Raw genomic sequence first — 67,267 nt, 5'->3', positions numbered from 1 at the left:
CTGAGACACACAGCCACTGCCCAGAGAGAGCGCACCCACAGCTCCTCCTCCTTCTACCGCCCCTTCCAGACTGAAAGCCGCTTGCCTGGCCGGCCCTTGGCAACCGGAATGCATCCCTAGGTCGCTCACCTGGTTACGACGGACCAATCACAACTAGAGTCCGCTCCAAGCACCTGCACAGCGCAGGCACGTGACTCATAACGCCCCGTCCCCGCCCCGCGGCTGCTCTGCCCCCCGGGGTGCGCGCCCCGGACTCCGGTGTCCATTCATCCCCCTCAGCTCAGAGCTTTCTGGTCCTGTGGGAAGTGCCGCTGGGGTCTGTTCATGGAAGCTGTCCTGAGTCAGTGGGCTCTACAAAAAGCCCCGTTTGTAAACACGCCGGTTCCGTTAGCAACTCGGTTTCACCGAGTCTGACAGCTGCCTCATTTGATGTATTGCTCCACGAACTTAATTACTTACACCCTAATTGTTGACCATTGTTTGCAACTAAATGCTCCTCCCCTCTTGCCTTCCAAAGAGTGTTAGTTTCCGCCTGCAGTTTTACCACAGCAACCCCTGGGGCCCTGGTCCTACTCTCAATAAAGAGCTGTGGCTGTGTCTTGAATGAGACTCCAAGACACATCACCCCTCCACTTCCTCACTGGTAAATTAGGAGCAGAACTCCTCCCTCCCACCTCTGAAAAGCTGGGATTAGCAGCTGGCTTTTTCTAGCCTGTTTCCCTCTTCCACGGCAGGAGTTTCCAGGTTTCCCTACTTTTGCCAACAGCAACGCATAAATCACGAATTTCTCATATTGACTTGAGAGTCACAAAGTGGACTTGATTTGTTGAAGATGAAAACGATAGTTAACATTTGGCAAACACTGTGCACCCGACCCCGTTCCAAGTGGGGTGCTCCTTCAACCCTTGGGAACAAAATTCTCAGAAACCCTCATTTTACAGATTTTACAGAAAGGAAGTAAGGTTCCCAAGGTCACAAGATTGCTCAGGGGTGTGGCCAGGATTTGATTCCCGATTGTGTGGATCCCTAAAGGCACCTTATTGTGATTATCAGAAAATAAGTCAAATGTGATTGGAAGTGGCATAGTGTATCAGGATTTTCTTTTTTTAAGGAGGAACAATTTTTGGATGTGGATTTTGAAATACTTTCCCTTCATTCAACATGGATTAGTCCCTCCTACGTGCCAGGCACTGTGTGCCTGAAATAATCCTGCCTTCAAAGAGCTCAGGCAGGTGAGAACAAAGGTTTAGAAAGTCCAATTGTCTGGGGTCCCAGTGCTGCAAATTACTTGAACCTGAAATTCAAACCTAGATCTGTCTAACTCCAAGTAGATGCTGGACTAAAGAGCCTGAATTTTTTCCCAGAAACATGAGAGGCATTGAATGTTGTGAAGTTATGGAGCCACTATCAGGTGGTTTGTGGTGAGGTCACTCTGGACAATAAGGAGAATTGATGGACGCAGCAAGACCCATTAAGAGACTTCATATTCATCTGAGACTGGAGCGAGGATTCAAACTGAAGGCAGTGGCAGAGGCTGGAGTGGAAGAAAAGGATTTGGGGTCATTTGGGAGGTAGAATAGAAGTGCTTGGTGAATAGACATGGAACGAGAGGAGGAAAAGGGAGGCAAAAATGGCTGCTGGGGTTCTGGCTTAGGGAAGTGCCGAGACCAGCTCGGTGACTCGAGGTGAGTGACGGGTGCCGCAAGCTTGAAGAAAACACAGACACAGACTGAAGAGAAAGATGGGACTGGGGGAATCAAGACCCCTAGAATCAAGAGCCTTGCTGACTCATCCCATGTTGCTTTTATTGGTTTCTCGGCTAACACTCCCAGGTTAATCCCATAAACAATCAAAGGCCTCACATGACCGGGGCAATGATCTTTGTTTGCCTCCTGGGTCCGATTTGAGCAGGTGTGGATCTGAGCAGGGTGCGGATCTGAGCTGGGTGTGGAGAGCAAAACAGCCCTGGGGGTAGTAGACCTCTCTCAGATGGATTAGGGGTCTGTGCCCCACCCCTGTTGGCCCCTCTGTGACTGTGCCTGTCTTAGGTTGTTCCTCCCCTGAGGAATCTTACCTGTCTTTGGCTAACCAGTCATCCTCCAGGGCCAAACAGGGTGCTATGAGGAAGGGTCTGTGCCCTACCCCTGTTGGCCCCTCTGCAGCTGTGCCTGCCTTAGGTTGTTCCTCCCCTGAGGAATCTCACCCGTCTTTGGCTAACCAGCCATCCTTCAGGGCCAAACAGGGTGATGTGAGGTGTGCAGTGAGAAAAGGGCTGCGCCCCTAGAGATGGCCAACCCTCTGCCTATGCCCCCACAGTCTCCATGCCTCGCACCCTCAGCTCCTCCACTGCTCAAGCAGGACATTCTGAATCCCATCGCTCGGCCCACATACTTTAACATTTTCAAGGTTTCAGAAAGGCTCCTGAATGTCTTCCCACAGGGAAGCAGGTAGAGGACAGTGATTTTTTTCCTAGATAGACAGTGCATGAAGAGGAAGAGGTTTGGGGAGGAAGATCTTCTTGGGTTCTGTTAACTGGAACATGGAAATGGAGTTCTCTGGTTGAAAGTTGGATGTAAACCTCTTTAGGCTAAGTCCATTTTGTCATATTCCAACCTACGTTTTCAGAAATAACATGTATTGAGGAGTAGAATCAAGATGGCGGAGTAGGAGGTCATGCGCTCACTTCCTCTTGCAAGAGCACCGAATTACAACTAACTGCTGAACAATCATCGACAGAAAGACACTGGAACTCACCAAAAAAAACCACCCCACATCCAGAGACAAAGGAGAAGACGCAATGAGACGGCAGGAGGCGCACAATTGTGTTAAAACCAAATCCCATAAATGCTAGGTGGGTGACACACAAGCTGGAGAACAGTTATACTGCAGAAGTCCTGAGGGTTCTGAGCCCCACGTCAGGCTTCCTAACCTGGCGGTCCAGCAATGGGAGGAGGAATCCCCAGAGAATCAGACTTTGAAACCCAGTGGGATTTGATTGCACGACCTCCACAGGACTGGGGGAAATGGAGACTCCACTCTTGGAGGGCACACAAAAAAGTGTGCTCACCAGGACCCAGGGGGAAGGAGCAGAGACCCTCATAGGAGACTGAACCAGACCTACCTGCTGGTGTTGGAGGGTTGCCTGCAGAGGTGGGGGGGCAGCTGTGGCTCGCGGAGGAGACAGGGGCACTGGCAGCAGAGGTTCTGGGGCGTGCTCATTGGCATGAGCCCTCTCAGGGTCCGCCATTAGCCCCATGGAAGAGCCTGTAGGCTCCAGTGCTGGGTAGCCTCAGGCCAAACATCAAACAAGGTGGAAACACAGCCCCACCCATTAGCAGACAAACAGATTAAAGTGTCACTGAGCTCCACCCACCAAATCCAATTAAAGTTTTACTGAGCTCCACCCACCCAGCCCAATCCACCATCAGTCCCTCCCATCAGGAAGCACCCACAGGCCTCCTAGACAGCTTCCTCCACAAGAGGGCAGACAGCAGAATCAAGCAGTATCAGCAGTATTTCATCTTGTGGAACTGAAAATCATGGCCACAGAAAGATACAGAAAATGAAAAGGCAAAAGACTCTGTACCAGATGAAGGGACAAGATAAAACACCAGAAAAACAACTAAATGAAGAGGAGATAGGCACTCTTCTGGAAAAAGAATTCACAATAATGATGGTGAAGATGATCCAGGACTTTGAAAAAAGACTGGATGCAAAGATCGAAAAGCTGCAAGAAACGTTTACCAAAGACCTAGAAGAATTAAAGAGCAAACAAACAGAGATATGCAACACAATAACTGAAATGAAAACTACACTAGAAGGAACCAATAGCAGATTAACTGAGGCAGAAGGACGAATAAGTGACCTGGAAGACAGAATGGTGATAATTACTGATGCAGAAAAGAATAAAAAAAAAAGAATGAAAAGAGCCAAAGAGACCTCTGGGACAATGTTAAACGCACTAACGTTCGCAATATAGGGGTCCCAGAAGGAGAAGAGAGAGAGAAAGGACCTGAGAAAATACTGGAAGAGATTATAGTTGAAAACTTCCCTAACATGGGGAAGGAAATAGCTACCCAAGTCCAGGAAGCTCAGAGAGTCCCAGGCAGGATAAACCCAAGGAGGAACACGCCAAGACATATAATAGTCAAACTGACAAAAATGAAAGACAGAGAAAAGTTATTAACAGCAACAAGGGAAAAATGACAAATCACATACAAGGGAACTCCCATCAGGTTAACAGCTGATTTCTCAGCAGAAACTCTGCAAGCCAGAAGGGAGTGGCATGATATATTTCAAGTGATGAAAGGGAAGAACCTACAACCAAGAATACTCTACCCAGCAAGGATCTCACTCAGATTCAAGGGAGAAATCAAAAGCTTTACAGACAACCAACAGCTAAGAGAATTAAGCACCACCAAACCAGCCTTACAACAAATGGTAAAGGAACTTCTCTAAGTGGGAAACATAAAAGAACAAAAGGATCTACAGAAACAGAAACAAAACAATTAAGAAAATGGTAATAGGAACATACATATCGATAATTACCTTGCATCTAAATGGACTAAGTGCACCAACCAAAAGACACAGACTGGCTGAATGGATACAAAAACAAGACCCATATGTATGCTGTCTACAAGAGACCCACTTCAGACCTAGGGACACATACAGACTGAAAGTGAGGGGATGGAAAAAGATCTTCCATGCACATGTAAATCAAAAGAAAGCTGGAATAGCGATACTCAGATAAAACAGACTTTAAAATAAAAAATGCCACAAGAGGCAAGAAAGCACACTACATAAAGATCAAGGGATCAATCCAAGAAGAAGAGATAACAATTATAAATATATATGCACCCCATACAGGAGCACCTCAATACATAAGGCAAATGCTAACAACCATGAAAGAGGAAATCGACAGTAACACAATCATAGTGGGGAACTTTAACACCCCACTTACACCAATGGACAGATCATCCACACAGAAAATTAATAAGGAAACACAAGCTTTAAATGACACAATAAACCAGCTGGATTTGAGAGATATCTATAGGACATTACATCCAAAAACAGCAGATTACAGTTTTTTCTCAAGTGCACATGGAACATTCTCCAGGATAGATCACATTTTGGATCATAAATGAAGCCTTGGTAAATTCAAGAAAATTGAAATCGTATCAAGCATCTTTTCTGAGCACAATGCCAGGAGATTAGAAATCAATTACAGGAAAAAAACTGTAAAAAACGCAAACACATGGAGGCTAAACAATACGCTACTAAATAACCAACAGATCACTGAAGAAATCAAAGAGGAAACCAAAAAATACCTAGAGACAAATGACAATGAAAACACAATGATCCAAAACCTATGGGATGCAGCAAAGGCAGTTCTAAGAGGGAAGTTTAGAGCAATACAATCCTACCTCAAGAAACAAGAAAACTCCCAAATAAATAATCTAACCTTACACCTAAAGAAACTAGAGAAAGAAGAGCAAACAAAACCCAGTTAGTAGACGGAGAGAAATCATAGAGATCAGAGCAGAAATAAATGAAATAGAAACAAAGAAAACAATAGCAAAAATCAATAAAATTTAAAGCTGGTTCTTTGAGAAGATAAATAAAATTGATAAACCTCTAGCAAGACTCATCAAGAAAAAGAGGGAGGACTCAAATCATTAAAATTAGAAATGAAACAAGAGAAGTTACAATGGACACCACAGAAATAAAAAGCACCATAAGAGATTACTACAAGCAACTCTATGCCAATAAAATGGACAACCTGGATGAAATGGACACATTCTTAGAAAGGTATAACCTTCCAAGACTGAATCAGGAAGACATAGAAAATATGAACAGACCAATCACAAGCAGTGAAACTGAAACTGTGATTAAAAATCTTCCAACAAATAAAAGTCCAGGACCAGATGGCTTCACAGGTGAATTTTCTCAAACATTTAGAGAAGAGCTAACACCCTTCCTTCTCAAACTCTTCCCAAAAATGGCAGAGGAACGAACACTCCCAAACTCATTTTATGAAGCCACCATTACCCTGATACCAAAACCAGACAAAGACACTACAAAGAGAAAACTACAAACCAATATCACTGATGAATTGAGATGCAAAAATCCTCAACAAAATACTAGCCAACAGAATCCAACAACACATTAAAAGGATCATACACCATGATCAAGTGGGGTTTATCCCTGGAATGCAAGGATTCCTTAATATACACAAATCAATCCATGTGATACACCATATTCACAAATTGAAGGATAAAAACCACAAGATCATCTCAACAGATGCAGAAAAATCTTTTGACAAAATTCAACACCCATTTATGATAAAAACTCTCCAGAAGGTGGGCATAGAGGGAACCTACCTCAACATAATAAAGGCCATATATGACAAACCCACAGCCAACATCATTCTCAATGGTGAAAAACTGGAAGCATTCCCTCTAAGATCAGGAACAAGACAAGGATGTCCACTCTCGCCACTACTATTCAACATAGTTTTGGAAGTTCTTGCCACAGCAATCAGAGAAGAAAAAGAAATCAAAGGAATCCAAATTGGAAAGGAAGAAGTAAAACTGTCACTGTTTGCAGATGACATGATACTATACATAGCAAATCCTAAAGATGCCACCAGAAAACTACTTGAGCTAATCAATGAATTTGGTAAAGTTGCAGGATACAAAATTAACACACAGAAATCTCTTGCATTTCTATACACCAACAATGAAAGAGCAGAAAGAGAAATTAAGGAAACAATCCCATTCACCACTGAAACGAAAAGAATCAAATACCTAGGAATAAGCCTAACCAAGGAGGTAAAAGACCTGTACTCAGAAAACTGTAAGACACTCATGAAAGAAATCAAAGAAGACACAAACAGATGGAGGGACATACCATGCTCTTGGATTAGAATAATCAACATTGTGAAAATGACTACATTACCAAAAGCAACCTGCAGATTCAATGCAATCCCGATCAAGTTAGCAATGGCATTTTTCACAGAACGAGAACAAGAAATTTTACGATTTGTATGGAAATGCAAAAGACCCTGAAGAGCCAAAGCAATCTTGAGAAGGAAAGACGGAGTTGGGGGAATCAGGCTTCCTGACTTCAGGCTATACTACAAGGCTACAGTGATCAAGACAGTATGGTACTGGCACAAAAACATAAATATACATCAATGGAGCAGGATAGAAAGCCCAGAGATAAACTACGGTCAACTAATCTATGACAAAGGAGGCAAGGATATACAATGGAGAAAAGGCAGCCTCTTCAATAAGTGGTGCTGGGAAAACTGGAGAGCTACATGTAAAAGAATGAAATTAGAACACTTCCTAACACCATACACAAAAATAAACTCAAAATGGATAAAAGACCTAAATATAAGGCCAGACACTATACAACTCCTAGAGGAAAACATAGGAAGAACACTCTTTGATGTAAATAACCGCAAGATCTTTTTTGATCCACCCCTTAGAATAATGGAAATAAAAACAAAAATAAATAAGTGGGACCTAATGAAACTTCAAAGCTTCTGCACAGCAAAGGAAACTATAAGCAAGACGAATAGACAACCCTCAGAATGGGAAACAAATATTTGCAAACGAGTCAACAAAGGATTAATCTCCAAAATAAATAAACAGTTTATCCAGCTCAATATCAAAAAAACAAACAACTCAATCAAAAAAGGCAGAAGACCTAAATAGGCATTTCTCCAAAGACGAAATACAGATGGCCAAGAGGCGCATGAAAAGCTGCTCAACATCACTAATTATTAGAGAAATGCAAATCAAAACTACAGTGAGGTATCACCTCACATGGTTAGAATGGGCATCCTCAGAAAAGCTACAAACAGTAAATGTTGGAGAGGATGTGGAGAAAAAGGAACGCTCTTGCACTGCTGGTGGGAATGTAAATTGATACAGCCACTATGGAGAACAGTATGGAGGGTCCTTGCAAAACTAAAAATGGAACTACCATATGACCCAGCAATCCCACTGCTGGGCATATACCCAGAGAACACCATCATTCAAAAAGACACATGCACCCCAGTGTTCATGGCAGCACTATTTACAATAGCCAGGACATGGAAGCACCCTAAATGTCCATCAACAGATGAATAGATAAAGAAGATGTGGTACATACATACAATGGAATATTACTCAGCTGTCAAAAGCAATGAAACTGGGACATTTGTAGAGACATGGATGGACCTAGAGACTGTCATACAGAGTGAAGTAAGTCAGAAAGAGAAAAATAAATATTGTATATTAACACATATATGTGGACTATAGAAAAATGGTACAAATCAACCGTTTTGCAAGGCAGAAATAGAGACACAGATGTAGAGAACAAACATATGGACCCAAGTGGGGAAAGCAGGGAGGGTTGGGGGGGGAATGAATTGGGAGATTGGGATACCAAATTGTACACTCTAAATATATGCAGTTAATTGTAAAAAATAAAAATAAAAAAAAAGTCAAATTAAAAAAAAAGAAAAGAAATAATACATATTAAATGAATTTTAAAATGTGATTGGGGAATTCCCTAATATTGACAGCTAAGACTATCATATTTTTCATGGAGCAACTTGGAATCTATGGTTTTAACAAAATGAGGCATCCTATGTAAAATAAAACTGGTAAATGAAAACATTTAAAATTGTATTGTCCGAGTATACACAAAGTAATTGAAGCTGTGCATATAGAAGTGATTGCCTTGAGACGATGTGTATAATAAGTAAAGGAAGGGAGGAAGGGAGGAAAAGAGGGAGGGAAGAAGGAAAGAAAGAAGGAAGGAAAGGAAGGAAGGGGTCTTAGAAAATAGGGAGATTTAAGTGGCATTTAGGTAAGCCTGCCACAGGGAGCAGTGGAAATCAAGGGAGCTGAGTATTAATCAGGAATGACTGACCAGGTGAGTCCCATGAGGCTAGGGATCACATCTGCTTCTCATTTCTGGAACAGAGCACCTAGCACAGTACCTGGCCAGTAGACGCTCCATTCGTAATTCCCCAAACAGAATCCAGTGTTGTCCGGAGGGCAGGAGAGCTGCGAATACCTTTGGCTGTAGCTACTGGGTGACTGGGAATGTGGGTAAGCTGGAAGGCAGGCAGTGAGTAAAGAAATGAATAGGAGGTGAGAAAGTGGAGACAAGAAGCCTCTTCCCAAACATTTGGCTGAGAAGAGAGACGTGGTAGTCATTAGAAGGAGATGCACAGTTAATAATGCTTTTTTCTTTTTTTTTAAGATGGAAAAAAAATGTGAGCCTATTTATATGTTAAAAGGTTAAGAGCCAATGGAGAAAAAGGAGTTTGACGTTAGAGGAGATGGGAGAACTGACAGAACAAGGTCCCCAAGAAGGCAGAAGTGGATGCACTCCGGGGTAGGCATAGATTAGCTTTGGACTGAGAGAAAAGCAGGGAATCTGGATCTGATGACCCTTATTTTTCTCTGTTATAATAGGCTTCTATTTGGAGAGCAACTCTGGGAAAGAGAGGATCATGTGTAGAGAAGTTTACACATCAGAAAATCTCCATACACCTAACAAAAGAACAAATAATATCTTCCCTCAAAGGTGGATAAATTGAAAAGAAATCTGAGCAAAAACCAAGAAGCTCAGGTATAAATAGGTATGTCACAAAAGTGGGGGGTGGGAGCTATTTGTTCCTCCAATAGTTAAAAGAAATAACAACTTTGAGGGGAAGAGCTTAAAAAATTAAGAAGAAAATGACCTGGAATTGCAAAAAGTGTGAACATTTACAAACTCTTCAATCACATGAAACCAAAAAAAGACGGGAGGGAATATTCTCCTTTATTAAAAGGATACCAGGAGGAAAAAGTCACCTCAAAAATCAGGGAAGCAAGGATGAGTAATATTTAATTTACTTGTTTAAAAGATATAAGTAAGGTTTAGGGACAAAAATAAGCAATATATTGAAATGTGGGAAACCACAGTGGAATGGGAAAGGAGTCAATGAAGTTGAGTTTCAGGAAACAACATCTGTTAAATGCTTTGGACCCAGTGACTACATTCCAATGATAATAATATTGTCTGAAGTCCTACGAATGTCATTAGATACCATTTCCGATGATTCTTATAGACTTGAGACAATGCCTAAGATTAAGTTTCAAACTAGTGCCTGCGTTTAACAGACACAACAATAGATATGCATGACCTTGAAAATTAAAGAATTTTTAATTTTCTAAGTAGAAAAAATATCTGGAAGCATCATTATGAAAATGGATTTGAAAATAGTTTAAGAGAACACTGGAAGGTGGTAAGAAAAAACCCTATCCTTTCATGACAGTGGCATTACTGGGAGAGCAAAAGGAAGCAAAGAGAAGTAATGCAGTTGAATTAAGCAGAGTCTGGTTCTGTGATAGAACCTGACACTTTACATATGCCTACTGACGCCTGAACATTCCCTGGAGAACTTTATGGTTAGTGTTTTAAATGGATCTCAAGTAAACTCATTCATTCATTCATCTTACTCGTCCAATATCTGTTCAATACCTGAGCCCTTCCCACAGGCCACACTTTTTAAGTGCAGGGAATGTTGCTTTGACCAACAAAAACAAGGTCCCTGTCCTCATGAAATGTACCTTCTAATAGGGGAGTCCACAGACAGTCTTATCCATCACATCTCAAACTCATGGCCCAGGGTGGTTACTGGTCTCCAGCTACTGTGACTTCATTCCAGACAGCAGGATGAAGGAGAAGAAGGGGGATTTTTCAGAAGAGCCATATAGTACAGTGCTAACATATCACTGGCTTAAAGCTTAGTCTTGTGGCCAAACATAGCTGCAAGGGAGGCTCAGAAAAAGTAATCCTATAGCTGAGTAATGAAATGCAGACTGGAGAACTAGATATTGAAACTGGATATTGAAAGCACTCTCTATAAGGAACGATCTATAAGAAAAGATTAGAGAAGTTCCAACTTCAAGAATGATCATGAGGGACTTCCCTGGTGGCACAGTGGTTGAGAATCCACCTGCCAATGCAGGGGACATGGGTTTGAGCCCTGGTCTGGGAAGATCCCACATGCCATGGAGCAACTAAGCATGTGGGCCACAACTACTGGGCCTGTGATCTAGAGCCTGTGAGCCACAACTGTTGAGCCCATGTGCCACAACTACTGAAACTCACACACCCTAGAGCCCATGGGCCACAACTACTGAGGCTGTATGCTGCAACTACTGAAGCCCATGCACCTAGAGCCCGTGCTTCCCAACAAGAGAACCCACCACAATGAGAAGCCCACGCACTGCAACGAAGAGTAGCCCCTGCTCACAGCAACTAGAGAAAGCCTGCGCTCAGCCAAAAATTTAAAAAAAAAAGAATGATCATGATAAATTTTCATAGCCCTTTGCAAGCATATATGAAAAATATATACAAGGAATTCTATAATGATCTTTTCTTAAGCTAAGAGAACAGAAAAAGTGAAGAGAGGCTTAAACTATAGAATAAAACTAGGGTAGATGCAAGAGTCTATGATAGTCAAGTGAACAGGACTGTATGTTATATTTGTGTGTTATGACTAATTGGTTTCTATCTTGAGTATTACGACTAGTTGTTCTTATAAAGAGGATTCTATGTGTAAGTAATATGCACATTTTTTCTGGACACAGAGTCTTCCCTTATCATCATATCCGCAACAGTGTATGTGAACCAAAGAGTTAAGAATTACTGTTATACCTGATTTGATGTGGAACAACTTGACTTCTCTCATTCCCAACTTCAGAACATTATAACCCGGATTTTTTGGTAAGTGGAGCATTCAGTGGTACTGGTAGTCATGTTGTAGTAAACTACCCAGTGTAGTAAACTACTCCTTCTGAACTGTTCTCTCACCTTCTCTCTTCTCACAACATCTAGGTTTCTTTCCGCCAAGTGAATCCGTTGAGATGAGAATGTGAATTTAGTTGAAATGATGCTCTAAAAAAATTTTAAAGGTGTTAGTTTGCCATATCAACAGGTCAGTTCTGGCCCCAAATATCCTCTGTGGCTACAATTGCAAACATCAGGGCATTTTCTGAGACAAGTTCTAGGAAAAGTTTGCAGTTTTAAGACAGATTAGGGGTTTCCTTTTGCCTTCCTGGGACCGTTAGTTTTCTCTGCCATTTAACAGTTTATTTATTTCCAGTTCCATCTGTCGGAGTGTTATAGGAAATCTTTCTCAGCCCACTGCTAGTGCTTCCTCCAATCACCTCCAAGTGGGGGTGGAAGAGCCTTTCTCTTCTGGAAGTGCCTTGTTCAGGCTCCTGGTTTTCTAAAGCAGATGCCAGCTCTACTCTGAGCTCCAAGGACTGTAACAGCATGTGGTCTGCACTTAGCTAGTTTCATGAGAGAGCTCCCCTCTACACTCACCCAGAAAATAACTGCCAAATCCACTCAGAACAAGGCAGAATATGAAAAACACATCAGATGCTTTCAATTGTTTGTTTTCTTAACCATGCCAATGCTCCTTTTCCCCCAGCACTTCCATATTTCACTATTTCCAGCTGTGTGGTATCTCGGTACATTTAAGATATGTCAATTTTATTCCCTTAAAATGGAATCTTTGGCCAAGTTGCCTTACTAAAGTCAGAACCATTTTCTTGCAACATGTTCCCCTCGACTTCTCCTAGTAGCCTTTTTGAGAAAGGCCTCCTCAAATGAAGCTGATGTCAGAAACACTGTAGGAGGAGGAGTTTCATTAAACTTGACAGCAGGGAAAACATTTGAAGATATCTTTTTTTCCTTTTTCTTAATGAACTTTTACTGAGATACAGTTAACATACAATAAACTGCATGTATTTAGAGTGTACAATTTGGTATCCCAATCTCCCAATTCATTCCCCCCCCACTCTTCCCACTTTCCCCACTTGGTGTCCATATGTTTGTTCTCTACATCTGTGTCTCTATTTCTCCCTTGCAAACCGGTTGATTTGTACCATTTTTCTATATTCTGCATATATGTGTTAATATATGATATTTGTTTTTCTCTTTCTGACTCACTTCACTCTGTATGACAGTCTCTAGGTCCATCCGTGTCTCTACAAATGTCCCAGTTTCAATGCTTTTGACAGCTGAGTAATATTCCATTGTATGTATGTACCACATCTTCTTTATCTATTCATCTGTTGATGGACATTTAGGGTGCTTCCATGTCCTGGCTACTGTAAATAGTGCTGCCATGAACACTGGAGTGCATGTGTCTTTTTGAATTATGGATTTCTCAGGGTATATGCCCAGCAGTGGGATTGCTGGGTCATATGGTAGTTCCATTTTTAGTTTTGCAAGGACCCTCCATACTGTTCTCCATAGTGGCTGTATCAATTTACATTCCCACCAGCAGTGCAAGAGCGTTGCCTTTTCTCCACACCCTCGCCAGCATTTACTGTTTGTAGATTTTCTGAGGATGCCCATTCTAACCATGTGAGGTGATGCCTCGTAGTTTTGATTTGCATTTCTCTCATAATTAGTGATGTTGAGCAGCTTTTCATGCGCCTCTTGGTCATCTGTATGTCTTCTTTGGAGAAATGCCTATTTAGGTTGAAGATGTCTTTTTAACCACGTTTATCTCCTAGAAACAAAACTCACAGATTTTAGGATATGAATTTTTCTCATGATGGCTCTATTGCCCTATTCTGGAGACAAAAGTTCTAGAAGTACTTCAGCATGGCATCCACCCTGCAGTACTTCTAGAACTTTTCTATCAGAAGGAATTAGGACAGCAAACTCGATGGAGGTAGGGGCCAGGGAACGTCTCTTAAGAGTCATATTTGAATAGAAAGCACACTTGAAAAAAGCTCCAACCACTTAGGTTACAGTGGTTGTCCCCTCTGGTGAGTAGGCCTGGACTCTGCAGGGTGCTCGTTTGATCAGTCTAGGTTGAGTAACACTGTACACCCCATGAGCTGTTGCTTTCCAGTTGTACTTACTATGCAGATAAAATCAAATACTCCTCTGAAAACAATACCCTGGTTATGCAATCAATGCTTTGCCCAGGAGAGGCAAAGAAAAGCTGAGACCACAGGAGCAGCTGAAGCCAGTGTACAAAGTGAATCTACCCTGTTCTTTGCAACCATAGCATTTGCTCTGCCCCACCTTGCCATCTGGTAAACCTCTATGCAGTCTTTGAGGCTTATCTCAAGCAGAGCCTCCTCTGCAATGCTTTTCTGACTCCATCAAGGCTGTGAGATTCTGCATCTTCAGTGCGATCGTTCCGTAAAGCAGCCTTGTATCACACTGTATGGTAATTATTTGACACCCTCATTAAACTAGCCAATCCCCTGAGGACGGAGCTATTTTATTCAGCTTTTTGTATTATTCCGCTATTTTTATTCAGCATGCCCGGCACTAACTATAATGCCTGGCTTGTGGCAGTCATATTCAATATATCTTTCTTGAATGAAGAGAGAAATGAATGAAAAAGTCGAGAGTACCAACAATCCCAATTTGAGAACTGTTGTAATTATTTTTTTATTTTTCAGTCTTCTCTATTCTCTTTTGTGTCTCTGCTTCTAGTTTCTGTTCCCCTATAGCATTTCTAAAACAACAGTCATTTTCTAACTCTCACAATGTCGTGGGTCAGGAAATCAGGCAGGGCACAGTCGGACTGCTCATCCCTGTGCCAGGACAGCTGGGGCCTCAGCTAGAGTGGATCTAGCAAGTGGACACAGCTGAGATGGCTCACGCAGGACCACGCAGCTGCAGTGTCTGTTCCAGCTGTCAGCTGGGTTCCTCCGTTCCTCTCCATGTCACATCTCCTGAGGCTGGAATGTCCACAGTGGCTCCTTCACTCCCACATCAGATCCCTGGCCTGTGAAGGCTGGGACACCTGGGGCTGGCTGGACATCCCTCACCACATGGTGGTCTTGGAGTAGTCAGACTTCTTACTGGACACAGATACGTAATCCCAGTGGGTTTCACTTCTCTGGTAAACACATTAATCTAAAAGTACGGGGGAGGGACTTCCTAGGTGGTGCAGTGGTTAAGAATCCGCCTGCCAGTGCAAGGGACGCAGGTTCGAGCCCTGCTCCAGGAAGATCCCACCTGCCGCCAAGCAACTAAGCCTGGGCGCCACAACTATTGAGCCTGTGCTCTAGCACCCACGAGCTGCAATTGAGCCCGTGTGCCACAACTACTAAAGCCCATGTGCCTAGAGCCCATGCTCTGCAGCAAGAGAAGCCACAGCAATGAGGAGCTCGCGCACCACAATGAAGAGCAGCCTCTGCTTGCCACAACTAGAGAAAGCCCGTGCGCAGCAACAAAGCCCCAATGCAGCCAATAAATAAATTCATAAAAAAATAAAAATAAAAATAAAAAAAATATGGGGGAGGGACTTCCCTGGCAGTCCAGTGGTAAGGCTCTGTGCTTCCAATGCAGGGGGTGTAGGTTCAGTCTCTGGTTGGGGAACTAAGATCCCACATGATGTGCAGTGCAGCCAAAAAATATAAAATATAAATAAATAAATAAATAAATAAATAAATAAATAAATAAATAACAATATGAGGGAGGTGTCGTGAGCAACATTCCTTCAATTAGAGGAAAAAAATCTCAGCGCCAACTTCTTCACTGTTATGAAGTTCATCCGGACCATCGCCTTACATTGGATTATGCTAAACTTGCTGTAACGAAATCTAAGTCTTAGGCACCACCTGCCATTCAAATAATTCCTTTCCCTGCTTGGTCACTGAGTTTTTTGGTAGCTAAAAAGAACACAGATTTCTTGCAGAAACAAATTTGCCATAGGTGAAGTTTATTTTGTGATGTCCTAACTTATATGTTGAAAATAACATATAGTATATTAAATCAAATGAAGAAGAGTAATAGAGGAAATATACTAAAGTTTACAGGCTAAGAATATCGTATTTTTCTAGTGATTACTTTGACAGAGCAACTTCGAATCTGTAGTTTCAGCAAAGGAGATGTCCTTTGTAAAAGGAAACCATTGATGAAAACAACATTCTGAATGTTATTATCACTGCTAGTTTTAACTAGCAATTTCCATGTGAATGTGTACTGTGAAGGGTTTGACATGCATAAAGGAATACCCACAAACTCCCATGAGACAGTACTATGAAAGCCCCTCGAGGAAGCTCTCCACCTGGGACCAAAGATCCACCTGACCCCATTACATAAGGGTCTTCCCTTCTCCTAGGAAGGAGGTGGAATGAACATGCTGTTTGCTACTGCCTGCCTTTGAAGCAAGGTATGCCAAGGTCTGTGTGCCCTTCCCCAGAAGTCTCAGGGGAGGAGCCTGTCACATCTGCAAACTGTGTTTAGTGCGCTTTGGGGTAGAAATCATGCTCTGCTGGCATTTTATGTTTCTATAAAAGAATAGGGAGAAACTTGCCCCTCAGAGTCCTCAATGAGACAGGAAGACTGTGGTTAGGTAGCAATTGTGATTAGGTATCTGCTGGGGAGAAAGAAATCAACAGGATCAGAAAAATATACATTCCCTTTAGGTATCCTTACAGGGCCTTGACTGAGGGCCAAACAATCACAGAGAGAGCAATGCCAGTTCTGAGGCTCAGGATAATTTGGATAATTAATTATAATTAAGTAGCAATTAATAATGATTTGAATAATTGAAGGTTCCCCACCTTCAGTCTGCAGGCTGGGAGCAGCACCATGCTAAGCCGTAATGGAGCCTGAAACAAAGGAGAAATTAGTAATACTTATCTATCTCTATTAAAAGTGTTGCCATTTTGTTCATTATAGATTTTTAAGCATATTTTATTAAAAATATTCCATTAAATAGTATTTATCTTGATCACTGAGTGTCTTGATAGCCCCTTAAAAAGTTGGCACCTGTGGCAAGTGCCTCATTATCCCTCCCCCTGCCACCCCCGCCAACCAGGCCCTGTGCCCAGAAGCAATGTGAGGGGTACTCGGGATATTGCTTGGCCTGGCCTTGACAGAGAATAAAGGGAGAGTCAAATCCTTGCATTGGTCCCTGAATTTTGGTGTGCTAAAATTTCCAAATCACTGAGCTCCAAAGAATCAAATTCCAGTCTGGGCCAGAGGTGGAAGGCAGCCCCAAGTCTTGCATGTACCAATATGACCCTATTTTACAGATGAGAAACTGAGACTCAGTATGATTGACAGGTATGCCTAGATGGCAAATCTAGAAAGTAGCACATGAGTACTTCAATCCAGGCTGCGTAGACTCCACGGGCTATGCCCTCAGCCACTGGGTTCCAAGCGACTGCCCACGCACTGTGTTTCCTACTGTTCCCCAGTGAAAAAGACAAATAATATCCTTTTTCTCTCTTACCATAACAGCCAGTTACATGTTATTAGAAAATATCTTCTATTAACTTTTAATAAATTTATGGTCTTTTTCCTCTTACAGAAGTAATTGATATTCACTGAAGAGAAATTAGAAAATACATATAAATGAGAAATCAAAATCCCACCCCTAGGGCCACCCACTCTTAGCATTTTGTTGCATATCTCTCCCAGCTTTTATTTATTTATTTATTTATTTATTTATTTATTTATTTATTTATTTGTTGTTCTCTAAGCTTTATTTTAATAAAGATAAATTATATGTATGCGATTGTAAAATGAAACTATGCTATGCATGCAGTTTTTTTAAATATGCTTTCTTCACTTAACAATATACCTTGAACATCTTTCTCTGTCATTGCTTTTTTGCAGAGTAATTTGTAATGGCTTCATAATATGCATTCATCCTTTCATGAATATTTATTGAGGGCCTGCTACTTTCCAGGCATCAGCTAGGCACTGGAGACACATCGGTTAACAAAACAAAGAATTTGGCCCTCTAGGGTTGACACTGAAGTAGAAGGAGACCTTCAAAAATAAATGAATAGAGAGAGAAAAGATGGCGATGAAGTAGAGAGACGTGGAGTGCATCCCTCTCCACAGATGCATTGGGAATGCACGGAAGGACGCAGTCATTCCCACAGAGAACCAGCTGAACACCAGCAGATGGCCTCGGACACCAGAAAGGGCTGCGGGGAGCCCGACATAGCCGGTAGGGAGGCATCTACGACGGCTCCAAGAGGGTGAAGCGGCGGAGCTGTGGCAGACGGGAGGGAGTGAGAAACATACGGAGGGTCCGCCCTGCAGCTCAGCGTTCCCCGACCGAGATATCGATCCATGGCTGAACGGAGGGTCCAGGAGCGGGAGCATGGGAACCGGAGAGCTGGTTCAGGGTGAGAAACATTGTTGCCGGTAGGGTGACGGACCGAGAGGACAGGAGGGAGGAGGTCCATGGAGAGGAGTGACCGTCCCTGAGAGCGGCCCGCCCATGATGGCAGCCGGAGGCTGCAGGCTCACGGGCAGGGGGGAGGAGCCGCATGCGTAGCCTCTCCCTCTCTTTCGGGGCCTCTGCAACAGGCAGTGAAGAGACGCCCCTGGGCCACCTAAGGCGCTCAGGGATAACAAGCACTCTCAAGCGCTCGGGCGGGGCTAAATTAAAACCCCTTGCAACGCCAGCAGTAGGGAGGCTGCCGAGAGAAAAAACAACAACAACAACAACAACAGCAACAACAACAAAAAAAACCCGAGAGAGACCCAACTCTAAGACTTTCTGTTTATGCCTGAGCCACTGGCCTCCCTCTGCAACAGGCACCTCCAAGCCTGACTGAAACAACAGTGCGCCACTGCTCACTCACTCCCAGGAGAAGGAGCCACTATTGTACCCTCTCCCTCCCCACACACCGACGCTTACAGACGAACAATAAAGGAACCTCGGCTGGTCACAGAATAATGCAAAAAAACCCAAGGCAAGGAGAAGGACACTTACAGCTGAGATGCTAAGGAAACAGAAATAGTAGTATCAATTCCTATTGAACTGGTCCATTCTGGGATCAGTTCTGGATTTTTTTTTTTCTTTTTCTTTCTCTCTTTTTTTTTTTTTTCTTTATTAAATACAATCTTAGCCCTAAGGGATCTGCAAGTTTTATAACATAATTTTTTAATGATATTTTTTATTCTTTTTTTTCTTTTTTCTTTTTTGCCTTTTTATATACTTCTATATCTAGCTAAGTTTTTGGTAGTACGGACAAAATATCTCTCATACTTTCCTTTCATCCCTATCTTTTATACATTTCTATTCCTTTGTTTTTATTTGCATATTTCCAACCACATTACGCTCTTCTGTTCCCCTTTCTTCCAGCCATTTTAAGTTTATTTTTTCTTAACATACGTATAAGCAACACTATCGGTCTGCTCAGACTCCTTGCTCTATTCTCCAGATGACGCACTGCCTTGGTATTTAATGTTAGGCTTTTGTCTTTATCTTACTTCTTAGTACAGTTGTCTAATTACATTCTGAGAATCTCCATTCTCTCTGGTGGTACTCTGGCTCTTTTCTATATTTAATCCTAGCTTACAAATCTCCCTGGATTAATGTTTGTATGTGCAAGGTGTTATTTGTTTGTTTGTTTGCTTTTGCTTTTGTCTCTGATTTGTTCTGTTTCAGTTGCCAATTTCTGTTGGGTTTCTATTTGAATATCTGATAGCACACTGGGGTTCTGTCAGGTCTTTCTAGAGCCTTATGTCCTAACGGATTCAGTAATTGTGTGTCTTATACATGTATGTGTTTCCTAGACTTAATATTCGTTTAATCCAATATTTGGACATTAGTCTGAGGCTTGGACAGTCTTCTATAAACACCTCTATCACCAGGACAAGCACCCCCAAAAGTGTGGACAACCATGAGGAAACAAAGAAACACCATGCAGGCAAAGCAGCAGGAAAAAAACCCACAAGACCAAATAAATGAGGAGGAAATAGGAAAAATGCCTGAAAAAGAATTTAGAGTAATGACAGTAAAAATGATACAAAATCTCGACAACAAAATAGAGAAAGTACAAGAAACAGTTCATAAGAACTCAGAAAAACAAACAGCAAGGGATAACAAAATAACTGAAATTAAAAATACTCTAGATGCTATAACCAGCAGAATGACTGAGGCAGAAGAACGAATAAGTAAGTTGGAAGATAGAATGGGGGAAATAAACACCACAGAGCAGGAAAAAGAAAAAAGAATAAAAAGAATAGAAGACAGTCTCAGAGACCTCAGTGATAACATGAAGCGTACCAACATTCGAATTATAGGCATCCCAGAAGAAGAAGAAAACAAGAAAGGGTCTGAGAAAATATTTGAAGAGGTTCTAGTGGAAAACTTCCCCAACGTGGGAAAGGAAATAATTCACCAAGTCCAAGAAACACAGAGAGTCCCATACAGAATAAACCCAAGGAGAAATACACCAAGACACATGTTAATCAAACTAACGACAATTCAACACAAAGAAAAAATATTAAAAGCAGCAAGAGAAAAGCAACAAACAACATATAAGGGAAAACCCATCAGGATAACAGCTGACCTTTCTACAGAAACTCTGCAGGCCAGAAGGGAACGGCAGGATATACTGAAAGTCCTGAAAGAGAGAAACCTACAGCCAAGAATACTCTACCCAGCAAGAATCTCATTCAGATTTGAGGGAGACATCAAAAGCTTTCCAGACAAGCAAAAGTGAAGAGAATTCAGCACCACCAAACCAGCCTTACAACAAGTGCTAAAGGAACTTCTCTAAGTAGGACACACAAGAAAAGGAAAACACCTACAAATACAAACCCAAAACAATTCAGAAAATGGTAATTGGAACACACATGTCAATAATCACTTTAAATGTAAATGTATTAAATGCTCCAACCAAAAGACACAGACTGGCTGAATGGATACAAAAACAAGACCCTTCTATATGCTGCCTACAAGAAACCCACTTCAGACCAAGGGATACATATAGACTGAAAGGAAAGGGATGCAAAAAGATATTCCATGCAAATGGAAGTCCAAAGAAAGCTGGAGTAGCAATACTCATATCAGACAAATTAGACTTGAAAGTAAAGACTATTAAAAGAGACAAGGAAGGACACTACATAATGATCAAGGGATCCATCCAAGAAGAACATATCACAATGGTAAATATCTATGCACCCAACATAGGAGCACCTCAATACATGAGGCAAATGCAAACGGCCATAAAAGGGGACATCGACAGTAACACAGTAATAGTGGGAGACTTGAACACCCCACTTCCATCAATGGACAGATCATCCAAACAGAAAATAAATAAAGACACACAAGCTTTAAAAGACACATTAGACCATCTCGACTTAATGGATATTTATAGGACATTCCATCCAAAAATGACAGAATACACGTTCTTCTCAAGTGCACACGGAACATTTTCCAGGATAGATCACATCTTGGGTCACAAATCAAACCTCGGCAAATTCAAGAAAATTGAAATCATACCAAGCATTTTCTCAGACCACAACGCCAGGAGACTAGATACCAATTACACGAAAAAAACTGCAAAAAATACAAACACATGGAGGCTAAACAATACACTATTAAACAACCAAGAAATCACTACAGAAATCAAAGAGGAAATAAAAAAATATCTAGAAACAAACGACAATGAAAATACAACAACCCAAAACCTATGGGATTCAGCAAAAGCTGTTCTAAGAGGGAAGTTTATAGCAATACAGTCCTCCCTCAAGAAACAAGAAAAATTTCAAATAAACAACCAAACCTTACACCTAAAACAATTAGAAAAAGAAAAACAAAGAAACCCCAAGGTGAGCAGAAGGAAAGCAATCATAAGATCAGAGCAGAAATAAATGAAAAAGAAAGGAAGGAAGCAATAGCAAAAATTAATGAAACTAAAAGCAGGTTATTTGAGAAGATTAACAAAATTGATAAACCATTAGCCAGACTCATCAAGAGAAAAAGGCAGAAGATGCAAATCAACAGAATTAGAAATGAAAAAGGAGAAGTCACAACAAACCCCACAGAAATACAAAAGATCATGAGAGACTACTACAAGCAACTATATGCCAATCAATTGGATAACCTGGAAGAAATGCATACATCCTTAGAAAAATACCATCTTCCAAGACTGAACCAGGAAGAAATAGAAACTATGAACAGACCAATCACAAGTACGGATATTGAGGCACTGATTAAAAATCTCCCAACAAACAAAAGCCCAGGGCCAGATGGATTCACAGGTGAATTCTATCAAACGTTTAGAGAAGAGCTAACACCCATCCTTCTCAAACTCTTCCAAAATATAGCAGGAGGAGAAACACTCCCAAACACATTCTACAAGGCCAACATCACCCTGATACCAAAACCAGGCAAAGATGTCACAAAAAAAGAACATTACAGACCAATATCACTGATGAATTTAGATGCAAAAATCCTCAACCAAATACTAGCCAACAGAATCCAACAACACATTAAAAAAAATCATACACCATGACCAAGTGGGGTTTATCCCTGGGATGCAAGGATTCTTCAATTTACGCAAATCAATCAATGTGATACATCATATCAACAAATGGAAGGATAAAAACCATATGATCATCTCAATAGATGCAGGAAAAGCTTTTGACAAAATTCAACACCCATTTATGATAAAAACTCCCCAGAAAATGGGCATAGAAGGAAATTACCCCAACATAATAAAAGCCATATATGAGAAACCAAAAGCCAACATTGTTCTCAATGGGGAAAAACTGAAAGCATTCCCTCTAAGAACAGGAACAAGACAAGGGTGTTTACTCTCACCATTATTATTCAACATAGTTTTGGACGTTTTAGCCACAGCAATCAGAGAAGAAAAAGAAATAAAAGGAATCCAAATTGGAAAAGAAGAAGTAAAATTGTCCCTCTTTGCAGATGACATGATATTATATATAGAAAACCCTAAAGATTCTACCAGAAAACTGCTAGCACTAATTGATGAATTTAGTAAAGTAGCAGGATACAAAATCAATGCACAGAAATCTCTTGCATTCCTATACACTAACAACGGAAGAGCAGAAAGAGAAATTAAGGAAACTCTCCCATTCACCATTGCAACCAAAAGAATAAAATACCTAGGAATAAACCTGCCTAAGGAGGCAAAAGATCTGTATGCAGAAAACTTTAAGACATTGATGAAAGAAATCAAAGACGACACAAACAGATGGAGGGATATACCATGTTTCTGGATTGGAAGACTCAACATAGTGAAAATGACTGTACTACCCAAAGCAATTTACAGATTCAATGCAATCCCGATCAAATCACTAATGGCATTTTTCACAGAACTAGAGCAAGAAATCTTACGATTTGTATGGAAACGCAAAAGACCCCGAATAGCCAAAGCAATCTTGAGAAGGAATAATGGAGTTGGTGGAATCATGCTTCCTGACTTCAAACGATACTACAAGGCCATAGTGATCAAGACAGTATGGTACTGGCACAAAAATAGAAAGGAAGACCAATGAACGTAAATGGACTAAATGCACCAACCAAAAGACAGACTGGCTGAATGGATACAATAACAAGACCCACATATATCCTGTCTACAAGAGACCCACTTCAGACCTAGCGACACATTCACACTGAAAGTGAGGGGATGGAAAACCATATTCCATGCAAATGGAAATCAAAAGAAAGCTGGAGTAGCGATACTCACATCAGATAAAGTAGACTTTAAATAACAAATGTTACAAGAGACAAGAGAGGACATTACATAACAATCAAGGAATCAATCCAATAAGAAGAGATAACAATTATAAATATATATGCACCCAATAGAGGAGCACATCAATACATAAGGCAAATGTTAACAACTAAGAAAGAGGAAATCGACAGTAACCACAATAATAGTGGGGGACTTTAACACCGCATTTACACCAATGGAGAGATCATCCACACAGAAAATTAATAAGGAAACATAAGCTTTAAAGGACACAATAAACCAGCTAGACTTAACAGATATCTAAAGGACACCACATCCAAAAACAGCAGGTTACAGTTTCTTCTCAAGTGCACATGAAACAGTCTCCAATATAGATCACATTTTGGGTCATAAATCAAGCCTTGGTAAATTTAAGGAAATTGAAATAGTATCAAGCATCTTTTCTGAGCACAATGCTAGGAGATTAGAAATCAATTACAGGAAAAAAACTGTAAAAAACACAAACACATGGAGGCTAAACACTATGCCATTAAATTACCAAGAGATTACTGAAGAAATCAAAGAGGAAGTCAAAAAATACCTAGAGACAAATGACGATGAAAACACAACAATTCAAAACCTATGGGATGCAGCAAAAGCAGTTCTAAGGGGGAAGTTTAGAGCAATACAATCCTACCTCAAGAAGCAAGAAAACTCCCAAATAAACAATATAACCTTATGCCTAAAGAAACTAGAGAAAGAAGAGGAAACAAAACCCAAAGTTAGTAGACGGAGAGAAATCATAAAGATCAGAGCAGAAATAAATGATATAGAGACAAAGAAAACAATAACAAAAATCAATAAAATGAAAAGCTGGTTCTTTGAGAAGATAAATAAAATTGATAAACCTCTAGCAAGACTCATCAAGAAAAAGAGGGAGAGGACTCAAATCAATAAAATCAGCAATGAAACAGGAGGAGTTACAACAGACACTGCAGAAAGAAAAAGCACCATAAGAGACTACTACAAGCAACTATATACCAACAAAATGGACAACCTGGGTGAAATGGACAGGTTCTTAGAAAGGTATAACCTTCCAAGACTCAATCAGGAAGACATAGAAAATATGAACAGACCATTCACAAAGAATGAAATTGAACCTGTGATTAAAAACCTTCCAAGAGGACTGGGATGGGGAGGGTGGGGGGGAGTCAAGGGAGGGAGGGAATATGGGGATATGTGTATAAAACCAGATGATTGAACTTGGTGTACCCCCCAAAAAATAATAAATAAATAAATAAAATTAAAAAAAAAAAAACCTTCCAACAAACAAAAGTCCAGGACCAAATGGATTCACAGTTGAATTTTCTCAAACATTTAGAGAAGAGCTAACACCCATCCTTCTCAAACTCTTCCAAAAAACTGCAGAGGAAGGGACACTCCCAAACTCATTCGATGAGGCCACTATCACCCTGATACCAAAACCAAAGATACTACAAAAAGAGAAAAGTACAGACCAATATTACTGATGAACTGAGATGCAAAAATCCTCAACAAAATACTAGTCAACAGAATCCAAAAACATATTAAAAAGGATCATACACCATGATCAAGTGGGGTTTATCCCTGGAATGCAAGGATTCCTTAATATACACAAATCAATGTGATTCACCATATTCACAAATTGAAGGATAAAAACCACATGATCATCTCAATAGATGCAGAAAAAGCTTTTGACAAAATTCAACACCCATTGATGTTAAAAACTCTCCAGAAGGTGGGCATAGAGGGAACCTACCTCAACATAATAAGGGCCATATATGACAAACCCACAGTAAACATCATTCTCAATGGTGAAAAACAGAAAACATTCTCCCTAAGATCAGCAACAAGACAAGGATGTCCACTCTCGCCACTACTACTCAACATAGTTTTGGGAGTCTTTGCTACAGCAATCAGAGAAGAAAAAGAAATCAAAGGAATCCAAATTGGAAAAGAAGAACTAACACTGTCACTGTTCACAGATGACATGACACTATACATAGAAAATCCTAAAGATGCCGCCAGAAAACTACCTGAGGTATTCAATGAATTTGGTAAAGCTGCACGATACAAAATTAACACATAGAAATCTCTTGCATTTCTATACACTAACAACGAAAGATCAGAAAGAAAAATTAAGGAAACAATGCCACTCACCACTGCAACAAAAAGAATAAAATACATAGGAGTAAACCTAACTAAGGAGGTTAGAGACCTGTACTCAGAAAACTATAAGACACTCATGAAAGAAATCAAAGACAACACAACCAAATGTAGAGATATACCATGTTCTTGGATTGGAAAAATCAACATTGTGAGAATGACTATAGTATCCAAAGCAATCTGCAGATTCAGTGCAATCCCTATCAAATTACCCATGCATTTTTCACAGAACTAGAACAAAAAATCCTAAAATTTGTATGGAGACACAAATGTCCCCGAATAGCCAAAGCAATCTTGAGGGAAAAAAATGGAGCTGATGGAATCAAGCTTCCTGACTTCAGACTATACTACAAAGCTACAGTAATCAAGACAATATGGTACTGGCAAAACAACAGAAATATAGATCAATGGAACAGGACAGAATGCCCAGAGGTCAACTATGGTCAACTAATTTATGACAAAGGAACAAGGATATACAGTGGAGAAAAGGCAGCCTCTTCAGTAAGTGGTGCTGGGAAAACTGGACAACTACATGTAAGAGAATGAAATTAGAACACTCCCTAACACCATACACAAAAATGAACTCAAAATGGATTAAAGACTTAAATGTAAGGCCAGACACTATAAAACTTCTAGCAGAAAACATAGGAAGAACACTGACATAATTCACAGCAAGATCTTTTTTAACTTACCTCCTATTGTAATGGAAATACAAACAAAAATAAATATGTGGGACCTAATGAAACTTCAAAGCTTTTGCACAGCAAAGGAAACTATAAGCAAGACGAAACAGCAATCCTCAGAATGGGAGAAAATACTTGCAAATGAATCAACAAAGGACTAATCTCCAAAATATATAAACAGTTCATCCAGCTCAATATCCAAAAAGCAAACAACCCAATCCAAAAATGGGCAGAAGACCTAAAGAGGCATTTCTCCAAAGAAGATATATGGATGACCAAGAGGCACATGAAAAGCTGCTCAACATCATTAATTATTAGAGAAATGCAAATCAAAACGACAATGAGGTATGACCTCACACTGGTGAGAATGGGCATCATCAGAAAATCTACAAACAGTAAATGTTGCCAAGGGTGTGGAGAAAAGGGAATGCTGTTGCACTGTTGGTGGGAATGTAAATTGATACAGCCACTATGGAGAACAGTATGGAGGTTCCTTGAAAAACTAAAAACAGTTACCATATGACCCAGCAATCCCTCTCCTGGGTATATACCCAGAGAACACCAACATGCAAAAAGACACACGCACCCCAATGTTCACTGCAGCACTGTTTACAAAGCCAGGACATGGAAGCAACCTAAATGTTCATCAATAGATGAATGGATAAAGAAGATGTGGTAGGTATATACAATGAAATACTACTCAGCTGTAAAAAGGAATGAAACTGGGTCATTTGTAGAGTCACAGATGGACCTAGAGACTGTCATACAGAGTAAAGTGAGTCAGAAAGAAAAAAATTAAATATTGTAAGTTAACACATATATGTGGAATATAGAAAAATGGTACAAATCAACCAGTTTGCAAGGCAGAAATAGAGACCCAGATGGAGAGAACAAATATATGGACACCAAGGGGAGAAAGTGGGGGGTTTGGGGTGGGATGAATTGGGAGATTGGGATTGCCATAGATACATTACTAATAAGAAAAAAAAATCACATTGTATGCTTTAAATATATGTAGTTTATTGTATGTCAATTGTATCTCAACAAAAGTTCTTGAAGAAAAAGAAAAAGAAAAAGAAAGAAAAAAAACAGACTCCATGCTCCCAATGCAGGGGGCCTGGGTTCGATCCCTGGTCGGGAACTAGATCCTACACGCATGCTGCAACTAAGAGTTCACATGCCAGAACTAAGGAGCCAGCTAGCCACCACTAAAGAGCCCATCTGCCTCATCTAAAACCAAGCACAACCAAAAGAAAACATATACCTATAGTCAGCTCTCTGTATGCGTGGTTCCTCTGTATCCAAGCTTCTGCACCCGGGGATTCACCCAACTGAGGATCATGTAGTGCTGTAGTATTTACTCTTGAAAAAAATCCATGTAGAAGTGGACTGGTGCAGTTCAAATTTAAGAGTCAACTGTAAATGAAATAATTACTTCTCGCAATAAAGGCTAAGAAGAAAATAGAAAAGAGAACGGCTGACATGGGGTAGATTGGTCAATGAGAACCTCTCTGAGGAGCTGACACTTGACCTCAAGGTTGAGAAAGAGGCGACCCAGTTCAGAGCTGGGAGAAGCGAGTTCCAGGCTCAGGGATTGGTTGGTGCAGAAGCCATGGAGGAAGAGGGCACTCAGCATTCTAAACTCTTCCAGAAACAGTATGACTGGAGACTAGTGAATGAGGGGCAAAAATGGCACACATGACATAACATAAGAGCCAGATACACAGGACTTTGAAAGTCATGGAAAGGGATATGGATTTTATTGTAAGTGTAAAAATAAAGGCAATTCACAAAGAGGTATTACACTGGGAAGTTCCTGCTCAGTCTGGCTACTCTGTGAAAAACAGCCTCCATAACATTCCTTCTCAACAGAACCTGCATGTCGTTCTCCTCTTGTCTTTCTTCATGCAGACAACATAGAAGACACACAAAAACACATGAAAGAGGAAGGCAAGGGTGAAAGCCCAGGGCTCTGGATTTTCCGTCTTGGGATCTTCTTCCATGCCATGCTCCCTCTTGTGAATTAAACGGGGGAAATATCCCATTAAAAGGAACAGGGTCTGGGACTTCCCTGGTGGTCCAGTGGTTACCACTCCGTGCTTCCACTGCAAGGGATGCAGGTTCAATCCCTGGTCAGAGAACTAAGATTCTGCAAGCCATGCAGCACAGCCAAGAAATTTAAAATAAAGAAATAAATAAAATGAATAGGGTCTTTGGTTTGAATATTCTTTTGCCACACACAGTTCTGGCATAACAGTTTATCAATCAGAATCTTGCGCTAGAAAGACAAACAGGGAGGCAGAAAGAAATGAGGTAAGAAGGCAGGAGGAAGGGAGACCTATCTATTTAGCACGTCAGTAAGCCCGCTGTAGCCAATACAGTCTTCTTTGTCATGGAATAAGTGAAATGTACAGATTATTTTTGGAAAGGAGCAGTGAAGAGCGTACAAAGAGAAAGTGTTTTGAGAACCCGTCTGGGAGGCAGCCCCACAGTCGCCTTGCCCAGGATGCTGTATTTGTCAGGAGGACCCAGGGATGCTTTGTGAGAAGGTGTGGTTATCTTCACAACGTCCAAAGTTAAGTGTGATATGCTGGGGTTCCTGGTCAGCCTCAGGCGTAACTGTTATCAACAGGCTTATTTCCACCAGTGAAAAATGTACAGTTGACCCTTGAACAACAAGGGGGTTAGGAACAACCACCACCTCCAGGCAAAAATCCGAATATAGGGACTTCCCTGGTGGTCCAGTGGTTAAGACTCTGCGCTCTCAATGCAGGGGGCACAGGTCCGATCCCTGGTTGGGGAACTAAGATCCCACATGCCACACGGCTTGGCGCCCCCCCCGCCCCCCAAAAATTCGAGTGTAACTTACAGTTGGCCCCCTTTATACACAGTTCTTCCATATCTGAGATTCTGAGTGGGTGGGTCCAACCCACCACAGATGGTTTAGTCATGTAGTAATTACTAATGAAGAAAATCTAAAACCATGCAGTTCAAACCCACGTTGTTCAAAAGTCAACTCTACAAACAGCTCAGACCAGACAAGCTGAGCTTATTTATTTATTTGTCTCACAGGTACGAGCCCTTGTGTGGACAAGACCAAAATAATGGGCAAATCTGGAAATACAAGTGAGTCCCTAAGTACCAAAATCAAGATGCTCCAAGTAAGGGTCTTTGCTTCTCTGTTGCTGTTTTTAGAGTCTTCTCTCTTTAGAAACTGAGTGGCCTCCAGTTCCCTGTTCCAACAGCCAAAGCTACTGATGCCAGTTGTGAGTTCAGCCTCTCTCCTTCTCCCTCTGAACAGGAAATGTGTGTGCTGCATGTGGATTCATTTTTGATATTTCTCATTGCGAAGCTTTTGGTTCCAGGCTCTGACACCTTGAATCTGCCTCCCTGCAGGATGGAAACGAGGGTCCGGAACAACCTTGTGCACTTTCTCCAGAGCAGGGCTGTGCCAACAGTATCTCCTGGACATGGCCTCCTTCAGCCTGAGTCCTGGGGAAGATGGGAATGATTGCTCTGCAAGGTGAGGACGGAGGAGCCTGGTGGACTCCACAGGCCCAGTGAGGCACACATCAGGATTGACAAGGCTTCATTTCCCACATTCTGTTCACACAAAGCACGATTATAGGGAAGTGCTTCCATATAGCCCGTGGAAAACCCCAGCCAAAAACAGCTTCAGCTGTCCAGATTCAGAGCAGAAACAGACATAAAGGGGCCGTAAGGAAAAGCAAGGATGAGCAGCACTGAGTTTTCAGGCAGGCAGGCATCTTTGCTAACTTTAGCCTCACCCCCAGCAGAGGCACACAGGGCCTGAGGACTTGCCAGCGGCTGGCGGGATGCTCCCAGGTCTCACCGCCTAGCTCTCCTCACTGCATTCAAGGATCTGTCTGTGAGCTCCAGTTGCCCTTCCTTTGCAGAATTTCATCAAAAATATTAGAGATTTAGGGGCCCTTCACCTGGATTGTCCTGAACTGGCATCGGGGTCTGAGACCCCTTCAAAAAAATCAGAATGGCAAATTTGGGCACATGCATTTTCCTGGAGAGAAAATGCATCATTAGCAATAGCTTCTTGAAAGGATGTATAATCCCAAAGCTGAAAATTAATGCAAGAGAGAGAGAGGATATGGAGTACCTTACCAAGAGTGAGGACCGATGAAGTGCAAGCAGGTACTCCCATCCCAGGGCCTCCTCTGCACACTTCTCCAAGAAAGGCTGGTTTCCTGACCCACTTTCACTTCATTTCTACTCTGGTTCAATTAGGATTTTCCCAATTTCTAATCTCTTTCAGACCCTGACAAGATGACATCTTTTCTGATGAGATTTCCACACTTTTTTAGAGCCAACGCTAACTGTAGGCACCTCCCCAAGGCCTGAGCTGGTGATGATTCCCCCCATTAGTCCTCTCATACCAAAGCCGTCCCAGTGAACTCTTCACAGCACTGCCTGGCTCTTCACTGTCTTCCTCTAGATCTGATTCTTTCCTCTATCTTTGGTTTCTCCTACAATTCACTGTGTTTTCATACCTTTGAACAAGATTTTCCTGCACACCCATCAGTAGCTCTTTTAAAAACAATGTCTGGGTGGACCAAGTGTTGATTTCAAAATCTGTTTACGTTTAATGCTATGTTAGAGGTGTGATATGCTCTGGTACCCATATGAGCAATATTTCTAATAAAACTTTTGCTAGCATTTACTGCGCTCTCTCTAGGTACCAGGCACTATTTGGAATGCTTGGCGTGACTGACATTTAATCCTGACAACTCTACAAAGGCAGTACAACTGCTGTTCCCAGTTCAAAATGAGAAAATCAAGATACACAGAAAAGTTCAAAAACTTGCTCCGTTTACATAGCTTGTAAACAACAGACCCAGGATTTAAACCCAAGCAGTTATGGCCCCAGATCCCAATTTCTTTTTTTTTCTTTTTTGAAATTGCAAAGCCTTTTATTTTCTTTCATTTTTCCTAACTAGATATCAGTAGGTGTATCAAAGTTTTAACAGAAATGATAATCCTTAGGAAAAAACTTTATATGACAACAATCAGATAAACAATTTAAGTTCATATCATGAATTATATAAAGCAATTAAAATCATAACTTGACCCAAAAAGTGAGAAAAAAGAAGACATTTGCTGATTTACAGTTCACCTCAAAATGATTTCCTGAAAAGGAAAGTATATGCACATTTAACCAGCATATTTTGTATGTTCAAAGATCTGCGAAGGATGACCTCCCCAAGGACAATAGCTCTGTGTTAAGCCACCACTAGTACACCCTAGGCTTCCTGCACAATTTCATGAGACCTTTAGTTAGAGCTCATCTCTGCTAGAGAACCACTTTTTAAAAACTTTCTCCGGGGTGGTGTCTGAATAAAGACTTTGCTATAATTAAAAAGGACTTACAGGGGAAAGAGGATGTAGGAATGCTAATGAGGTTTTTGAAGAAATGCTCTCAGACCCCAATTTCTTAGCCAGATTCCTTAACTTCTCTGTTCCTTAGTTTCCTCATCTGTAAAATGGGTTGGACAATATCAAAACTACAGTGTAAGGGGCTCGTGGAATTAAATGATATGCCTCAAGAGAATGCTTGGAATGATCAATATAAAGCATTAGATCAATATTAGCCATAACAGAACAGATGGAATGTGATATACTTGGTTTCCCAGCTCCTTAGAAGCCAGTGTGTCACATGCCACAGTTCCAGTGAACAAGGCAAAATTCTCCAGGGAGGACATCCCTTCCTGACTAAAGGGCACAGTGTTAAAAGAATGCCTTTTGCGCTACCGTCTTCTTCAGCATCTGATGTGCGGCTGCGTTGTGTGAATGTTTCATAGTGACTTAGCAACCCCAGATGAAAGCCATACTCTAAGTTGATGAAGGAGAGACAGGAGCCTGGTTCCTCAAAAACAGAGTAAAACAGTTTGCCCAAGCTTGACTGCCTGCTCCAGACTTCTTGTTAGAAAAGACATGGAAACTCCTGTATCTTTAAGTTGGGTTTTCTGTGGTTTGCCATAGAATGTATCCCTCCCCAGTACCCCACCACTCAAAGCCAGGCCCCTTCAGGAAGCCCATGGAAGCTCCATGAACTCATGGTTTCCAGTCTCACCTAGGCCTCCTTGCAGCTACTCCTCTACCTCTTTAGGATTTCTTTGCATTTATTTTTGGCCATGCTGTGTGGCTTGTGGGATCCAAGCTCCCCTACCAGGGATCGAACCCAGGCCCCAGCAGTGAAAGCGCAGAGTCCTAACCCCTGGACAGCCAGGGAAGTCCCCCCTTAATTTCTTTGATGAGCTTCTTATCCTCCTTTCCTCGATGGGAACACTCTCGAGTCCCTGACAGGCCTCACTCTTTTTTTTTTTTCATTGAAGTGTAGTCGATTTACAATATTGTGTTCGTTACAGGTGTACAGCAGCATGATTCAGCATTTTTGCAGATTATATCCCATTACAGGTTATTGCAACATATGGGGTATAACTCCCTGTGCTATATGGTATATCCTTGTGGCTTATCTAGTTTACATATAGTAGTTTCTATCTGTTAACCCCATTCCCCTAATTTGTCCCTCCCCCACTCCCTCTCCCTTTTGGTAACCACAAGTGTGTTTTCTGTATCTGAGAATCTGTTTGAGAGCCCTCACTCTCTTAAGCAGCTGACTCTACCTCCGAATAAACAGAGTTAAAAAAAAAATTGTATTGGAACAGTTAATTTCTCACCATGTGCTCCAAGGGTGCCCGCAGTTATCCAGTTCTTGACATGGTGTAGGTGTGTTTCCCTCCTTTAGTCCTGGGAAAATCCTTGCCTTGATACATTCTCTCAGCTTCTGTTCACTCCTAAACCCATTGCAATCAGCCTTTGGTTTCAGCCAGAAATTCACTGAAACCGCACTTTCTAAGGTCACAAATTTGGCTTCAAATTGCCAAAGAGAAATTTTTGGACCTTAATTCAAGTTGACCTCAAAACAGCATTTAACATGGCCAACTATCACCTCCCTTTTTGGAATTACTTCTTCCTTCAGTGTCCATACTGCTTTCACTAAATTCTGAGTTTACCTACTCTACCCATTATCTTTTCACTTGAATCCCTTACACTTTGTCCCTGGCTAAATCCCCCTGGCTTCCTGATAAATTCTATATACTCTCTTTGGATGAACTCAGCTAATTTGTAACCGAAGACCACCAACACACGGGGATTTTGCCACTAGCAACAAGGGACTGTCACCTTGCAGATCAGCCCTTCAACCCCAAACAAAATATCATTCAACATCCATTTGAAGGTATCAGAAAGGGACCAAAGCACTGAATACTCATGGGGCCAAATTTCTGGAAAGAAGAAAAACCCAAGGAGGGGAACCCTTATCTTTGACATGCATCTCCTCTCCATGCACTCCTTACTCAGATGAACAACAAAGAAATCCACCTAGCTGCTCAAGCTGGAAAATCTGCATTATTCTAGCTTCCTTTTCTCTCTTACACTCTTCATTCTAAGAATTATCAAACTCTGCTGACTCTCTCTCCTATCTCTTCCTTCCTCTACCTCTTCCCCAGCCTCATTATTTCAAACACCCTGGAGTATTTAAAAATAGCATCCTATTTGGACTCCTTGCTTCCAGGCTCACCTCCACATGCCACCAGAATTATTTCATTAAAACACAAATCTAACCACGTCACTCCACTGCCTAAACTGCTTTAGTGACTCCACTTCACCTGAAATGGGAAGCACAACATGAAGGCCTTTACTTTGGCCTTCTGAATGCCACTCTGTCTTGCCTCCCATCCTATCCAATGTGCAATCCTAGTAGTTCCTCAAGGAAGTCCAAGCTTCCCTCTAGAGTCACGCCATAAACTTTGTGTTTCCTCTGCCTGGAAAATCCTCCCCACCCTCCACCGCTCCTGTAAAGTTCTTCCCATTTGGGGAGAATAAGTAAAATCCCTATTTCATAAATTCCATCCAAATAAATTCAAAGGAACGAAAGATTTCAGAGCAGGAACACACAAAAAAGCATTGGCAGAAGGTACACATGTATACTTTTTTCCCTTTAAGGCAAGGGTCAGCAAACTACAACCTGAGTCAAATTCAGCCTGCAGGCTAGTTTTTGTAAATCAAGTTGTATGGAACACAGCTCTGCCCATTGGTTCACAGCTTGTCTGTGGCTGCTTTTGCCCTGAAACAGCACAGTGTTGAGTAGTTGAGGCAGAAACCATATGGGCTGAAAAGCCCTAAAATATTTACTATCTGGCCCTTTACAGAAAAAGGTGACTGACCCCGCAACTTTAAAAAAAATTTTAAGCAGATATTATTGAACTTAAAAGATGGAAAATTCTGAATATGTAAAACTTAGAAACTATTGATTCCACAAATGCAAACAATATTGAAAGTCAAATGACTAAATGAGAAGAACATTACAAATATGTACAACAGACAAACACATAGAATATATTCATCATACAAGTGAGGAAAAGATCACCATCCAAACAGGAAAACGAGTAAATGACTTCAACAGCTAATTGAAAGATGAAGAAGTATAAATGGACAATAAATACATGACGATATTTTCTACCTTGTTAGCAATCAAAAAGGGGGAAAAGAAAGAAAGAAAGAAAATGACTCACCATTTACCTTAAGAAATCAGCAAATAAAAAAAAAACAGTCACACTCTATACTGGCAAACGTTCCAAAAAACAGGTAGTCTTAGAAGAGATAATGGGAATAAAACTTCAACATACTACACTTTTTGGAAGACATTTGTCTGTTAGAACACGGGTCAAACATTCTTTCCAACTAAAAAGCTTAGCAGTAAGAAAATGTTATTCCAGTATCGGCCGGTCTACAGCACATGTTGTTTTAGGGTGACGGAATCGGGTTTAAAACCTACTTTTTTCAGGAGAAGCCTGTGTCTGTGGCTGTCCCCGCCCCAGCCTGCAGGTGGTGCCACTACCAGCACAGACACCACAGCTGTCTTCCTTGGCATTGCTCCCCAGGCGCGGGCCGCAGTCCACTGCCTGCAGACAGAAGCATGGTGGTCAGGAGTGGGGAGAGATACGGGGATGTCCTTCTGTATGTCAGAAACCGTATTCATGGTGTTATCCTTCCTAAAAGCATGAAGAGGCTCTCTTTAGGAGAATATGGTCTTTAAAATATACAATAACATATAAAGCTTGACAGTACCATGTCATTTACATGATTTTTATCCAAAGCCTAAATATTTCAAAAAGGAAGACTTGAGGCTGCCCCTTGATGCTCCCACTCTTAGTTTTGTATTTATACTTTTATTCAGATAGTTCATGTACATAAAATAAATGACCATTACAGATATTTCCTCTCTCCTCTTTCCCAACCCCTTCCCTCTCTTTCTATCCCTACCCTAGTCCTAGGCTCTCATTTCTTCCCCTAAATGACCACTATTTTGAAATTGATGTATACCCTTCTGGTCCATAGTTTTATTTTAATTTCTTTTTTTCTGTTTTTAATCTCAGGCTATACCTGGATCTTAACATCAATGATGTATCCACATTTCTCTGTATTCTGTTATCTGCATTTGTATCTTTGTATCTCTGTCTATTATTATCTATACCCAGACCTACATATCTCTACCTTTGTGTCATTATATATGTATACATATGTAATATGTATATATATAATCTTCAAAAAACTTTTATAAACAACTTTTAAAACATAAGAAACAAATTAATGAGAGAGAATTCATAGGATGTGCTTATACTGATATCCTTCAGTCTCTTTTGAATTATTACTTTTGTGAGTTGTGTGTGGCTATTTGCTGGACTGTGACCTTCCTTATATGAGATAAAGTGCTATGTCTTGTATTTCTTTTCATTTTACAAATACGTCTTTCACATGATATGTGCCCAATAATAGTAACTGATGAGCTGGTGTATCTCTACCTCCCCATACACATTCAACGTTATTTGTATGTATACGCCTGGTGTGTAAGTGCAGAGACCTTGGAGGCAAACAGCTCACTTACACAACCTGCCCTGTCCTACCACCCCTTCTAAGCTGCAGGATGTGGAACAATGCAAACTCTAGGAGACTCATTTTCCGGAAGAGTAAGATAGAGGCAATGGTACATACATCACATAGGGTCTATCAAGAATGAAATGAGAAAACACATGAGAAACTTTTAGTACAATGATTAGAACACTCAAAGGGCTCAACAAAAGAGCCCCTTTAATCATCTCTCTCTGTTTCTCATTTTGTTTTGACTCCCAGCCTGACCCCCTATGCTGCTTGGGTTTGGGAAATTACTAGATCAGATTTCATATCCAAGGTGTTGAAGGGAATATAAAACTGGAGGAAGCTGAAACCACATTTATAGACCAATCTTTCCAAAATGGTGGTGCTGAAGGGAAGGAAAAAGATCAAATGAAAGTTTCAGGGACAGGTAGGAAAAGTTCCAAGGAAGTTGAAGGAAAAGCCTATGATTAGAGATATTTTCAAATTCACAAAGTGCTGTCATGGAGAAAGGGCTCTGTGTATTTTCAAATGGTGAAAGCTACAGGTTTAGGCATAGTTTAGCTCAATGTGAGAAAGTTTTTAAAGTCAGAGTTATCCAACAATAAAAATTCAACCATGGGCTAGGTAGGAGAACTTGTGGCAGGAACTGGAGAGGGGAATAAATTATTTGATGAGCAGCTGAATCCTCTGAGATCCTTTCATGCTAATTATATGCTTTTTATAAAGTTAATAGTGAACTATTAATAATAGTTGATATTTATTGAATGCTTATCACGCACCTGACATTATGCCAAGCATGTTATACACATTATTTCATTTAATCTTCAGAGCATACCTTTTGATAGCTTTTATCTCTATTTTACAAATGAGGTATCTGAGTGTTACTGAGGGTATACGACTTTCCAACATTACACAACTAGTATGTTGTTTTACAACCCAGGGCAAAAAAACTACACTGAACTTGTTACCTTCCCCCCAAATTTTATGCCTTTTTCTGTTTTCTGTCTCCATGCAATGATGTCAGAATTGTCTACTTCCCCAAACTTAAAGCTTCAACCTCATCCTCAAACATGATCTCTCCCATTTCTCCCTAAGACAATCAATGGATTTTATCAAATCTGAGGTGACTTTGGTACATCTGGGTACTTTAAAATATGGCTCTCAGCATGAAGGAGAAAGAGGGGATAGAAATACAGATTTTGCAGTTATCAAGAATGTACTTTGGAAAATAGTATTACTCGGGATGAGACTGACACTTTTATGTATTATTGTAGGACTGTAAATGGACTCAACAGTGTTCTCAAAGAAACTAAATAGCACGAAAAATGTTCCCGTTAGAATAAGTAGGGGGAAAATATCCTAAGCTGAATAAGTAATATGTATTCAACAATTGTCTTTTAGTTCATTGATTCAGAGGCTGCATCTTGTCTTTCTCCTCCTTGCTGACTCCTTCTGAGCTAAATCATGTATACTGGGACAATGTGGATAATGAAAATGTGCTTGTATGACTCAACTGTGCAACCCTTTATGCCTACTCTTCCAGTTGCTCTTTATATTAAACAAAATGTAGATTTTTAAAGATCTAATGAAGGTGTAACGACAGGCTTTTACATTACAAGTATCAAAGTAACCACTGAAGGAAAAAATTAGCTTTTGATTCCTTCTTTTTGTAACTAGACATTTGATGATCAATTCGAGGATTAGTATTAAGAGACCCAGAAACCATCTGCAGAAAATTTGTAAGGAGTGCTTCCTCAAGAATGTCAGTATAATAGCCTGGAGTGTTTATAGCAGAGGACAGAAGACCTTCCCTCATATTCCACCTAATAACTACCTCAAAGCCAGATTTTTACTATAACACCAGGACCAAAGCTCAGGATGGAGACCACAAGGCTAGGATTCATTAATAACATATATATTGAGAGAATTTAAAATAAATATAATGAGTAATAAAGATGAAATTATAAAAGCTTTCAAAAATAAATTTTATATAAGATAGAAATATTTCAATATAGCTGAAGAAATGTGACATGTACACTTCTAATGTTTTTATTAATCCAGCACATTTTTATCATTATATGAATATACTAACATTTTTTGCTGAAAACTCTGAAATTACAGAAAAGCATAAAAAGTGAAATTAGTCACTCATCATCCCAATACTAAAAGGAAAGCTCTACAAATATTTAGGTATCTAAACTATAGCTATATATATTACTATATGTAGTATAATAATTGTGTGTGTGTATATACATTATTTTTTTACATTTTATGACAAACACCAATGAACTATGAGCATTTTCCTCTATTACTAAATAATCCATTTATCTTCATAGAAGTCCATTTTATGGCTTCATCACAATTTATTTCTTAATCTTGAGAAAGTATAATTTAAAATTATTCGATGACAGGCAGTGATATAGTAGTGCATGGAGCAGTTATCAAGGAAATCATCTGCAGAACCAAATAAAGATACTGAAAGCAAAATAAGCATAAAATGGCCATAGAATGTTTGCATGTAACAGTGATTAGCTAAAGATGGTGGGAGGAGGGGGCCTATGGGGGGGAGGGGAGAGTTAGATAAAGAAGGATTTTGAAAGCCACCCTTAAAGAGTTCACAGTTTATCCTGAGGGCATGTTTATGTATGGAGGCATATTTTAATATAATCAATGTTTTTGAAAGTTTAATCAAGTGGCCATATGTTATGGGAGTGGAGTGAGGAGAGACTGAAGACAAGCAGACCTATAAAGTGGTTACTGTATTAATTCCAGCAAGAGATGAAAGGGATGGCACATGGAATGGAAATAAAGAGGCAGATTAAGAGAAACCTTTTGAGTAACAATGTCATATAACTGAGTCTCTCTGATTGGAGAGGAAAAACAAACATTACATTGGTTTTGAACAGGACATTTGAAGCTATGGCAAACCCCCAACTCAAATTTGTGGTCGCTATTTGGAGTATAATAAAAGAGTCTGTTGCAGTTCTGAATAAGTAACTGTACAAAAGTTACCTGCAATGTTGGAGACTTGAGCAAGAACAAGCTAAGGATAAAAGGAGTAAATAGCAAAAGTTTGAGAAGTACATGGAGGGAATGTCCATAGTAAAGAAGGCAAGAGGAGGAAAATAACCAGGAAGAGAGGAAAAAGAAAGCAAAAGCAGCTAGAACTGGGCAAATTACAGAAAGGAATTGAAACAATGAGAACTGGAAAGACTATTGGATTTGACAAAGAGTTCCTGGGGTGATTTCAAGAAGACAGTTTCAGGCAACATATAGGGAAAAAAATAAAATTAAATTAAAATTAAATAAAATAAAACCCAGGGCATCTGACAGCAGAGTCTGAACACTGTACTACACCTTCCTCACCTTTAGTCTCAGCAGATGGACGACCACGAACCCAGTTACACCGGCCATTATGTTAATATTTACAAGTACATGTGGAATAACTTGAGAGTGATTGATTTTGGAAACACATTTTCATGGTTGAGATTCAGTCAATGAGTAACTTGTGTTCATGCAACTTTCTGCAAGGGCAGTAATTCTACCATTAAATTATAGAAGCACTGTTCCTGGGCCAAGCTCTGTCCTCACACATTTGTGCCCCTAAGCACTTTGCACGTCATGAGAATGAGAATCACCCTTTATCTGGTCATCCAGGAAGGGTGTGGGTTTATGAGCTAGGATGGGCTTGTTTTGAAGCGTGTTTAGAGCCTTGCAAGATCTTGGGCAATCCAATACCTCCCTGAGCATTGACATTTATTTCATAATTTCTTTTAAATTTACTTATGTATTTATATATTTATTTATTGGCTGCGTTGAGTCTTTGTTGCTGCACATGGGCTTTGTCTAGTTGCGGTGAGCAGGGGCTACTCTGTTGCGGTGTGTGGGCTCTAGGCACGTGGGCTTCACTAGCTGTGGATCATGGGCTCCACTAGCTGTGGCACATGGGCTCAATAGTTGTGGCTCATGGGCTCTAAAGCACAGGCTCAATAGTTGTGGCACATGGGCTTAGTTGCTCCGCAGCACGTGGGATCATCCTGCAGCAGGGATGGAACCCGTGTCCCCTGCACTGGTGGCTGGATTCTTAGCCACTGAGCCACCTAGGAAGTCTCTATTTCATAATCTTTAAAGCTACAGTTCATCCAAATCTTACACCCAAACAAAGCATGTGAAAATATCACAGAAAAACAGTATCTGAAAAGAAGGTCGGGGGGCCTTGTGATTCACAGGGTATAAGCCAGAACTGCCCTTGAAATTGAGGGACTACTGAATTTTGGCTCTTGGTTCTCATTATAAGCAACAAATGAGCAACTTTTTAAGAATTGCCTCAAGTATTTTCAACTTCTGTGACTTCTCCTGAAGTCAAGATCTCTAGTTGTAATGATTTAAAAACCACTAATTGATCAACCTATCAATAAAATTTATTAACATCCATATACAGCCTGTTTCTACAGAGCCAGCCACCACAGAGTATAAGTCAGTAAGATTCATAGTCTGCAGTGTAGTCGATGAGACAAGTTACACAAGATAGGGGATACTATAAACACAAATTTAAGATATATGAGCAGTGCTTTGGGGAATAAATACTCATATATAAATCACCACTGCAGCTAAGGATTATTTCATAGTTCCAGCATATGATTTCTTAATCAGCTCACAGAAGTCAGTATTTAAATAAGGGTCATTATTCCACATGAAGCCAAAATATGACTTTTCCAGATCAAATTTAATCCTTCAAGAAGCAAAGAATTTTTTGAGTCAACTTCTGTTTGACACCTTTGAAAACTGTATTCTACCTTACAAAAAATTCTAACATTCCTGCCTGAAAAGTCAGAGGATATGGAGCTATGGTAGTCATTGGGAACACTCATAAATATTTAGCTTCTCCCTTCAGCCCAGGGAGGACTGCACTTCTCCGCCCCCTCAGAAGTAAGTGTGGTCACTGATTGTCTGTGGCCAACGACATATAGTCTAAGTGTCTGTGTCACTTCTGTAAGAAGCTTCAAGGGTCAGCACGTGAATCACATGTTCCTTTTCTCACTGCTGTAGTTACTATGCAAAACGTGTTCAAATAAAGCCTCCCTCAGTCTGGGTCTCTGAGATGCTCAAGGGCAAACACCCCTCCCACCCATGCTGACCAAGCAGCACGCGCTAAAAGTCATCTGTAATTGTTTTAAGCCACAGAGCTTTGGGGGTTGTCGGTTACTGAAGGAAAACCTAGGCTGTCTTATATTGGAGTCCTATTTAACAATTAACGGATAGAGCAGGGCCATTAACACCAAAGGGTTGTTTGAAATTGGCCATTTCACATTAAAATCCAGCTTTCTGGCTCCTGTTGATAGATCAAAACTCTGACACGTTTATACATGGCTCCCCCCTTAAGCATATCCATGAGCACATGTGGATTCTCCAGCTCACGACAGCCCTCCTCACTCACCACGACTACACTTGAGCAGTCTTCCTCCCTGAGTGGAGTGGAGACATTTGAGTTTCAACCTCTATACTCAACTACCTCAGTGTCACTCACCTGTTGTGCTGACTGCCATCCACCAGAAATCACATCTTACTTCCAGTTACAGACTTCAGCTATACTGGCAGCAATACAAAAGGTACAAATGTCATCCGCATAGCACCACGGTTAAGAAAACAGACTTTGAAATTTAGTTTCTTGGCTTCAAATTCCAGCTCTACAACTTTCTAGCTGTGCCATTTGGGCAAATTACTTAGCCTCTCCAACTTCCAGTTTCCCTACACACTGAGCGGGAATAATGACTTTCCCGGCTTCATAGCGTACGATAAGCTAACACGGCAATGTGCGCAGACAATCTCTGACACCTTGTAAGCACCCGGTACATGTTAGATGCTATTCTTTTTATTAGAAATACAAACTGATTTATTCAGTTACCCAGTCGTCAAAGAATTCAATAAACCTGCATGATAAATTGGATTTGTTCTGCAGATCTGGTTCCAACCAGATGAAAATCAGACCTCCAAAGCAGAAGCAAATTTCATTCAGTGAGTACAGCTGTCATGGTGTCTGCTGTGCTCAGACTCACGTTCCCAGGAGCACGGTGACACGGTCATGTAAATGAGCAAACTATACACACGCTTGCAAAAATTATCTGCAGTCTCTGCCAAGTGAACATCAGGGACCAGTTCACTGACCCTAAGGCGATCAGAAAGAATCACACAGTTTACTTTCTCCCATCCTAAAGGCTGCGGACAGCCACGGCCACATTTTACGGGAAAGGGAATGTATGTGAACATTATCCCACTGAAGGAAAGCTTCCCACTGAATTCAAGAGAGAAGCATCTGAGTCACTTCTGAAGAAGTGTGTCCAATTCATTTTTACTTGAAAAGCCTTGCCAGAAGAGTACTGAGCTTTCAGCAAGGTATCACCTGTGACTGCCCCAAGAATCTGCTTAGCCATTAGACTCACAAAAACATGATAGGAAACACACATTCTAAAGAGATGAATTTGGCACTGAACACCACCTTGATCCTGCAATCTCCTTCAAACCTTGGAAGCCACTGGAGAAAACTATGCACCTTAGCCAAACAAGAGCGGGCTCTGGTTAGTGAGCACAAGGAGAAACCAGGGAAAGGGAACCAGTGTAGCCTGCAGGGCTCCCATGTGACAGCTATTGTGCTGGGTTCCTGAAATGTTGCTCATGAAAGAACACATTTATTTATTTATTTTTTAGGGTTTTTTTTAACCAAGTTTATTGTTTTTTAAATGTATCACGTAAACTAGTCCTGCTTGTTTTCACGCTGCCTCACAAATAAAAAGTCACTATAAGTCCACCTATTTACAGTTGTCCTTAACAGCAAAAGCAACTCTTTCCTAGGAGTTTAATTCTACTAGTAACTCTGTTAAACGGTCTACAGGCTACACGTGAGTTTTCAGCGTGATCCAAGTTCCTTTTTTTTCCAGTGGTACCTTTTGTTCCTGTCTGTCTCTCTTGTAATCAGACCCTCCCCGCTGCACTGAGAACTGTGAAAGGAAAGGCAGCAGGACAGTGTCTCACTGATGAGCTGAGTTTACATGTTCAGCAAAACCGGCACTAGTAACCCATCAACAGTCTGACTACAGAATAAGGATGATGAACTCTCCTCTACAGGTAACTTTTCATTCTTTCAGATTATCCCTCTTACGTGAGAATACTTTTTATTTTTTCAGGCAATTCTGTAATTACCAATATATCAGTTTCTTGAGCCTGCCGCACCTAATAGGATAAAGAGCCAATATCCATAACCATTTCTTTTGTTTAACTTTTTATTTCATAATGGAGTATAGTTGATTCATGAAAGGACGAATTTAAAATAGGACCTCTATGGAAGGTAACATCTCCTTTTTACAGACTGAGGAGACCAAGGCTCAGAGGAAACTAATACATCCTGCACCAAGTAGAGTTCACTCCAACCATGTCACTGAGACTGCTTAAGCTGCAGTCACTAATGATGTCTGTTTGGTCCAAATGAAGCAGGCATATTTCAGTTCTTTTCCCTCTCGACTTCTCTGAAGCATTTGGCACTGTGAACCTTTCTTCTTAAATACTTGCCCACCCATATCTTGTTTTTCCCAGTTTTCTATTACACAGAAGATTGGTTTGTGTTGTCTCCATCATGAGCACCTCTTCCAATGCTTGCCCCTTAAATGATGGGGCCAGAACTCTGTCCTTGGGAATCTGCTCTTCTCATTCTGTCCCCAAGGACAGACATTAGCTTTAACCATGTGATGACCCCAAGATTTATATTTCTCATCTCGAATTCTCTCCTAAGCTCTAGATTCATGTATCATCTTGGATATCCACAGGTACTTCAGGCGCATCATCCTTTCCCCACACACTTGGTCCTCACCCAGTAGCTTCTGTCTTGGTGAAGAGCCTCATCATCTACTTAGTTCTCACATCAGAAATCCAGACATCATTCTAAACTTCTCTCTCCCACTCCCCACGTCCAATCAAACATCGAGCCCTAAAAGATCTGCTTCTTTAATCTGTAGAACCTGTCTTCCCTTCTTCACTCACCCTACCTCTGCCTTACTTGAAGCTCTTGTTATCTCAACTTGACCTATTAATATCTGCTCCAACCCTGTCTTCCCCAAATGATCTGCCACACTGCCACTTGAGTGATCTTGCTAAAGGCAATGCCAACTCAGCTATTTCTTAAAAATTCTTCATTAGCTCCTCTTATAACTTTCAGAATAAATTCATGATTGGTTTCCACGTATATCTGTAGCCTCAACTTCTAGCATTACCCCACAGGTATTTTTCACCTCAACTCTACAGAATGAATCAAAGATGCTTAAATACACCTACTATCACATCTCTTCCCCATCCCTTCTGCTTGGGATTCTCTTCGTCACCTTGGTTCATGTAACTTCTATTCAACTTTTCAGAACCTCAATGTCAAAACATTACCTTGATCACATGGCTCCTCTTTAGCCCAAACTCAACTGTTTTTATAACAATTATTTTTCATTATAAAAGCAATACACACTCACTATCAAAACCTTGGAAAACCAAAAAGCATAATTCCAGATAATAGCAATTATTATGATTTAGTGGAAGAGCCTCAAAGTTAACTGGTGGTTATAAAGGGAAGCAATTGACAGCACATAAAATAGGGGAATGAAGAAGTAAACTCTGACCTTTGGCAAGATTAGGCAACAGCAAACACCAAATAAGATGGTTTAACAGTGGGAGAGAAAGGAAGAGATATTGGTGAGGCCACCAAGGGAGATGGGCTAGTCTAGTCTTGGGGTAAAAAGGTTCAAGTGACAGAGGAAAGAAGAGTAAAATGTGAGAGATTTGACAGAGGTACCAGGATATAGAGGACATGTAAGCAAATACACTCTGTGACTACAATATGAATTCAGGAAGGTAGCACTGAGAATTGTGCTCTCATACACAGAAACGAATAGAAATAGCAGTTAGAATAATTAGTGGGTCTGGGAAGGACAATACTAATTCATTTGAGAAGGCGTGGGGATCAGAGGAATCTGATGGTGTATTGGAGGAATTTGTGGAATCCCCCAGAATGGACACCAAGCTTGTACTAGAAAATTCAAGACTGGAGGTTGAGAGAGAATTGAAGGAGAGACCAAGAGTTATGAATAGCCTCTATATTTGCAAGTAGGTAAGACTCATTTATTCAGCCAGTTTTTAACTGAGGACCTTTGATGGGGTCAGACATTGTGGAGGTCCTGGGGTATGGCTGTGAGTCTAAATGCACCAACTGAAAAGACACAGAATGTCATGGCAGATCAAAAAACGAGATCCAACTACCTGCTGTCTGAAGAAATCCACTTGAAATATAAAAGCATCTATAGATTAAAAGTAAAGGAATGGAGAAAGACATAGTATGTTAACATTAATAAAAATAAAGCAGGAGCAGATACATTAATTTCAGACAGAGCAGATGTCAGAGCAGGGGAAGTTATCAAGGGCATTTATGTAATGATAAAGGTGTCAGTACTCTGAGAAACATAACAGTTCTTAAGGTGTATGTGCCTAACAACGGAATGTCAAAATACATGAGGCAAAAACCTACAGAACTGCAAGGAAAAATTGGTGAATCCACCATTATAGTTGGAGACTTCAACACCCTCTATCAGAAATGGATAGATCCAGCAGGTGGGAAAAAAAATCAAAGAAGAACGAAATAAATGGAGAGATATTCCATTTTTGTGGATAGGAAGATTCAATATTATCAAGATGTCAGCTCTTTCCAACTTGTTCCAGAAAGTTATTGTGTGGATATTAGCAAACTGATTCTAAAGTTTACGTAAAGAAGAAAAAGACCTAGAACAGTCAACACAATACTAAAGGAGAAGAACAGTGTCAGAGAACTAACACTGTCCACTTCAAGGCTTACTAATAAAGCCAAAGTAATCAAGATGGTATGGTACTGGAAAAAGAGTAGACAGGTAGATCAATGGAACAGAATACAGAGCACAGAAATCAACCCTCATGAATACAACCAAATGATCTTTGACAAAAGGCAGCACAAGGGACAAAAGATAGTCTCCTCAACAACTGGTGCTGGAACAACTGCACATCCACATGCAAAGAAATGCATCTACACACAGACTTACATCCTTCACAAAAGTTAACTCGAAATGGATCACACACCTCAATGTAAGACACAAAACTATAAAACTCGTAGAAGGTAACCTAGAAGGAACCCTAGGTGACCTTGGCTATGGAGATGACATTTTAGATATAACACCAAAGGCATGATCACTGGAAGAAATTACTGATAAGCTGGACTTCATTAAAATCAAAAGCCTGGGGACTTCCCTGGCGGTCCAGTAGTTAAGACTTTGCAGGGGGTGTGGGTTTGAGCCCTACAGGTTCAGGGAGCTGTGATCCCACAGGCCTCGCAGCCAAAACACCAAAACATGAAACAGAAGCAATACTGTAACAAATTCAATAAAGACTTTAAAAATGGTCCACATCAAAAAAAACAAAAAACAAAAAACCCTTAAAAACAAAACAAATAAAATAAAATGCCTCTGCTGTGCAAAAGACACTGTCAAGAAAATAAGAAGACAAGTCACACCAGGAGAAAATATTTGCGAAAGACACATCTGATAAAGGATGGTTACCCAAAATATATAAAGAACTCTAAACAATAAGAAAATAAACAACCCAATTAAAAAATAGGCAAAAGACCTGAACACACATCACATGAAAGAAGATATATACGTGATAAATGAGCATGTGAAAAGATGCTAATATTATATGTCATTAGGGAATGGCAAATTAAAATAATATACCACCACACACCTATTAGAATGACCAACATCTGGAGAAATGACAACACCAAAAGCTGGTGATGATGTGGAACAACAGTAACTGTTATTCACTGCTGGTAGGAGTGCAAAATGCAGTCACTTTGGAAGACAGCTTGAGACTCTTACAAAACTAAACATACTCTTACCATGATGCAGCAATCACATCCTTCATATTTACCCAAATGTGTTGAAAAGTGGTGTCCATACAAAAACCTGCACATGGATATTTACAGCAACTTTATTCACAATTGCCGCAACTTGGAAGCAACCAAGATGTCCTTCAGTAAAGTGAATGAATAAATAAAATGTGGCACATCCTGACAATGGAATACTATTCAGCACTGAAAAGAAATAAGCTATCAAGTCATAAAAAGATATAGAGAAAATTTCAATGCATATTACTAAGTGAAAGAAGCCAACCTAAAAGGCATATGATTTCAACTATACGACATTCTAGAAAAGACAAAACTACGGAGAAAGTTAAAAGATCAGTGGTTACCAGGGGTTAAGAGTGGGAGGGATGAGTAGGCAGAACACAGAGGATTTTTAGGGCAGTGAAGATACTCTGTATGATACCATAATGACAGATACACGTCATTATACTTTTGTGCAAACCCATGGAATATCCAACTCCAAGAGCGGACCCGAAAGGAAACTATGGACTTTGGGTGACTATGATGTGTCACCGCAGGTTCATCAGTTGTAACAGATGCACCGCTCTGGTGGGGAGAGTTGAAAATGGTGGAGGCTCTGCATGTGCGCGGGCGGGGGTATATGGGAAACATCAGCACCTTCCACTCAATTTCGCTCTATATCAAAAACATTGAGTCCTTTTTTAAAAAGATGGGAAAGGGGAGAGAAGAGCTCAGGAAGGGCCTGGAAAGGTAAGCAAGGATCCTGGATGTCCTCATCAATGCAATGACAAGCCAAGTGGGGATTTCGGGGGGAGGAGTGACAAACTCTGATTTAGGCTTGAAGACAATCACTTTGGCTGCTGTGTGGAGAGGGGCTCATAGATCTTGCAGTGCTGGAAGCTGGGAGATCAGGACAGGAGGCTATTGTAGCTCACAGGTAATGTGGGGCTTAGACTAGGAAAGAAATCAGTGGAGATAGAAATGATGAATTCAAAAGAGGTTTTGGAGGTAGAACTGACAGGACTTGGCAATGAATTAAATGCGTGGGTTGAAAGACAAGAATCAAGGATGACTCCAAGGTTTCGTGGTGAGCAAGTGGAGGCCATTTCCTAAGGGAAAAGATGTAGGAAGGAGAAGCTCGTCTGAGGAGCAAGTCCACGGTTCGGTTAAGCATACGAAGTCAGAGATGCCTGGCACTGTCTGATGCTTAGTAGATGGTTAGCTTCATTTGCTACTGTTACTACCATTTTTGTTATGAACGCAATAGGGTAGATGGAACACTACACATTCATTATGCTTACAGTTTTTTCCCACTGATCAAAGGAATGGAGTGGAATCCTATCCTTTCCTTACTATCCCCATACTGTCTCAGCAACCCATCATAGTCCTCAGACCCATTACAAGCCATGGGGGGTTATTCCTCAGCCACACTCATCACAGCTCTGCAAAGTCCACTCTGAAAAGTCTGCTGGAATACATTCATGCTGATTACTTAGCAAATAAGTCATTGCTCCCCAAAACCCAAAACAATGAATTAGTTCTAATGAGAGGGGTCAGAGAACCTATCAATCTTAGCCTTCCAAAGCAGTGGTTCTCAAAGTAGGGTCCCTGAACTAGCCAGCAACACCAGCATCTCCTGGGAACTTGTTAGGAATTCACATTTTCAGGCCCTACCCCAGACCAATTGGATCAGACACTCTGGCACTGGGTCCCAGAACGCTGTGTTTTAACAAGTCCTTCAGGTGATTCCAATACACTTTCAAGTTGGAGAATCACTGACCTAGAAAAATCACAACTCATATATTACAATCTTTTAATTTCACATGGGCAAAATTTACACTATTTTAAATAAGTAAAACATAACCTACAGGTGACTAATACTCCCTAAAATACGTTTTACATTACAATGATCAAAGACAATATTTCATCTGCATGAACAAAAGCATTGAAGAAAAAGATTATATTTGTTGAGAGAGGTCGTGGCACATTCTCGAACTAGCAGTTCGGGAAGCAGGTGTGGCTTACCTGAGAGATGCCGCTGATACACATGTCCAAGGAGTCAGCATTGCAACAAGTTCCATCCAGGACCTTGGGCGCCAGCTCCACGAGCAAGTTTTGTCCCCATGCGTGACACTTCGGCGCGCAGGGGGCAGCAGGATCGTTGTACTGCGGAAGCCACTCACTATAACGCCCCTCATCCTGGACATCATTGTAGGCTGAACACTGCCGGCCTCTGAAGTCCTCCGCATCTGGAGGGCAGTCCTGGAAGCAGAGAAAACGTGCCACATGCACGTCACCCAGTGAGGTGGGCCAGCAGAAGGCTGAACAAGTTTACCTGAGTCCCAGGAGAGCAGACCCCAATTGCTTCTCTCCTGCATGTCACTTAATTTTTCACGTTTTTTTTTTTTTTTTTTTTTTTTTTAATTCAAAACAGAATCTATTGTGTGGAATTCTACTGGTACCTCTCTGATAATGGAGGGAAATCACCTCACTTATTAGGAATATTCTTCTGCCCAGGAAGTTCTTTCCCAGTTAGTTAAAGCTTACCAAATTTAAATGCCAAATTTGGCTCTATTTTAACCAGCCTGGATATAAATTTTCAAATGCATTACACAACCTCCTTCTTTTTGAGACAAGGGAAAATGGAATGTTTTTGATTTTTCCCAGGTGACCTCAGGTCTTCATAGAGAATATTAATTATCATCCATGCCTTTAGAAGCCATTTCAAAGTAAAGGATTATTAGCCATTATTTTAACTGGCCCCAAACTGCTGTGCTATGTGGGGACTTGTGTTTGTTTCATTGTTTTTGTCATTGCTGTTTAGTTTATCGCCTTTCCCCGCTTGCTGTCAGGCTCGCGGCCATTGCTCTTTACTGGTACCCAGTGCCTGCCTTCAACTGCCTCTAGAATGGAAAGATAAATGTAGCTTTTTCAAATTCCATCTACAATACATTCCAAGTTAACACCCCAAGGGGCTTGCATAATAATAGTACAGAGTGTTTGTACAAGTCTTGATGACTCAAGGATCCTTTGATTTAATTACTAATCAATTTCATCAGGTATTTCCTAAGCAAGATGATCGATGACAAAACGTTACTTTACTCTTCAAAACTGAACACAAACGTCCCAATTAATGGGAATGAATGAACTGTATACAAACTTCCCAATTAAAGAAAGTAGATACAGAAAAGCAATACATTATGTTTTTTTCTTATTGCAAAAGAAATAATTGTTCATTGTAAAACTTTGGGAATAGTTTCTATTCAAAAAAAGAATAAATAACAAAGATTTTTATACATAAATCTTTGCACAAATTTTTTATTATTTCCCAAGGACAAGTTTCTGGAAATAAAATTTCTGAGAAAAAGGGTGTGTGTTTCATTCGCTTTTCAAAGTATTACCACATTGCCCTCCAAGAAGGTCTGATTATTATCACCAGGCTACATACATTCCCTTTTCTCAGTACCTCATCTCAGTCTGGATATAATTTTCTAAAACTTTTTCCAATCATAAGTGTTACACAGAATTTCAACATTTTAATTTGCATCTCCTTCTTATTTAGGTTTGACATCTTTTTATGCATATCTGCTTTCTGTATTAATTCTTCAAAAATTTCTTGTTTCTTGTCCTTCATTTATCTATTGAAATGTTTGTGTTTTCATTATTTTTAACAGATGAATTTATTAAATTTCATAGTGACGTTATCAACTCTTTGCCATTTGTATTGGAAATATTTTCGCCATTTAATTTTGGTCTTGGTGCTTTGTAAAGTCAAGAAATTTTAAATTTTTATGTAGTCACCTCTATTCATATCTCCTTTTAAGGTTTCTTTCTTTGCTAATGAGATATACTTTTCCCACCCTGCCCTGAAAAACAGATAAATACTTAAACGTACTTTTTTAGTTCCTTTATACTTTAGCAATTATGTTTAATTCTTTATTACATTTGGAATTTATTTGGATCTATGCAGTAAGGTAGAAATCTAACTTTACTTTTATGCAAATAGTTATTAGCAAATTATCAGCCAGAATTTTTTTTTTTTTTTTTTTTTTAAAGCGCACGGGCTTAGTTGCTCCGCGGCATGTGGGATCTTCCTGGAGCAGGGATTGAACCTGTGTCCCCTGCATTGGCAGGCAGATTCTTAACCATTGCACCACCTAGGAAGCCCTCAGCCAGAATTTTAAAATACAATTTCTTCCATTTATCTCCTTTTTGCTACGTGATTTTTGTATTTTACTCTGATTATGCTTTGGGCCTCTATAAAGTGTCTCTAATCCTTTTTGCATATAGGTAGGGAATAAATAAAATATAATTAATAAACTTTCGCCTGGAATTAGTCATATTACTTTGCTGTGAATCATTCCAAAATCTTATATTGCATCCACATTTTTCTTTGTTTTTATGAGATTAACCCTTAACCTAGGTCACACCTATAGAAGAAAGAATCAAACTGAAGAAGATTAAAACTGGATGATGTTTCTGTCTTGGCATGAGGACTATGTCTTTCATCTAGCCATAGAGAAGATCGTCGGTGACAAAATTCTATCACCTCCTCTGTCCTCAACCATAGCCAATGTTCTCTGTATCTGACTCTGAAACCCAAACCAGAGAGTAAAAGAGAGCAGGGTAAAAACAACTTCCCTTGCATGAGGCTTACTTAGCACCCTAAGCACGCACTAGGAAATGCAAGCGCTGTCTGACTCTTGAATGTCTTATACCCCCCAAACCAATGAAGTTTCGCAAAATCAACTATGCTTAATAAACAGAAGACCACCTAGGAGGCCCCCTAAACTGAGCCCCTGCTGAAAGGGTGGCAGCCAGGGAAGCACAGAAAAGGAGGAGGAGGAGGAGAAGGATTAGGAGGAAGAAGAGGAAGAAAGAGATGGGGGAGGGAAAGAGGGAGAGTGATGAGGAGAGGGAGTAAAGCATAGCAGATCACCACCACCACCCATTCAAGGACCATTCTGAAGACAGGGGTCTCCTTTCCTCCCTAAAGCCATGAGAACACACAGACCTGTATGGACAACTTAGGGAGAGAAGCCAAGTTAGGGAGATTATCTAAGAAACCGAATATTTTTATGCAAGAGAGACAGACCATCACCTAAGAGATGATTTATATAATAGGACTGGACCAAGCTTTTGTTTGGATTAGGTATTTAATTCCCCCCTAGATAACCCATGAGTAGAGACTCAGGATAAATACAATTTTTGTATAAGCAATTTTGAACATTTTCTTTTATCTTCATATCCATGTTACAGCATGAGTTAAGTTTTGCCATCCTCTTATATAACAAATGAGAAACTTTCTAGCATAAAAATAAATCTTTGGAGGTGGCCACTATCAGCTAGAACAAACAAATGATGCATCATGAAGAAATAACACTTCAGAAGTGATCTAAAGGATGATGTGATGCAAGTAAGACAAGACATGTGAAACGACATAAGCAAAAGAGAAACAGAAAAAATAAATTCAGTATCTATGAGGCACAGTCTAGCCCAGCCAGGGTGAAAATTATTGAGTAGAATAAGATGCAAATCTCACCAACTTCTGGAGGTCCTGAAATACAAGTGAGGGGAATTAAAAGCAATAGGGATCCACAGAGGGGAGTGACATTGAAAAGGGATAGAATAGGTGGCATTTTAGAAGGGACAGTATGGTAGCAGGATGGAGTGGAGTTCTGGATATATGAGAGGAAGGGGCCCTTGCCCAGAGCAGGAGCAATGGCAATGGAAAAACAAAACAAAACAAACCAAACCAAAACAAAAAAACACCTCTAAGAGAAAACTGTCAGAAATTAGCCATTCACAGAATCCAGAGTATAAGGAATCTTTCAAGGGTCCCATCATATGTCACCTCTCCTGGAAGGTTGTCAGGGAGCCCAGGGCCCCCACTGTGCAGAATTAGCCAGGCCTCCCTCTGTGCTCATACAAAATGTGTTTATGCTACAAAAGTACTCTTACCAAATTATATTTATTTTTTAAAATATGTTTCCTTTGCTCTCCTCCAGCTTTACCTTTAATCCCATAAACCCTGGTATAAAAACAGATGAGGAGTGAATCAGGTTTTGGGTCTCCTTGCTGACATGCGTGACTGCCCTGGGAACGTCTCCATTTGCTCTACACACCCCTGATAAGATAATTCTTTCCTGAGGCCTCGGGGGCCCAGCCCTGGCTGCAAGCGTCCATGATGAGTGCTGATTGGAGGGTCACGTCTGAAGCTGACAGTTACCTGGAGCCCCCTTACTGCACGTAGGCATGTTCTGTTCCCCTAATCGCACTGGCCCTTCAGCCCAAGGCCCCATCTCTCCTGAAAGAATGAACCCAGGGAGAGCTGCTGAACACATGCCTGATTTCTCAGGGAGGGAAGTGTGGTCCTCGTTTCGTGGTCGTGCCTCCCACGCTGCCATGTGAAGCACGGGTTCCTGCACACCAGGAGTGGAATTTCTTTGTCTGTGAGCTCTGAATGCATGACCCTAACACAACCAGACTTCATAACAAAAGAACTTTCAATCGTTCCTTGAAGCCCAGAACCTACTTTTTTCCCAGGCATCTTCCACTGACCTGGGCAGAGGTCAGAAATGGAGCTGTCAGGGTGGCTAAGCCAGACCTTCCGTGTGCTGGGGATCCCTCCAGCTGGGCTGCTGGAGCGGAAAGCCCAGGGACATGGAGGACCTCATTTCTGGGACTTCCCCTCTGTTGCCTCTGCCTTCAGCTCCTTCCCTGCCCTTTGTCCCTGGCCAGCTGTGAATGTTCAGAAGGTCCTTCCTACTGTTCCCAGAGTTGGAGTTTTCATAATGGTATCAGAAAATGTAATGTTCCTCCAGTTACCTCTGCAATTCATGTGCTCCTGGGCCATTAGAAGTGACCTTGTTTGAGCTGCTGCTGTCTGAGTGTCATTGCATTATCTGACAAAGCTTGAGACCTCTTCGTACTTCTTTCCAAGAAGCACGATGGTGTCGCAGAGTGATCAAGAGCAACACTTCCAGGGAGCCTGGAACCTGACTGCCTGGGGTTGAATGCAGCTCTGTGACCCGGTGTGGGTTACCTAGGTTTCCTTCTCTGTGAAAGTGGAGATGAAAATAACACCTGCTTCGTAGGGATTATGAGGATCAAATTTATTTACTCATGAAAAGACGCTCAGACACTGCCTAGCATTTAAGAAGCACTTAATAAGCCTGAGCTATTATCATTGCTATTATTACTATTTTGATCTTGGTTAGGAGTTAGAAAGCTGATACACATGTGACAAACTCCATGGTTCTCACGCCGAGAGCCTGAGCCTTCAAATAACCATGCGGGAGAACAGAAGTACGAGCAACCTCGGGAACAGGACTGATGTCAGGTCGCCGGGGCTCACCAGTGGCGGCGGTGACTTCTGCTTCTCCATACAGCACACTTCCCTATGTGGCCACTGAAGGTGACATCCCTTGGATGGGAATGGAGATCTCACAGTCCCATGAGATGGGGTGCTCAGGTCCCCCAGAAGCATAGGTGTGGGCATCTTTGAATTATGAAGCAAGTTTCCCTCAAAAGAGTGCCTGACCTGGGAATCACTAAAGGCAGCTTCCTTCAAAAGAGTGGGGAACGAGCCCCAGCTCCAGGGAAAGGGGAGCCACTGACTAGTGACCGAGCATGGCCCGTCTTCAGTGAGGACACCAGAAGGCAGGGGGAAACAGCAGCAGGGCTCACAAGTCAGCTCCCTCTCCGCTTGAGATGGGCTGCAGAGGCATTCTCACTCCTGCTCTCTGGAATCCTTGGGGTGATAGAGACATGGAGACTTCAAGAGGGTTATTCTCAACCCCTAATTAATACAGTAGGAAGCATCTCAAGTAAGTAAGTACATGGAAAAACAACAACAACAAAATGTGACCACATCCGTACCGAGTTCACTGTGGTTACATCCACTTACTGTACTTGATGCCTTGCAATGTCTCTATGTTACATTCCCAGGAATATACCCGTATACTCACTCCTGTATAGGAACAGACTTCTTACAGATCATCAACACTGCAGCTGGGGCTGCCTTTACCCACGTCAGGCCTTCAGTAGGGCTTGAGTATCACAGCTACAGACACTTGGCACATGGAGATGGAGGGGTGCCCTGATCACTGCAGATATGAAAGACCTGCCACAGGGCTCCCTTAGCTCCCTGTAAGGAATTTTGTTGGAAACTCTGCATTTGCAATGGCAAGCACAGAAATAAGTGTCATTTTCTTATGAAATCTCTCTAAGGACTCTCTTAGGACTCCAACTCTGAGAAACAGAGAAGGCTGATATTTACCTTGCTGTCCTGCCCTACTAGCTCCCACCTCCTAAGCATCTGTTTCTCACCAGCCTAGAGGTGGTAAAGGTTTCTGCAGATTCCTCTGAGGGGCCATCACTTAGAGACCACTCCCAGCCTCAGGGGCATCAGATCTGCTCTCACATGCACTGAAGTTCTAACCATGGCAACTAATATCCAACAATTTTAGCAGACTACATTGTATCTCTACATTGCAAGGCACAACATTCCTAGACCCTTGTATCACTTGTGTTGAAAAGAGTTGCCTTTTTGGAATTAGCTAGAGACACACACACACACACACACACACACAGAAACCCTACAATGAAATCTCAGAATGTACTCTCTTGATCTGGACGTTTAAAATGAATTCCCCTAGAGGGCTTCCCAGAGTACTGCTTGATGGCACATGGTTGTGAAGTTTATCCTGGAGTGACTGCAAGGAATGTGCCAGAGCAATTTGTCTGAGAAGACGAGCTGTCCCACCGTATTAATCACAACAATGCACCCTCCCCAAAGATGGTCACAGCCTAATCCCTAGGACCTGCACACAGACTGCCTTACGTGGTGAAATGGGCTTTGCCCAAAGCATACTGTGACGAAGGTTAAGGACCCTGAGACGGGGAGAATCCTGGATTATCCAGGTGGGTGAACCTCTCTCAGCTGCGATCACAGGCAGATGCGACTACATAAAAATGGACAGAGATGTAATGTTGCTGGCCTTGAAGACGGTAAAAGGGGCCACAAGCCAAGCAATGTGGGCAGCCTCTAGAAGCTGGAAAAGACAAAGAAATGGATTCTTCCCTAGAGACTCCAGAAGGAACGCAGCCCTGCCCACACAATTTCATTCCAGTGAGACAAGCATCTGACTCCTGACCTCCAGAACTGTAAAATAATAAACCTGTGTTGCTGTAAGCCAAGTCTGTGGTAATGTGTGACAGCAGCAATTGAAAAATCCTATGTACCCAGGCCAAAGGCTGTAGATCGAAACATCTTGTGTGTAAAACCCTGCTAATCCATCCACATGCTGGAGTAAAAATGAATGTCAGGGGACTTCCCTGGCGGTCCAGTGGTTAAGACTCCCCGCTTCCAATGCAGGCGGCACAGGTTCAATCCCTGATCTGGAAATTAAGATCCCACACACCACGCAGGGCGGCCAAAAATACATAAAGTTAATTACTTAATTTCATTTCATTTTTCATTTCATTTAAAAAGAAGAATGAATGCTAGACTCTGCTCATACCTAAATGCCAGCCTGGGGTCTGTGCTCGGTCAATCTCCCTCCTTCATCCCCACCTGGATTCCAGCTCATTTCCTTTTGTGACCCCCACGCACGTGTTTCTCAAGTCCCCAAGTCCATCCTGTCATAGGACATGTGAAACCTATTTGCTTTGTCTCCCACAATCCCTACTAGGACATAGTGGACACAACTCTAGCGACCTCCGGGCTGGGTGATATTGAGCTCTGAGTGCCCAATAAATAAATAACCACCCATTTTTCCCACGCAAATGTGAGAGGAAAACATTTCTACTTCGCCGCTAATTCAGACTGAAAACCTGGTTTGAGGTCCATGGACAAAAGGTCTTGCTAACACTGCCTATTCTCCACTCCGAAGGCTAGAGCTTGAGGCTGCCCACCGAGGAAGAGTATGGGTCACCAGAACAGAAATGTTTACCCAGGACCGCTCTCTCACATTGGCCCAGGACAGAAAAGGAAGAGAGGGACAGTCCCCCAGTAAGTGAAATATTTAAAATAAACGAGTTACAGCTACTTGAGAAAAATGGATTTGAAAAAACCCTAAATCTCACTTCAAGCTCCAGATATTCAGAATTTCCTTTGAATTCCTCTCATTTCTATTCAGGTATATATCACTGACAAAGGAAATGTTTTGTGTGGAAAACATGACTGGTGCTTTTTGACATTTATTTTGCACTGCACATTTGTATGTTTGAATTTTCTCTTTTGCTTGTGTTGATCACTGTAGAATGAGAGTAAGGTTTACAAACCCTTCCCCAGGTGTGATTTTCTTGAGTCACCTACTGCACTCCTTAACACATTGTACAGGGGGCACAACAGGTATTCTGGAGCAGGAGAAACAGCACGAGAGAAGTTCAAGTCTGTCCTCTTCCTAAATGGCCTTTGGAAAATAACTTCACCTCCCTCAGCACCAGTCCCCTCATTTGCCACACCTGATATGCCAACATCTTGGAGATCATAGTGAGGGCCAGAGGAAATCTGAACTTTGAAGGCATTTACAAGTATTATGTATTGTTTCTATGAATTCAGAAATTATTAAATGTCTACCAAATTAGACCATACATGTGAAGTGGCCTAAAAAGGTAGTATAAATGGAAGGCATGAGATACACAAAACCTGTTGTCAATTAAACAAACATTCAAATTTTCCACAGAGTACCAAGAGGCCATTAGCTTTACGGTACCTAATATTCTAACTTAAAACAAGAACATATTTTATGGGGTTATATATTTTTATTACAGAACTTACATGATCGTTGCATGTCTTGTATCGAATATGCTGTCCTTCACAATTCCTGAGGCAAAAAAGAAAATAAGGATTTCATGGAAGTTGCAAGCAGCAAAAAAAAAAAAAAAGTGAAAAGGTACTCGTAAAACTTTTATTATGGCACATTACCTCAAAGATTCAAACTTTAAATTCTAAGAAATAACTTTCAAGGATCAGGAGGCCAAAAAGTTTCATGGAAGTGTCATGTTAAATAGAGAGTGAACTCTTTAGTTGAATAATGTAACATTATTATTATTATTATTACTATTATTACTATTATACTTAAGCACAGTTTTTCCCCAAGGTCCATATAACCACTGAAATTAATGAATGGTGTGTATGTGCATATAATGTGTGCATATATTTTCTTTTTCAATGAAAAATAAGGGAAAGCTACAGGCAGAAACATTTGTGCAGCACGTCCCTGTAGGGAAGTTTCTCTTCCTCACTTGGCTGAGGTCACCAAGTTAGCTGGGCCTTCTACAACCTCCCTCTCTAATCAATACAACTGTGTCTGTCAGAAATTTGCCTGAGACAATGCTTATATTTTACCTCAGCCACTGGCCTTACTCAACAAATGCTACAAAATAGTGTCAGGGAGGCTTTCTTAGGATACCAATCCCATAGGGTCTGAAGTCATATACATAGATGCATATAAGCTTGAGAACCCTCCAGGGATGACCACCACACACTTCCTTCCCTCCAAACACTTGCTCTGGGACCCTGCCTCCACTCATCTTGCAGGCAAACTTTCCTTTCCAATGTTTGGAATTCCATCCGGCAGGTCCTTTCCGCTGTGCAGTGCTTGCTGCTCTACATTTTACATTAACTCCTTAAAGATAACTCCTCTGTGAATGGCATCTTTCCCAATTTTCCCATGGAGCTATGTGTTTACCCTTTATGCATCCCCGGTCAATTCAATGGCAGATTTGGAGCAACAAAGCTAAACACAGGTGAAACTCGTCATCTTGAATTAAAAGTCAATCATGGGGGGGAGTCAAGGAAGGGAGGGAATACGGGGATATGTGTATAAAAACAGATGATTGAACCTGGTGTACCCCCCCAAAAATAATAAATAAATAAAAAAAATTAAACAAACAAACAAACAAAAAAACGAATAACTGAAAAAAAAATTAACTCCAAGCAAATATGGGATACATGAGCTGACCAGTTACTAAAAAAAAAAAAAAAAAAAAGTCAATCATGACTATGCCATTTGTTTTAGAATAGTTTATCCTGGAAGAACAGAACTTTTAGAAAGTGGATCCAGAGAGATCATCTTTTGCTGGTGTGATTTAAATATGAGACTATATGAAATGATTGAACAAGTCTTTTCAACAATATACAGCTCACTGCACATACTGTCTGACGATTCTATTTTTATCAACTACAAAAAGAGTAAGTGAAAACTAATAATGTGCCAAGAAGTATAAAAGAGGAAAAGCAATCATTAAAAATCCCATCATCAATAATTAGGGATGTTGAGCATCTTTTCATGTGCCTCTTGGCAACCTATATGTCCATCGACAGACGAATGGATAAAGAAGATGTGGTACACATATACAATGGCATATTACTCAGCTATAAAAAGGAACACAATTGGGTCCTATGGAGAGACATGGGTGGACCTAGAGATTGTCATACAGAGTGAAGTCAGAAAGAGAAAAACAAGTATCATATACTAACGCATATACATGGAATCTAGAAAAATGGTACAGATTAAGTGGTTTTCAAGGCAGAAACAGAGACACAGATGTAGGGAACAAACGTATGGACACCAAGGGGGGAAGTGGGGTGGTGGGATGATTTGGGAGATTGAGGTTGACATATATTCACTAATACGTATAAACTAGAAAACTAATGAGAACCTGCTGTACAGCACAAGGAACTTCACTTTGCTGTACAGCAGAAACTAACACAACATTGTAAAACAACTATACCCCAGTAAAAAAACAATCCCATCATCAGACCTTTACCCTTAACACTCTGGCATTTCATCTTCAGTGTTTCTGCCCTGATTTATTTAGATATGAAATCATACAGTCAATTCAACTTTGTATTCATTTTAATCTAATAAGCATTTTCCCATTTTATTAATAACTCCTTGGAAAAAACTGTTTAATGACTACATAATAGCCCATGATACAGACATTATGTTTCTTGTAGTTTTGAATTTGGATGTTTTAAATTATGGTAAAATACACATCACATAAAATTTACCACCCTAACCATTTTTAAGTACACTATTCAGGATCATGAGTGTATTCACATTGTTGTGCAGACATTATCTTTTGTGGGTATTTATGCTGCCTCTTCTTTTTCCCTCCTTTTAAAACTTACACACAGCTTACACACAGTAAAATTCACTTGGCAGGGGGGTGCACAATTTCATGGGCTTTGACAAACCCATACAGTTGTGTAAGCATGACTACACTCAACATGTGACACAGCTCCATCACCCCGTAAATGCCCTCAAGTTGCCCCCCTGCAGCTCACTTCTCTCCACCATCAGTCCCTGGCAACCACGGAGCTGTTTTCTGCCCCATTAATTTCGCCTTTTGCAAAACGTCATGTAAATGGGATCATACAGTGTGTAGTTTTTTGAGACTGACTCCTTTCATTTTTGTTCACATTTAGGATACATACCTAGAAATGGATAAAAAAAATGCCATTCCTTTTATCTCATGACTTCTTCATGGATGCGTTTTTAACTCTTGGTTGGCTAAGTATTATTCGATTGGTTGTTTTTTCAAGAAGGGTAAATGTCTCCCATATTACTGAACATCATACCTCAAATAGGAAAGGCAACGAAGAAGACATATAATTTTTTTCATGACCCTTTTCCCTCAAAACTGTAGACGAGCTTCACATTTAGACTCGCAGAAGTCTGATTTTTATTCTTTTGTACATGTGTTTATTTTTTCTGCCCGGAAGCTTATATGGTTTTGTTTTCAGTATTTGAAATAAAAATTGTAGCCAGGGTGTACCTAGTTGCGTGTTTAGTTTCACTGATTTTGACTGAAAAAATAGTTGGCCTTTTGACTGCAAGACTCACGGTCTTTACTTGCAGTGCTCCATATTATTCTGTTATAATTTTAATTACTGCTCTTGTTGCAAGAATATCTATAATTCTTAAACTAGAGTTCCCTTTCTCTGCTCCTATTATTTCCTTATTGATCTATGACTTTCTCTAACATACATCTCATTTATTTGACCTTCTCTTATACTTCCAAGAAATCTCCTACAGATATCCCTCCAACACAACTGATTTTCTTTTTCCCGCAGTGATTATTTTGTATTTTATTATCTGATACACTTTTTTTTTTTTGGCGGTGCCATGAGGCTTGTGGGATCTCAGTTGCCTGACCAGGGATTGAACTCAGGCCCTGGCAGTGAAAGTGAGAGCCTGGAATCCTAACCACTAGGCAACCAGGGAACTCCCTGATAACTTTGTGATACTGCTCTTTCTTTCTTGGCAATCCTTCTTAAACTCCCCATTCTTCAGCCACATCTCACACCATCCTCACCTTACTTTCTGTTCCAACTGCAGCACGTACCTCATTCTCTTCGTATCTATTTTCTGTGAGGTGCAGTCCCCAATGGGATTTAGAAAGCATACTGGAGAAAGACATTTTGGAGTGAAAAGAACAGCACTATGGCTGCCTCCAAAAGCATTAACTAAATGATAATAACACTTCTGAACCAGAATACAGACCAAGTGTCCAAATAGTTGCCTCTTTTTAATATATTTCTCTTGACTTGGCATGTAGAACGTCTTCGTAGATTATCCCAATAGGTTGACCCAGTCAGTATTTTCTAACACTGTATGTTTCCATCTTTGTGACTCATCAGAGGTATAGCACTTTGAAATTTATTAAACTCTCAGCCAGGCTACATTAAATTTTAAGCATTCCAGAAGCATCAAAATGGGAATCTGGCAAGAAAAATTTATTACGGTAGAGAAGTCTCTCTCGGTCCAAAGGATAGGACTCCATTCTCCTGGGAAACAACAGCTATGCCAGTAGACAAGGTCAGTTACATACACGACTTATTTCATTGTGCTTATTACGTGTCATAAAAGAAGAAAATAAAGTACAGAAAAAGTGAAAGGGTAATTTGAAGTACTCTGCTTTTTTTTGGAAAAGCCCCAACTAAGGAAAGCGGCTAATAGGTTAGGGAAATGATAACCAAAATCCTGTATCATGCTGACTTATAACCCTAAAAAGCTTTTCATTCTAATTTCAAGGGGGCAGGCAACTTAAAAACACATGGCTGAAGAGACTATTTGAATTGATCTAAATACCGGAATAGGAAAACTGAGGACACTTAGAAAGAACATTTTCTTTAAGAGTATTAGAGGGAGGGCCCCAGCCCTCAAACTCCCTGGGAGAACTTTTCTTTCCGCGGGGAATGTGCAGAAGTGGGTTGGCAGCCCGCGCGCAGACTGGAAGGGGGCGGTGCCCTGGAAACAGGGATCCGCGCCGCCCCCACCGCCCCCGCCGCCCTTAGAAAAAGCAGCAGTTGGTGCGGCCCCCTCCCGCCCTCCGGCGGACGCCGCCCGCCGCCGACACGCGGCCCCAGCAGGTGCGGAGCCCGTCCCGCGGGGAAGGCGGGCGAGGAGCTGGGCGGGATTCGGGGTCCGGGACGGCAGGCCCCGCGAGCCCCGGAGGCGGCAGCGCGGCGGAGGAGCCCGCCCCCCTCCCCCCCCGCCCCCGGCTGGACCCGCACCCTGGACTCTGAGGGCCTCGGGAGGGGGAGGGGACCGCGGCGGGGGCGCCGGGGGCGGGGGGCAGCGGGGAGAACCGAGGGCCGATCCCCCGAAGGAGGGGGAGCCGGGGCGAGTCGAGCTCGGGGGAGGGGGCCCCGGAGGGGGAGCGGGAGCGCGGGGGGTGGGAGCAGGCCTCGGGCCCCCTTAGGGGTGGGGACCCCGAAGGACGAGCTTCCCCGCCCCAGCCGGAGGGCGCGGGGGCCCAGCGGGATGCAGGGCGCGGGGATTAGGGGGGAAGCCGGGGGCGCGCGGAGCAGATTCCCCGTCCGAGGGGGGCACGAGTCCCTACGGGAGGGGGTGGGGGGTTCCTCTAAGAAGCGAGGGCGCGGGGCGGAGGCGGCTCGGACCAGGTTCCAGGAAGGGGTAGCCAGGCCGGCGGGGAGGGGCCGGGGGCGCAGACAGGACCCCGGGCTACGCGAGGCCGGGGAGGGTGGGTGCGGCGACCTGGGGGCAGGGGCGCCGGGAGGACGCGGACACCCGCGGGAGGACGCGGAGGGGAGAGCGGATGGGGAGCACCGCGCGCGGGCCGAGCGGGGGGCGGGGCTGGACACCGGGGGGCGACGAGGGACAGCGGGGGGACAGGACGGCGCTCGGCCGGCGAGGCTCGGGCTCCGGGGGCGCAGGGTCGGTGTGGGGTGGTCTGGGGCTATGGGGCGCAGCTCTCACTCACCTCTGGGTGGAAAGCGGCGCAGGAGCCGGAGTCCGGGTTCAGGGTGGGGCGCGGGAGTGCGGGCGCCGGCCGTTGGGGGCCCGGGGCGGCTCTGGACGAGGGCTGACCCGGGAGGGGTCGCCCGGACTGGGGGTGACGGGGGCTCGGTGTGTCGCGCACCGCAACTCCACAGCCGAGCACAGTGGTCTGTGCAGCTCCTGCCACCAGCGCGACTGGAGAGGCGGGAGAGTCGCTGCTGGCGGGGCAGTCGCTGCTGGCGGGGCAGCGGCGAGCAGGCACCAGAACGCCTCCCCGACCTGACGCCCAGTTCGGCAGGTGTCTCGGCAGGGAGGGCGGCAGAGCCGCAGAGCCGCGAGGGCTGTCGGGAAACGTAGTCTGGCTGGGTGGGGGGAGCCACCAGCGAGGAGGCGGGGCAGGCGCGCGGTACTGTGGGAGTCCTAGTCCCGGCTCCGCGGCTGAGGCACACAGAGGCCCCCTCAAGGACTGCAACCCCCAGAGAGCTCCTGCTGTGGCTGCCTGGTATACGGAGGCGGTGGCTCGGGGACCTCAGACCGCCGGGGCGGGGGTTCCCGCTGGCTTCGCGATGGGGGAAGGGCGGCTCGAGCGGTAGCGCCTCGGTCTCCGCAGGGGTGGGGGAGGTCAGGGGCCGCCCCTGCGGGTGGGGACGGGGCTGACGGTCTTGGTCGTGATGGGCGGTGGCAGCTGGTGCCTCCTCTTGTCGCCTTTGGGACTTGGGGGTCTGTGCCCCTTTGCGGGGCTGGGGTCCTCACCGCCCGGGCGAGGGCAGTGGGTGCTGATGTCGCAGCCGCCGCACAGCTGACTCTCGGCTCCCTGGACCCGGCGGAGCGAACTTGTTTTCCCGGTGGTGGCTTTTGTGACCGGTTCCTCCTCACCCTGGGGGTCCGGAACAGTGGAAGTTGCCTAAAAATGCTCAGCTTTGCAATGGCTACATTAATGCACACACATGGAAACTAGGAGCACAGGAGTACCTTTCCATCTTCCGAGCATTTTATCCAGATGACTTCCAAGCTCAGCTTTAAATTTGAAATTTTATCATTCCAAAATTTAAATAAATTGGCTAAATATAAATAATATTTATTAGTATTACTTTCTTCTATAACTTACATAGCAGGGTCCCAGCTTGTACCTAAGAAATTCTCACCACTGTCTGTCATACAGAGTAGTGCTTATCCCAAGGAAACCCTTTTGCATGAGGATTTATGGAACCTCCTGAGAGAGGCTCCGTCGCAAGTGAACAAAATAGATAAAGCTTTAGGATTCAAGAAAATAGAGCAAGTTCAATTATGAATACAATTTGGTTTAATTTGTCTTCTGGACTTGCCACCATTGACTTATATCAAGACACTCTACAGAAAAGGGAACAGGCGGAGTTAAAATTTGTTAAATATATAGATATAGATATGCAAAGAAATGATGTGTATTACTTAAATAAAATTACAAAACTCTACAAAGAGGCCTAAAGTAGACTCGAATAAATGGAGAACATACCATAGTCCTAAATAGCTGAACTCAATACTGTGAAATGTTAATTCTCTCCAAATTAATCTATAAATTTATAACAACTCCAATGAAAATCTCAAAGGGGACTTTTTTGGACCCTAAGAAAACGATTCTAAAGTTCATCCAGTGGAGTAAATGTCTGCAAGAGCCAAGAAAAAACAGTAAAAGAAGGGAAATTAGAGAGATATTGCCTCAATCAAAACAGTATAGAATTGGCATAGTAATAAGCATTCGGATCCATTAAGTTTACAAAAAGAAGAGTCTAGAAACAGACCCAAGTATAAGGACATAATATAGAACCACAAGTCAGTGTGATGAACGGTTTAAAAGAAAATAATAGATAACTTCTTCACAAAAGACACCAAAATGAATTCAGATATATCCCAGAAATTAATACTTTAAATGCTGAAACCATAAAATACAAAAAAAAAAGTTACAGATTTAAAGTTATACAGACTTGATATAGCAAAGACTGTCCTAGATATGTCAACAAAGGTAGAAACCCTAAAGGAAAAGACTGATAATTTTAATTACATTAAAATAAAAACACATAGCATTTTCTATCTCTTCACCAATAGACAAAGGAATAAATATGTGAATATCCACACAAAAATGCAGTAGTAAAAGTACAAGTATATGGGCTGGAAGAAAACCCACCAAATTGCCTCTAAGGATGGAGGGAACAGGTGTAGGAGTGAACTCGGGGGAAAAACACAAAAGGATTGCTAACGGAATGTTTTATTCTCCTCCCAGCCCGCCCATAAAAGATCTGAAGCAAATATGACAAAACATTCAATTTGATGAAGCCAGGTGGTGCTATCATGGATGTGAGTTTTATCTGAATTTTTATGGATTTTGAAATTTCTTTTAAAAAATATTTTGAGGGTAAAAGGCAATCATTAGAGAAGAATGTAAGCCTATATCATATTTAATACAGGTAAATGTGTACCTGCCTAGGGAAAGAAGTAAGAGATTAATTAAAGTATTAGCAGTGGCTACTTCCAGGTGCTGGGCAATTTAAACTTCTGTTTTTGTTTCTCTGCATTTTGTAAAGTTTTTTTTTTTTTTAAGCCAACACTTTAATATTTTCATTGAAAACAAGCAAGCAAACAAACAAAACCACATCCTGCTGACATACAGAAAAGCTCAAGTCAGACAGGACTGAATAGTGAGTTCTAAGTTGGAGACCAGGAAAGTTTATGAAGGAAACCCTGACATACTCATAAACTGAAGCATGGGACTCAACTCGATATTGCACAGACTTCCGTATGCCCTTAGGCCAAGCTACCTCATCCAACCAAAAAAAAAAAAAAAAAATTAAGAGAGGGGTCTGTAGAAATTACCTTCAAATGCAAAATGAAGAAATAATGACTGGAAGCAAGGAGGAGATTTTCCAATAATTTTCACCCACTGTCTCACGGGTCAGTGGGTTTCCTGACTTCTTGCCAAGCTACCTATTTGTAGCACAGTAAGCTCTACTAGAGGCAACATTTCAGCAAGAGTCAAGTGTAAGGAAAGAATAAATACCTGGCAGCTGATCAAGTCTGTCATCGAGAATAAGGGCTAATTAAACCCATACTACTTACTGTTCTAAATAGGCCACTGTCTGGTTCCATGTTCTATACTAAACATCACCAAACAGAGCTGTGTCCTGTCTATAGCTTAACATAAAATAAAATTTTAATTCATAAAAAACACTAAACATTATAATACATTCATCTGGGCTTTTAGATAGGTGAGTCCAAATCGTTTAGGTAAATGGTTAAACTATACACAGCTGGAATTGATTTTTCATTTTGTCGCTTGATAGACTGATACGTTGATATACTGATGTGAAAAGTTGAAAAACATCATCATCTATTCTTTAAAATGAAAGCTGAGAGTTCTCTGCAATATTGTTTTGATTTGTCTCTTTTCCCACTATGCCATCTGTTCAGTTTTTAGAGTCAGGTTTGTTTCCATAACTTCACCTTTACTTACAAAAAAAAAAAAGAATCTTGATTCTAAAATAACTAAAATAGGCAAGTTATACACACAAGGCATCGGCTTTTCTGGTTGAATCAGCAAGATATTTTCCCCCTAAAATGACAGAGAAAATGACACCTCAAGAGGGATCCTCAAGTTTTCCTCCTCTCCTTGGCCATGAAGGTGGTCAGATTTTGCTTTGAAACCCCACTGCTATTTCCTACCAGCCAGTCCTCCTGCTCGTC

General features: G+C 41.5%; 1 protein-coding gene across 1 annotated transcript; it reads right to left on the bottom strand.

The window, feature by feature from the left end:
• Nucleotides 1-35,210: 35,210 nt before the first annotated feature.
• Nucleotides 35,211-66,608, bottom strand: LOC130830900 (uncharacterized). The gene is made up of 6 exons (XM_057698199.1): nucleotides 66,585-66,608; nucleotides 64,290-64,430; nucleotides 63,537-64,188; nucleotides 58,081-58,126; nucleotides 49,320-49,556; nucleotides 35,211-35,385 (listed from the first exon to the last, which is right to left on the bottom strand). The coding sequence occupies exons 1-6, from the start codon at nucleotides 66,606-66,608 to the stop codon at nucleotides 35,211-35,213; spliced, it is 1,275 nt and encodes a 424-aa protein (XP_057554182.1).
• Nucleotides 66,609-67,267: the final 659 nt, after the last annotated feature.

This window comes from Hippopotamus amphibius, chromosome 11, assembly GCF_030028045.1.
Source record: "Hippopotamus amphibius kiboko isolate mHipAmp2 chromosome 11, mHipAmp2.hap2, whole genome shotgun sequence".
Lineage (NCBI taxonomy): Eukaryota > Metazoa > Chordata > Mammalia > Artiodactyla > Hippopotamidae > Hippopotamus > Hippopotamus amphibius.
Note: the sequence above shows the minus strand (reverse complement) of the source record. Positions and strands in the feature narration are given on the sequence as shown.

Coding starts and splice junctions, on each gene's coding strand:
- LOC130830900 (XM_057698199.1), bottom strand. CDS start 66,608: ATGACAGACTTGATCAGCTGCCAG. Junction 64,189..64,289: donor GCGGTGAGGACCCCAGCCCC/GCAAAGGGGCAC, acceptor CCCCACCCGCAG/GGGCGGCCCCTGACCTCCCC. Junction 49,557..58,080: donor ACAAGACATGCAACGATCAT/GTAAGTTCTGTA, acceptor CTCTGCTTCCAG/GACTGCCCTCCAGATGCGGA.